We start from the raw sequence: 72,089 nt of genomic DNA on the forward strand, positions 1-72,089 counted from the left end.
CCGGAAAGGTAACATCTTTCACCAAGAACACCAAGAACACCATGTGTTCTGGCAGCACACGCCTTCTGACCGCACACATGGCCGCACACACGTGCTGGCAGCACACCTGGCCGCATACACACATATAGTGTGTATTTTGGCCATACATTCTCTTGTATAGCCTTATAACCCTTTGTACAAACATATATGGTTGTAACACTTCAATATAAGTGGTTACTAGTCCCTAAGGTGGTCCCAATTCAATAATTAGTTGTTCATAACACTAATTATAATCATATATGTATCAATATATGCTAAATAGGATTCGCGTGTGTACTCAAGTCACCACTTGGCACTTAGCAACTGATCCAACATTTTCATCAGAACCACTCGCTACAGGTGAGTTCATACCCCTAATCAATGATTTATATGTTTTTAAATGCTTTTATGGGGGGATACAAGTTGAATACTTATAGTTATTACAACAATCACGTGTGATAAATAACTACAAAACCAGTGATTTTCTTACCGTTCAAACTGTTTATCAAACTATTTTGCAAACTCTTTTACTCATTAAATACTCTTACTTAAACTCTTTCATACTTATATATTGTCAAATGCATGTCTATGTATGTATAGTTATATAAGCAATGTTTAAAAGACTTAGGAAGGCCAACTCGCTTTAATTCCTTTTCCTTGTTTGGATGTGGCTTTAGGGCATCGGTTATCCGTCCGAAGGTTGTTTAAATATTAGTTGTATATCATGTATACATATATAGTCATAAAAGTTCCTTCAATCAGATCTATACCTTTGGGTAGCAAGGGTACACAAACATGATCATACATTGCTAGTAAACTGCTATAGGAGTAGTTTAGGAAGATACTAATACTATTACTAAAACAATGAAACCTACAATGATTCAGTTCATACATAAGTCAAGAGATACAATGCCCTTGGGTAGCAAGGGTATACAAACATGTTAACACTATGATGAGAAAAAAACAATAGACACTATGACGAGAAACAAACATCCAGGCTAGACAGAGAAAGATCACACAGTACAGCTAGCACACATATACATTAACACATTTATGTGAGCCATTAAGCAGGGCATGGCCCTACCTGCCATGACTGTTTTTGTATCAAAATCTCCTTTATTGGGGAGCGTATGATTTTGTGTATAGATCTATACTGGATTGACCATCCTACACCTTGATGCTCGCTACAGTGGGACTTGTAAGTCTACGGGTGCCAAACGTCATTTTTACGGCATCTTACATTGTCATTTTACTATTGAGTCGGTAGCAAGATACAGGCCGATCACATGTTACCTTAAAAATTACAATTGCTTAAGGTAGTTAGTACAGCAGTAGTTACTTAATACAACACTATAGTATTATAATATTTCCCCATTACATTCACTTCGTGAACATGCACACGATGCACGGTAATGTAAAAACTATATTTTTGGTTAATGATAGTCGGAGTTGGGAAAATACACACTCTTACATGAGACATACACACAGATACTAGATGCCTTGGTAGAAGGCTACTTTTAGTAGAAAACATAGGGTTTTCTAAGAGAGTTCAAACAAATACAAACTTCACAAAACTTATACAAACATCTTACAAATGATTTCATACAAACACAGACACTAATATACTTATGATCTCACCAGCTTTAAAGTTGATACTCGCTTTCAAAATAACTTGTATTCTCAGGTCGCCAGTAGACAGGTACAGGTGCCGGGTTTTGAGAAGAGGGAGCTCGTTCAAGACTCCTCTTTTATTTTGATGTATATAAGTTTTGGTGTCTATATAACATGACAGAACAAACTTGTATGAAATTATACTATTAATGCAATGGATGATGTTGTTGCTTGTTTACTACTTTGCATTGTTGTGATACTGTACATGACGTCCTCCACCCCAGAACGTTTCCGCCATTCATCGGTTTTGGGGGTGTGACAACATTAACTAAACCTCTCTCTCTCTCTCTCTGTACAAACCATGGACTTAGTTTCTCTCAACACAATTTAAGTATGGTTTTACTTATGGAAAAGTAACTTTTGGTTTTCAAAGGCTATTTACAAACACATTTAGAAGCATTGTTTTACTTACAAAGAAAATATTTTTTGAACTTTTTAAAATTATCATTACTGCTATTAGCAAAAAACCTATAACTCTTACCAACCTTGTGTTGACCCTCAAACCTACATGTATTCTCAGGAAATCACTAAATGAGCATTTCAACAATGTAATAATCATGGATTTTGAGAAACTTAGTTTTTCTAGTTTTCGTTATATCTGCCTAGCTGTTTAAGGCAATCCATGTACTTTATATTTATATGTCAGAACCTTGTATTCAAACTTCAAGATGAAATACAACTACTCTTTTGTTTATTGTTTTTCTTGTACTATATATCCAATTGCTTATGATCTGTGAACTAAGTTACATAGCCCGTCGTATTCCATCGCCTCAACTGGGGGTGTGACATGTTGTGATTTAGCAGTTTTTTTCATTATGTTTACTTGATCTTGGTTATATGTTATTTTTACACTTCATGTTGTATATTATTCATGTTTATCGAGATTTTTGGTACTAATAGGTGTTTTTATTCTAACAGAAAGAGATTTCAAAATTAAGTATTTTAGTATAAAAAACAAGCATGAAACATCCCAAAAATACGGTCCAAAAATTTCATTTTAAATTTATAAATAATACCATGGTAACCCAAAACATCTCATAAAAACATAAGTAATAGTATATCAAAACATTACATCAGAATACAGTATCAAAATCACATGTATAAATATCAGAGTAAATCCTCCCAGACTAAAAGATGTGGTGTGTGCAATGCAGTCATCCCAAGCTCTGCCCCTTACTAAGGTAAGTACCTGAAACTAAAACTGAAAATTGTAAGCACAAAGTTTAGTGAGTCTTCCTAAACTACCACATACCATACTCTTAAACACATATAGCATATATTGGGCCCCGCCCTGCTACATCGGGCACTGCCCGACATCGGCCTTGTCCGACATCAGACCCCACCCGACATCATACCGCATCCGGCATCGAGCAAAGCTTGGCATACATATGAGCATAACTACTAATACACATAACATGAACATAACTACCTAATAATAAACATATAAACATTCCTCGGGCCCCGTCCGATATCAGACCAAGATCCGAAAAGCATATAAACATTCCTCGGGAACCGCCTCGGCATCGGACCGTAGTCCGGAAACATACATATACAAACACATGCAAGAATCACAAAGACATCAAGCATACAAACATTCATCGGGTACCGCCCCGCCATCGGATCGTAACCCGGAAACCATATAAACCTACATCGGGAAAGGTGGAAGAACTTCAATTCCTTTCTTCCTTTTTTATTATTATTAAAAGACCATAATACCGTCATGTAATTTGCAACCTATGACTACTACAATGATGTGTCATGATGAAAAAAGAAAAGTTTAGTGACATTGCAAACGCGCATTCCTCTTGGCTTTTTGTCACAACAGGTTCACTAAAGTCACTCACTCGCTTGAATAATGTATGATTAAAATCAAGACCCTAATAAACATAATATCAAATGTCAAAAAATATAACATAAAAAATAATTACTATAATCGAGGATATTTTTCAAACTGCAATGATGTAATAAGAAAAGAAAGTAGGATGCCTTCAAAATTGTGGCGGACTTGAATTCCCCCCATTAAGCAATCACATAAACAATGAAATGGAATCTCCAATTGCAATTCCACAGGATCATTGCATAATGAAATTAGATCGTTGCATCATGAAATTAAACAATGATCAAAATTTGAACGTTTAACGAGAAGTTGGGGGACTTCTTTGAAGAGATTAAATTATAGTGGAGATATATATGTGAACCCCACATTGACACTGCATGATAGTTTTTAATTCACATCAGAGTAGTAAAATGATGAACCTATGATTATTTTACATGCTATTAGTTTGCTAACTGAGTTCCAAAATATTTTTAGGGAGAGCATTGAGATAGGAATTAAAGCATTAGATGAGTCAAGGAAGAGAGATCAAGAAGAGTTCCTTAAGAAAGTGGAAGAGTTGGTAAAGGAGATTAAACAGTTCAAAGAAAAGTTAATGATAGACTCACATACATTTGAGAAGAATGTGCGAGATCTACTTAATGAGACCCACAAAGCCTATGATGTGGGATACACAAAACTCCAATTCACCATTAAGGATCTACAGAAAAAGAATTTTGTTTAGTTGCAGGTACTTTCAGATGTGGCATCTGAGGCAACAAAGCATATGAATTCCCCTAAGAAAAGTCGCGATGAGATCCTACAATTTTTCAAGGGCATTCTTAAGCAACTCATAAATCCTCTCATCCTGACCACGAACAACGTAAACACAAAGGCTCAAATTGGATTTAAAAGGGTGATTGAACTCCTAATGGAGTTAAAGAATAGCAAGTTTGAGGAGAAGTCAGGGCCTTCTTCCTCAAAACAGGGGAAAGCTACCTAAGATGAATATGTTTGCATGTATATTCCATAACTTTCGATGTATACTAAATCTCAAGATGTTCGCATGAAAATTCCACAACCTCCACCACAGACTAACTCTCATGCGAAGGCATCTCCCTCCAAACCCCCTTCCATATCCAAGTCAAGAGCATCCACTGAGAAGGATTCCAATAATGAAGAGGAAAGTTCTACTAAAGAAACCCCTCAGTATCCTCCTAAAAGAAAAACTCCAACTCCTCCTCAATATCTCCCAAAAATAAAAACTCTAACTCCTCCCCAATATCCACTAAAATCCTCTCCTTAAAAGGAATTCACTCCAGATCCATCCATGTATGATGATAATTCATAGGACTCTACGACCACCAAACAAAAGAAAAGTGATTGGAGAGCTACTAAATTGGCCGAAGAGATCTGGAAGAAACAAGGTTTTGATATACAAATGGATGAACCCCTAATTCACTTATGGGTGAATCCCATCAGTAGATTGATTGATGTAGACTATGCTCCTCATCAAACCTTCGTGATGACTAGATATGACATGTACTAGCACATCCCTCTACACCCAAATGGAAAATTCTTTCCAGTATTCACCGAAATTGATCTCAGAATTCCTGGCTCCTGAAGACTTCCAATGGAGTTTGAAAGAATATGCCAATTACACAAAAAGCACAAAAATACATCAAGATATCTGGTCAAACGTAATTCCGGAGCTCATTTAAAACATACAAATCCAGACCCTTTAGGAAATCACAATTCTTGCAATACGCTCTTGTTAGTAATAAATTTGAATACAATTGGACTCAAGATCACTTCATTCACATTAATCATAAAGAGTTGTTCCTCATAGAAAACGTCTTCAATCTGAATATTAAGAAGTAGACCACTCCAAGCCCGTATATGGCAAAGTTTATGATTACCTGAGGGCTTTGGTCTATGACTTCACATCAATTAATGTACGAATCTATTCTATGCTCGTTGATCATTTTGATCGTCCACCATTTGAAGCAAACCTTATAACTGAAGAAGGCATTAATGACAGAAAGGATGGAGTAATCAACTTCCCAAAACATGGCATCATTTTTTGTCTTAAAAATAATGGTAACAAGATCGTTTTAGATGCAACTGCATTTCGTCAGTGTACAAACTCACAACTAGAAGAAATCATAAGGGTTGTCAACATTTCCAAATACACCATCGAGGAAGTAAAAGAGGCTTTATGAGAAGGGATTCAGTGGTTATTTAATGTGAGGAAGTTTTGGAATTTTCTTATCAAGTTTTTCAAACTTGATAAACGAAGGAGGTAGCTGCGAGGTCACTTAGGATAAATTTTTTATGCATGAAGTGACCATCGACAACTAACGTGTTTTTTGTGGTGTACGAAGTCCTTTTGTAAATGTAGATGAGAAAAGTGTTTTTGATTTAGTCACGTGAAGAAGGGTTAATTTTGTGTGTTACGAGGAGTTGTTGCATGTGATGTTGTTGTGTGAAGATTGGAGATAAAGAGGCTATGCGAAGAGTTGAAGATCATTTTGTCTTAACGTGCTGGGAAGAGGAGTACAACTGTCAGCTTTGCAGTATAAGATCTTTTGGATAGCTTTTTTCAGAACATACGTGGCAAGCATGACCGGTTGTTCACAATAACTTCCCTTTATCCATTCAATAGTGGGTACCTTGTTTAGCTATAAATAGAGGGTATTGGTTACGTTCAAAAGTGAATTTGGATCTTTCCATCTTTCTTGTCATTTTTATTATTGAAATACAAGTCTCTTTTTTCTCCGTCTATATTATTGTTGTTCATAGCACACTAAAGTTTTGTTTGCATTCAAACCAAGTTACAATTCAACAAATTACTTGATTATTTGCTTATATTTATTTAGTTATGTTGTTGTTATGTTTCTGATATGAACTATTCTTAATTTTCACATCTATTTATTATTGAGCTATTTAAAAATCCCAAAGATTAACTTAATTTCACATCATAATCTCAATCCACAAGTTCTTCTCTCAACAAATATAATCACACTCTGTGTCTATCCACATCTTATATATATTCAGAAATACCTTTTCTTATCATCTACTTGTACATAAGATTATAATGCATATAATCCCATTATTTCTATATCAACTCTTATAGGTATTAGTTATAATACCCTTATTATTTCCTTATACATCTATATATACTTTGGTTATACATACATGATCAGATACATGATCTTAAATGTATAACTACAAGTGCATAATCCTTTATATGATTATAGTACATATAATCCTATTCTTTCTTTCTCCCTGTCATGCATAGATACATGACTCATGCATATAAACATATATACATATAATTATATATAACAACATAAAGAGAAAGAGAGAGAATGAGAAAGAGAGAGAGAGAGAGAGAGAGAGAGAGAGAGAGAGAGAGTTATAACACACCTTGTTAGCTAGTGAAGACTAACTACCACTTGGCTTCAAAAGTCCAATAAATGCATCTTGGATCATCCTCTTGTTCATGGCCTATTCATACACTATTTCAAGTTCCTTAGAACTTATCTTAGCTTATTAAGAGCTTATCTACTTCTTAATGCTAAAATGATCATTTAACTGTTCATAATTCTAACATTTCATTCATTATTTCTAAAATTAATCCAATCAATGAATTAAGCACCACATACTACCTAATTAATTATAATCTAATCTCTAACGCATCAATTCAAAATAATCACTCGTTAAGGGTTAAACCCCTAACTTTGCTTATATAGATTTCATATTGGAATCACATACAAAGTTTGTTTAAAGCTTCTAAATATTCTTATACATCATAGACAAGTTATAGGTTGATTAATTCATTCATTCTAACTAACCTTAGCAATTTCACCATTTAAAGCTTAGAGTTAAATCAAAGGGAAATCTTTACCTCAAGAGTACACAAATGTTAATCCTTATCATGTTCCTTTTCTTGCTTGTCCAACCCCCCTCTTAGCCTCAAAATCGACTCCTTGCAGCTCTCCCCGATTTGGAGTATTTTGGTTCGAAATGAGGCTCTAACAATAAAACATGTGTTCTGATGGCTTGACCGCGCCGTGGTAGTGTCCTTACCGCGTCGTGGTGTGGTTTAAAGTAAGTACAATGCAAACCGAACCGTATATACTGTTAAAGAATTTTATAAATAACAAACCATGTTGTGAAAATTCGAACCTATGTTATACGATATGGTTTGGTGTTGATGGTGTGGATGAGGTTTAAGTCGTTTGATAAATTATTTAAATTTATAATGCGTAATTTGGAACTCTATATAGCTTTATGTGGTAACTACTTTTCCAAACTATGAATATAACAAGTGAAATATATATATATATATATATATATATATATATATATACACGGCGAATGCCCACGCGTTGCGCAGAAACACCTATATAGTTGAAGTCTTTACAAATATATGATTTTTTAAATATAACAATAACGTTGTTATTAAATTTGATATAATAATTTGTATATACTAAATTGATATAATATATTGATTATTTTGAGTTATATGATAATATATACATTTATTATAACTTCATAATCTCAATCGTTTGAATGACTTCTACCCATGAGTTACACATGAATAAAATTAAATATAATATATGATTTGATGTTATATATAGTTGTTTTTATTGTTAATTAATTTTTTAAAATTTATTTGCTTAATGTTTTAATTTCTATCATTATAATTATTTAAAACATCAAACATTGTTTTTTTATTTTAAAGCTAACAATATAATCATTTATATAGAGTTGTTTTTAACTATTGTTATTGTAAGTTATTTTAAGCTACTTATTTGAAAACTTTTAACGATTATAAAAATATATTTAAGAAATATTTTAGTTAAATTGAAATTACAATTTAGTGTTTGCTTTTATCACTACAATTTATCACTTTTAACTATTTACAAAATATTCTTTAGTTTTTTTAAATGGAACTGAAATCTATATTTTAGGTGACATTGTAATGCGTAGAAACACATATATAGTTGAAGTTTTTACAAATATATATTTTTTAAAATATAACACTAACGTTGTTGTTAAATTTGATATAATAATTCATATATTAATTTGATATAATATATCGATTATTTTTAATTATATGATAAGATATAAATCTATTATAACGTCATAATCTCAATCATTTGAATGACTTCTACTCGCGACTTACATATCAATAAAATTAAATATTATATATGGTTTAATATTATTTATAGTTGTTATTTTTAACTAATTTTTTAAATTTTATTTGCTTAATGTTTTAATTTCTATCATTATAATTATTTAAAACATCAAACATTATTTTTTTGATTTTAAAGGTAACAATATAATCATTTATATAGAGTTATTTTTAACTATTGTTATTATAAGTTATTTTAAGCTACTTATTTGAAAATTTTTAACGATTATATAAATATATTTAGGAAATATTTTAGTTAATCTGATATTACAATTTAGTTTTTGCATTTATCACTTTTAACTATTTACAAAATATTATTTGTTTTTTTAGTGGAACTGAAATTTATATTTAAGTTGACACTGTAATGTTATATTTAAATTAACAATTTAGGTATTTTGTCAAAACTGTTCAAAAATTATAGCTTTAAACTGATAATGGTTTATATGTAACAACATTTTAAATCTAATAAATTAAGTATAATATGTTAAAATTTAAAGACATAACTTTATAAATAGAAGTAAAGATATTATTTTAAAATTGAAAATTAGTCTATTTATGATTACACTTTAGGTTTGATATTTATTTAACCTTATTAACCAACTTACAATCATTATTAGAAAGACACTACAATTTATCACTTTTAACTATTTATAAAATAATCTTTGTGTTGTTTAAGTTAAATAAAATTTATATTTAAGTTGAGCCTATAATGTTATATTTTAATTAATAATTTAAGTATTATATATATATATATATATATATATATATATATATATATATATATATATATATATATATATATATATGTGTGTGTGTGTGTGTGTGTGTTTAGAGAAATTAAATATCCTCCTACAATTTCTTCCTATCATCCTCTTACCTAAGGGTGTGCGCGGTGTGGTTTGGTGCGGTTTAAAGTCAAAACCGCAAACCGCACCGTATATGCTATTTGAGTTTTTTTGAAACCGCAAACCGCACCGCAAAAGTTCAAAACCGCGTTATGCGGTGCGGTTTGTGCGGTTTTGTGGTTTGATGAGTTGCTACATTTTATAAAATTTGAAAAATCTAAAAAACCTTTTGATCTTTTGAGATATAAAACTAGAAACTAGAAATGTTTTGCAAAAAACTCAAAAACAAGTTGCTTTCTGTAATACGTTTGTTAATTAATTACTATTGTATGACTATATTCACTAATTTTAGGCTAATTAACACATTTATTTTTATCCATACCAACATTCTAACTGTTACGAACTTGTAATCAGACAACTATTACTATTTTATTAACCCTAATGATAAACCAATGCACTTTCTTTTATATATATATATATATATATATATATATATATATATATATATATATATATATATATATATATATATATATATATGCGGTGCGGTTTAAACCGCAAATTTGTAATTGAAAACCACAAACCGCACCGCATAGTGCTGTTTAACGACATAACAAACCGCAAAAGTTCTAAACCGCATTATATGGTGCGGTGGGGGCGGTTTATACGGCTTTCTTAATAATATTTTAATCCATTTGTCACCGGTTAACATAAATAGAAAGATAAATTGAAATAAATCGGAGGAAAATATTTAATATCTCATTTTATTAATATAAAATTATGGATAAAAAGCTTTTGATGTTCCAAATGCAATCGATTAGGAAATGGAGCTACTTTGTCGATTGTTATATTTAAATTCCTACTTTTAAAAGAGTAACATTTCAACATGCATTCGATTTGGTACTACGGAAAGAAACAACTTCACATAAAAAACCCGACATAGTATTCACCTACGCATCTTGAACAGTAACATCAATATATATATATATATATATATATATATATATATATATATATATATATATATATATATATATATATATATATATATATATATATATATATTGAAATTCAATAGATAACCATAATTAACCAAGGAACCAATCTTTTTCTCAACTTTTAGAACTTATTTTTTATTAAAAAAAACTAAAAATACAGAAATTCATAATTTTTTATCATTTTTCCAATGATATCAAATATGATTTTTTTTTTATTTTTTTTATTTTACGTCAAATTCACAATGTGAATCTTTGAAAATTCATAATATGAATCTGGATTCACACGGTGAATCCGAAAAATATTTTTCACATTCACGAATATTCAAAAATATTTTTCACACTCACTTCTTTTTTTTCATTTAAAATTTTTTTTAGGCCAACTTTTTTATCGAAAAAAAAACTTAATATACCGTTGTTCACGATTTTTCATCCTCTTTTCATAGAGATCCATGATGATATACAAAAAACGCACTTTTTTTTTGAAAAAAACTCACTTAATTTTCTTAGTTTTTTTAATATTTAAGTTTATTGTTATAAAAAAACTAATTATATCAACACTATTTCAATTTTTGTACTCTATTAATAAACATCAACACCGATCTAAAAAAAAAACTAAATATTTCAATTTTTAACATTCACAATATGAAAAATCTCGAACAGTTCAGATTCAAATTGTGAATCTGAATTACTATTATGCACACTGTGAATCTAACAAGGTTCACAAAAAAATAAAAAAAAATTAAAAAATTAAAAAAATAACCTCGATCAGTGTAGATTCACACTGTGAATCTAAATTGTAAATATTTCAAATTTTAACATTCACAATGTGAAAAAGCCCCGATCAGTTTATATTCACACTGTTAATCTGACTTATTATTATGCACACTATGAATTTGAGGAGGTTCACAATGTGAATCTGAACAGGTTTACAATATGAATCTGAACAGGTTCACAATGTGAATCTGAACTGAAATAATGTTTTTTTAACATGAATATGAATCTATGTTTAAAAAGTACAAAAAATATGAATTTTGATATATTTATAAATTTTTTTCTATAAAAAAAATAGACCATAACTTTTTTAATCAAAGAAAATGAAATGGGTTTTTTTCGAAAAAAAATTCGTTTTTTATATATCATCATGGATCTCTATGAAAAATGACGAAAAATCGTGAACAACAATATATTCGTTTTTTTTTTCGATAAAAAAACATGGCTTAAAAAAAATTAACGAAAAAAAATTGGTGGGTATTTTTGTAAAACGTGGATTTTTTGGTATAACCTGGTGTGTGTGTGTGCCTCCAATGTAAAATGGTACATCTATTTCCTTGGCCGTTGATCGTTATGATTTCCGACACTCACGATTGATTCATTGGTTAATTATGGTTTTATATTGAACTTCACCATATATATATATATATATATATATATATATATATTCAATTTAAATCATGATTATATAACAAATAACCTCAATTCGAAACGAAGAGTGTGGTTTAATAAATTTTAAGACCACAAACCAAATTACGGAAATTTAAAACCGCAATTTGCAAAGAGTGGTCTAACAAATTTTAAGACCGCAAACCATATCACTGCAATTTAAAAGCGTAACTAGTAGTCCGGTGGGGTAAAACCGTGATATATATATATATATATATAGAGTTAGGTTCAAATGTTTTCAGTATCTATTATGTGCATGTATGATTGATTCTGGACCAATCATTTTAGTTATTTTAAGAAAGTAGTTAATACATATTAAATGCTGAAGATGTAATTAATATTCATTATATCTTCAACATGTAATATTCATTAATTACTTTCTTAAAATAACTAAAATGATTGGTCCAGAATCAATCATACATGCACACAATAGATAGTGAAAACAAAATAACCTAACCTATATATATATATATATATATATATATATATATATATATATATAGGGAGTGGTTCAAATGAGAACCAAAAAATGTTAAGAACCGTAAGAACCTCTAACTTTAGATGTTTATAAAGGGTTTAGGGTAACCCTAAACCCTAACCCCTAAACCCTAAACTCTAACCCCTAATCCCTAAACCCTAAACCCTTTATAAACACCTTAAACCCTAAACCTTAAACCCTTTATAAACATCTAAAATTAGAGGTTCTTACGGTTCTTAACTTTTTTTATTTCTAATTTGAACCTTTACCTATATATATATATATATATATATATATATATATATATATATATATATATATATATATATATATATATATATATAGGATTAGGTTAAATTGAGAACACTGTTTTAAGTGAAAACATGAGGACTAATTTTAGTCATTAGATTCGTTGTATTTAAGGGTCAAGATTAAGTATTCATAATTTGTATGTATTCTAAGGTGTTTTTAATATCGGTAATATTCAACAGTGATTTTTTATGTCTTTAATGAGCACTATGTAACATCCGATATTCATAAAAAAGGTAATAGTATCAAATTGCAAACGGCTCCCGATAAACCCTCGCGGAAAAATCTACCCAAATCGTTTCTATTTCGGTGAAACGATCTTCACAGAATCTTCAAAAAAAAATTCCAAGATATTAGGTTGATCGTTTCATTATATACTTATAAAGCTAGCATTTTTCCTTTCACCATATTCATTTGAAACTCTCATTCATTTTTCCTTTCACTACATTCATTTGAAACTTCTATGACTTTTCATTGTCTTTCTAATAATGATTATAAGTTGGTTAATAAGGTTAAATAAATATAACCTAAAGTGTAATCATATATAAACTAAATTTAAACATTAAAATAATATATTTTCTTCTACTTATAAAGTTATGTTTTTTAACTTTTAACATATTATACTTAATTTATTAGTCTAATATGTTGTTGTATGTAAACCATTATCATTTTAAAGCTACAACTTTTGAACAATTTGTATAAAATACTTAAATTGTTAATTTAAATATAACCTTGCATGATCAACTTAAATATAAATTTTACTTCAACTTAAATAGCCTAAATAATATTTTGTAAATAGTTAAAAGTGATAAATTGTAGTGTCTTTCTAATAATGATTATATGTTGGTTAATAAGGTTAAATAAGTATCAAACCTAAAGTGTAATTATAAATCAACTATATTTCAATATTAAAATAATATTTTTACTTCTACTTATAAAGTTATGTCTTTAACTTTTAACATATTATATTTACTTTATTAGATTTAATATGTTGTTGTATGTAAACCATTATCAATTTAAAGCTACAACTTTTGAACAGTTTGGACAAAATACTTAAATTGTTAATTTAAATATAACATTACATGGTCAACTTCAATATAAATTTCAGTTTGACTTAAAAAACTCAAACAATATTTTGTGAATAGTTAAAAATGATAAATTGTAGTGCTAAATGCAAAAATTAAATTGTAATATCAGTTTAACTAAAATATTTCCTAAAGATATTTTTATAATCGTTAAAAGTTTTCAAATAATTAGCTTAAAATAACTTACAATAACAATAGTTAAAAATAACTCTATATAAATGATTATATTGTTACTTTTAAAATAAAAAAAAATTTGTTTGATATTTTAAATAATTATAATGATATAAATTAAAATGTTAAACAAATAAATTTTAAAAAATTAATTAATAATAACTACAACTATAAATAACATTAAACTATATATTATATTTTATTTTATTTATGAGTAAGTTGCGTGTAGAGGTCATTCAAAAGATTGAGATTATGCAGTTTAAATAGATGTTTATATTATCATATAATTCAAAATAGAGTAAATTACATGAATTGTCCCTGTGGTTTAGAGTAATTTATGTGTTTGGTCTTTGACTTATTTTTTTAACTCGGAAGGTCCCTACTATTTGTTTTTGTTACGCACTTGGTCCCTGTCTTACCTAAAAAGACTATTTTTTCCCTTGATGTTCTAATTTATTTAAATAAACACCCCAACCCCACCCATTCACCTTACCTTACCTACCCCATAATTTTTTCCTATTTAAATAATAGTTTTTTTAGGTAAGACATAAACCAAACGCGTAACAAAAACAAACAGTAGGGACAAAGCACGTAACAAAAACAAATAGTAAGGACCTTCCAAGTTAAAAAAAATAAGTTAGGGACAAAGCACGCAAATCACCCCAAACCATAGGGACCATTCGTGTAATTTACTCTTCAAAAATAATCAATATATTATATCTCCTTAGTATACCAATTATTATACCAAATTTAATAATAACATTATTGTTATATTTAAAAAAAAAACATGCAAAGATTTCAGTTATATAAATACTTCTGCGCAACGCGTAGGCATTCGCCTAGTAATGTTATAAATTTGAAGCGAGATGAGGTGGACGACAGCACAGAGCTTGAGAAGGAGTGCAAGAATGATGGAAGAGGGTTTTCAATCAAAGTTTACTAATACGGCTAACAATGTTATTGATCTTGAAGAAGAAGAAGAAGTCTTGTATATTGAATCAGGTAAATTAAAGATTATTTTTTTTAGCTACGATCGGAATTAGGGTTTTTGTTTGAGGGTTTTGTGAGGAATTAGGATGTTTTGGTTGTTTGTCGGTAAAGTTGAAGTTTTTTGTGTAACAAGTTGTTGGTCATGAATGCAGTTTGTGTTATGAAAATAGGTTTAGTTTTTTGGGAAAAAAAATTGGCTGTTTTGTGATATGAGCAAAAATTTTGTTTTGAATGAATGCATATTGAAATGTGAATTAAGAGTATGTGATAGTGTTTTTGATTAACGTAGATGGTTGTGATTAGGAAGGATGTAAAAAATTATGCAATAGATTATGAAAGAAGTAAACATTTGAGCAGCTTAACAAAGTAATTGTTGAGGTTTGTTATGCATTAGAGAAGTTTAATTCGTATGTGAGTATATGGAAAACTTTAGTGTGATTGAACCTGGAAAAAAGGAGTTAATAAAAAAATAAATGGTATATGTTAACTCTAAGTTGATTCAAATTAAAAAGTGATGTTCCATGATTAAGATTGAAATATGTATTCCTGTTAGGCGCATAAGTCTGTATTAGAAAATGAAAATGGAAAAAATATAGATGCGCTTATGAAATTGTTATGTAGGAGTTAATATTCTGTGTTGAGTATGGTAATACTGAATTTGTTGAGTTATTTTGATGTTTTAATGAATGTGTATTCGTGTTTGAATGTGTGGAATCGTGCATAAAAAATCAACATTTAATTAGTTAAGGAATGTATGGTATTACTTTTAGGGCCATAGTTTGATAATGTAAATTAATAAGTTAAGCAATTACATATGTGTGTATGAATAGGTACAGGAGGAGTGTTGTGAGTTAATGAATGTATATTGAATTATGAATATGTGTGGAAGTGAATGAGTAATCTGTAATGAATGTGTATTCAATTGTGATTATGTGAGTAAGTGAATGTTTAGTCTTTTATGATTACATGAGTTCATGGATAATTTTTGTGCATACAATTTGTAAAGATTAATCTGTAATGAATGTGTATTCTTTTTAGAATATGTGAGTAAGTGAATGTTTATTCTTTTATGAGTACATGAATTCATGGATAAATTTTGTGCATACAATTTGTAATGATTAATCCATAATGAATGTGTATTTATTTGTGAATATTTTAGTAAGTGAATGTTTATTCTTTTATGAGTACATGAATTCATGGATAAATTTTGTACATACAATTTTTAAAATGTAAGAATGATTATGATGATATCAATGTACAGAGTCATCAAGCGTCTGTGTAGTTGAAGGAAAGAATGCTATGATGAATGCAGGGAAAAAACGAGTAGCTGGTAGGGGACGAAAACTAGAATTACCCAAAAAGACAAACAATGGAAAATCATATAAGAATGACACAAGTGATGATGATTTTGTTGAGAGGAAAATATGATGGATTCTGGAAAGAACGAAAATAAAATGAAAAGGAATAGGGTTGACAAGAGTGTTAAGGATAAAAAGGGTAAGGTGAAAGGGAAAAAAGTAATTGGATCTCAAGAAAAATGTAAAAAATGGAAGGTAGGAACTGAATTTCAAAGGTTGAGTACTCGTATGTCTCCAAACTCATTGTATCTAGCAATTAAAAGTTTGTCAAAAAATTAGAGAGAAATGGTATGCAATATGGGTTTTGGATCTTTTCTGGGAATGAAGATTGATACACTACTTGGAAAGCTAGAATCTTTTGTTGTAGATAGCTTCACAACAAGTTCTTGCTCCATAAAGCTTAAAAGTGGTGAAGTGGCCATAACAAACGAGACAGTGGAAGCTATGTTTGGACTTCCAAATAAGGGTTTGGATTTTAAAACACTGGATGAATGTGACAAGAATGATCCTTTGCTTGAAGATTGGAAAAGACAATATGGGAAGGAAAATTACTATAATGGGAACTATTTGAAAAATATAAGGAAAACAAATATTGCGGATGAGATGTTTAAGCTGAATTTTTTGACGTTATTCATTAACACTTTTGCTGAAACAGAGACAATGGGGTCTTGTAGAATTAATTTTATTGAAAAGTCAATTCAATGCAAAGATGTGGCAAGTATTAACTGGTGTGAGTACATAGTAGACTGTTTAGAAAAAAGCAAGAATAAATGGAGGCCAAACGACAAAAACTGCTACTTCACAGGACCTCTTGCGTTTCTAGTGGTATGATATTCAATATTAATTTAATATGCTAAATTCTATTATCATTAAAGTTTAATTTTAATGAAAAAATTGTTGAATATAATTATGCAGATGGCGTATGCAGACAGAGTGATATGTGAAGATGTAAATTTGCAAAGGTATAGTCCCTTCATCACATAAATTGATTCGGAGCACCTAAGATTTTTAGAAGAATATGAAGTAAGCAGGGGTGTATTTGGAAATCTAAGTTTAAGGGAAAATGTGGATGGTGTGTTTTATGATGAGATGATGAATCAAGATCATTCAAAAGATAGATCAGTTGAGGTAAATAGATTTTATAATAAATATAATATTAATAGTAATTATTTTATGTTAGTGATTGTTAATTGTATAGTATTAAAAAATATTAGAGTGTTAAAGTAACATTTCATTGATTTTTATTGTAGGAGAGTTGTGGAATTATTTAAAGTATGGTAGGAAGGTTGGTTGAGCAGAAAAAGGTTGTAGAGGCAAGTAGTTTGATGTGTATGGAAATGCATCTGAATAATAATAAGATGAAGGCAGTGATTAAGAAGGTTGTTGACATCTTTAATGGGACAACATTAAAAGTTGTAATTGCTTATGGGCATGAAGATAGAATGGAGGTTGATGGTATGAGTGTGCATGCAACAGAAGGAGAAAAATCAGTTGAGGATATGAACCAGATGATTACTAATTTGACCAATAAGATGGGGAAGGATTTACTTAGTGGAACAAAACTTTATTCTGAATCGAATGTCCATGCTTCAGATCAGGTAATGGAAGGAATGTCCCCAACAATTGTGAAGCCAACTGGTATGTGAAATGATAAGGTTATGTTTGAGCATAAGGGTGGTTCACATCAGCAGAATATAGGAATGTAAGTTGTAATGTACAATGGGAATTCTAGTTTGGATTCTCCTTGTATATTAACACCTGGTTGGATAAAGCAAGCTAATGAAATAGAAAGAAACAACTCTAAAAAGAGTATTACGTTTAAGAATGATTGTCCATTCAATTTAAAGCTAGACTTAATGGATGTGCAGATGAGATGAAAACTTCGAAAGGGAATGAATGTAAAGATGATGCAATTGTGAACAGGATTGTCCTAAAAGGACAAAGAGAAATGTTGAAGTTGTAGTAGGGATTAAAATGAAAGAAAAAAGAGAAATGAAGCATGGACCTACATTGAAGTCACATTTTGTACAAAGAGTTGTGGACTTGAAAGATTCAGTTGAGCAGAAAGAAATTCTGGTTGCACAAGCTATTATTGGATTAGCAATAGATAAAAGGTGTAGTTGCATACTTTTTTATTTGTTTTTTTATGATTAATGTTGTGTAAAATATCTGATGTATACAACCGTGACTAATGCAGGGAGCTCGTATGGGAATCAAAAGAAGGGTTTGGAATGCATCTAGAATATGCTAGAACTATTGCAACAAAAGTGAATATTCATTCAAATGTAATAGATTGTTGGAGTGTTCTACTAAACAAATTGGAAAAGAGCAAGGCAGAGTCGTCATGTTCTATACTTTTTTTTACAGCAAGCACACTGGTATGGTTTTTTTTTAAGATATAATAATTGTTTTTAAAAAACTTAATGTTATTTATTATGTTGTTTGAATGTAATGTCCAGCGTGAATCAATGTATGACGAAAAGGTGAACGAAGATGTAAGATACAAAGAGTTTGAAATTATGGTTTCCTCATCAATTAAATATCTTACAACTGATTCTGAGCTAAAAAATGTGGATTTGGTAATAAAAATATTTTGATTAAAACGTTTACTTTACGTTTATTTGTTTTGTTATTAAGTGTTATTTTTTGATTAAAATGTTGTAGGTTTTCTTCCGCATTGTTGATGGTAATTACTACCTGATATGTTTTAACCTTAAAAGTTTTTCAATTTTGATAATTGATCAAAGGAGATTGGTGGGAACAGTTGAGTCCGTCTATGGGAACATACCTCGTGTGCTGGTAAGTATGAAAATAAGATCATTAATCTTAATATATGTTTATGTGATTATGTAAATGGTTAATACACTTTGTGTTACATAATTAATGAGTGTCATTAACGTTATGTTAACAGCAAAAAAATTGTTTTCTAAATGATGTCTGTAAGAAGAAAGTGAAGACTCTAATGACAAGGAATGTGGTGGTGTTGAAAATGAAGTGTCAAGCATACAACCGTTGAGATGATGGTGGAATCTACCTTATGCGACATATGGAGGGTTTTATGGGGGATCAAACATCAAAGTGGGATTTTGGGCTAGTTGTGGATTTAAAAACACAAGATATGTATTTAGAGAAGTTAAAGTACAAGTATTTGGTGAGGTTGCTTTTGTATGATCATAATATTTTGAAGTGTGAACTTGAAAAGGAGTATGCAAAGTTTGTTAATATGGATAAGGCGAAAAGGAAGAAAATAGTTCAAGGGAATCTGAAAGTAGTCTTTGATGAAGCAATTGGTTAAAAGCTAATGGGGAAGGTATTTGTTTTTTTTGGGTTTGGTAGTTGATTGGTATTTTTGACAAACAACTTTTTTTGGTGGGATGGTAGCATTTGGTGTAGGGGTAATGTAGTATGGATCTGTTTTTGTTATGTGTCTCTGAAGTTATTATGTTGTTTGTGGTTTGAACCTATATTATTACTATTTACGTATGAATTATTATGTTGACTATGTGTTGACTGTTTGATAAATGTGTCTAAAATGATTTAGTTGAATGTTAAAGTTAAGATGATTTTCAACAATTAAATTTTGTAGAGTACGTACTTTAATGGATTTGTCATGAAATGTAAGTTGAATGTTGTATGATCCCAATCTTTAAATTCACTATAGAATTTATAATTGTGTAACCAAATCTTAAGTAGAACAACCAAATCATTAGAAATTAGCAATTAGCAAGTTGTGTACATGTTTATTGACACGTATTTGACAATTTGGACTTAAAGTAGGAAAAGATATTTATTTTTAACAATTTAAAGTTGATATATGTATATTCACTATGTACAAGTTTTTTTTGAAAACACAATAAACATATATACAGTAGAGTACAAGATATGTACATTAATTGTTGAAAAGTTTTATTTCAAAAGGTATGTAGTATGGTAAATGAATGTCAAGATGAGTCTACTCTTTTGGAGGGGTGTTGAAAAAGTTTTCATCTTTTGTATGCAACACAACATTTGTTTTGAAAACTAAATATCTTATTAAGTAAGATAAAGGACTCATTCTATATTGAGCGTACCATAATAGTATGAACGATAATATCATTCAATGATGAATAAATTTATACAACAAAATTTACTATAAAATGGGATAATGATAACATCTATTGAGAAATGGAAAACGATAAAAACAACAATCAAAATTTTTATTAGCATTCAAACATGTCTTTAAGATCAAAATGACAAATGTAAAACACGCAAATGTAAACAAAACAATTTAAGTATAAAACATGCATGCACAATTAAAAAAATAAAAACTAAATGGATGTTTAAATAAATGCTAAATATAATTAATTCATCTTTCTGGGACGTTCTTTGAAAATGTTGTTCTTTTCATCTTCTTTCCTTACAGGACAATTTCGCCAATCATGATCATTGCCGTTGCGACAATAACTGCATCCGGAACCCTTTAATTTTTCTGTTGCAACCTCTCTCGAACTTTTCATTCTTTTTAGTACCACTTCCTTTGTTGCGGATTTCTCCTGGATTGTGAATATCCAAGCTAGTGGGAATGGTAACACCAAGTGTTTTTTCGTAATCTTTATTCTTGTTTCCTTTATCATGAGTTGTGAAATTGGAAAGGAACTTTGCTTCAAGCTGCTTTATTTCCTGCAAGTATTCTTTCAATTTGGTGTGATTATTGTTGAGAGAAGATACACAGTTGTCAACAGTAGAAAATATATCAAGTGCAACTCTTTGGGTATTCTCGTCAGAATCAGCTTAACGAAAACACATTTTCAATAGTTTTGTGGGGATGATGTCCTTCTGCCAGCGTCTGAGTAAATATTTGGAAGGAATCTCTTTGATATTATATGATTTCATTACAGTAAAAATGTGGCGACACAAAAAACCAAATTGCTCAAACTTCATACAAGGACATGTAAATGTTTGTGCAGACTTATTGTGTGTAACCTGTATTGAATAAAGTGAAGAAAGTTTAGAAAATATATATATATATATATATATATATATGAGAATTAAAAGATTAAGAGTACAAGTTTCAAGATCGATTACCTTGTAAGTAGACTCACGTATAGCTATATCCCATTGATCATCATTTTCAACTTCTGGATCAATATGAGAACCATTTAAATTAGAAGGAATGTAATGAATAAATTCCTTGACAAGACACTCATCAACATCATCAAATGTGTTGATACAAATTTGTGAACATGAAACCATAGTACAAGTACATTTCATTCTGAACTTAACGAAAAACAGTGCAAGTGTAAAACATAGATGCATTCCTCTCGATCTCAAATGGTGTCCTCATTGTTGGATGTTTGTCGTTAGTTTTGAAGTCAAATGATGATTGAGTGAATCTTTGCTTCTACATAGCAGCTTCAAAAGAAATCATAAAATGGACAAGAGTAGAACCATAATGAGTGTTATGGTGAAATGCAGAATTCTCACTTTCAGAATGAGATGTGGTTCTCATTAATCCTGATCTTGAAAAATGCAGGTATCCAGAAATGTCTCAATCCATGCATATCATCCAACCATTTATTATCTGTGAGCTTATATTCGTTCAATAAGGACTTCCACCCTACCTCAAAGTCATCAACTTCAAGCCTCGAATTCCATATCAAGAAGTTGAACTTTTTACGAAATTCTAGATTTTTGACAATGTTCAAAGAAACCTGGGAATTTGTAAATGTAATATCTGTAAAGAACTATATACCAAATACATTCTAGTTTGAATACACCAAAAAAATGATAGTTTTATTGGTAAAGTTTATTACATAGACAAGAATAAATACCTTCAATGGTTGTTTGCCAAAAGCTTTAAGAAAAGATTTCAACAACCATATATAGGAATCAGTGTCTTCTCTGCTCAATCATTTACAACCTGTTAGTTCGAAAAGTAGCATCGAAAGAAACTACATCACCAAACTCTTTATAATTGATCTTGGATGTTTCATCTGCCCAGAAAATAGCATTCAACTGCTTATTATCAACTCGATACTCAAAAGAAAAATTCTTAACATTCTCTTTTATGTTATTCAGCTTGTCTACTAGCATCTGAGCATCACTACCACCTATAAAGCAATTGAGATCCCTCATGTAATTTTTGAAGTCATCAATTAGACCGCCTACAAAATTGTATCCACCAAGAATAGTTGTATACAGCCTGTGAGCTATGGTTGCACCAATATTCTGATTAGACATTGTAAGAATGAAAGATTTTTTAGTGTCATCCAACTGCCTATGATGACGTGAAAGCAACATATTGTCTCTTGAGATAAGTGGATTATTGTGTTTTTCTTCAAATTAACATAACAACCATTTGGTAGTTCCAGAAAAAATTTTAAATCGTATACGCACATTGCATCCGGTCCTACTAGTGTCAACCCTTCTTTTAATTTTACTTATTTTTGGGTCTAAAGTATCAACAGGATATGTATTTGGGAAACCTTTCTTGTTACATAGAAGATATTTGATGTACACAATTCCACGCTTCTTTTTGTTTGTTGACTTTCTAACATCAAAACCTGTTGCACATGCATATCTTCTGTACATGTCTTCAATTGCATCATCAGATGGGTATTTATGGTTTATTATTGACTTGAGATCATCAGGGATAGAAGGAATCCAATACGATTTACCAGCTATTACCAAGTGTTGATCAAGACAATCATCTTTTCTCTCTTTACATAATTCAATGTCTATAACATCTAAGAACCATTAGAAGTTAATAATAGATTACAAATAAAAAATCAACAAATCAAATAAAGTTAAATATACATTTTCAATAAATTATACGATTCTGAAATGTCAATTTTTTGATAGTATTATAACAATATACAAAATTGTGTAATGTAATTGACACATATTTAACAAGAAAAAAAAACATACGAGGAGGTTGAATTGATTGATGAATATTTTCAAGAACTATGAAATCCCGTTCATTGTGGTCATCCATGATGTCGATTTTTCTGAATGCGGGATTATCATCAGTCGAACAAAATTCATCATCACTTGACAAAAATTCGTCATCGACTGATGCAGTTTGAACGTCATTGATCCCATCCTCTTCATTGATCTCGTTTATATCATCAAACTCATTGGCGAATGACAAATCCATTAATGGATTCTTATGGACAACTTTCAGAACAGCTTAATTTGAACATCCGATTCAATATGGTTTGTTAATATTGATATTAGAAACTAGGATTTTTTCAATATGATGACTGATACACACGATTAATGATTGAAGAATTAATAAATGTTTATTAGAAATAATATAAAACGTTCCTTAATTATAGGAGTTTACATTGATATAGTATTTAAATTTGATTAAACAACCAATCATTGTCTATACTAATGTAAAATAATATATATTTTTTTATTTAATTAATTATATATATTGATTGACTGAGATTTATATTCATGTTCTTACTTTATAAAAATGGTGACTTTCATATATGCCCTTACTAAACATTTAAATATCGTATTTGCCCGGCCTAAAATCTTAATATCATATTTATCCTTCTTAATCAATTAAAATATCAAATTTGCCTAAATCTATTTTTTTGATAATTTTTAACATTTAATAATCATTTTTTGTATTCTTAAATCATTAAAATTAAAATAAAAAGAAGATGAATCATAATATAATGCCCTTTAATCTTAAATCCATTTTGCCTACCTGGATACATCAGGTCGTATCACCGCCACCCCTAAATCCCCAATAGCTTATGTGTTGCTGTTGATCGGCCATTTTCCCAGTCTTCAGCGAATCACAACCTCTCTCTGCCTCCCGGAGAATCAGTACATGATTTTTGTAATTTTATGAACTTCACTTGGTCTTATACAGGTGGAATCATTACATATTTTTGACTTGATAATCTTGTTAGATCTCCCATTTGATGCAAATATAATATGTTTTGCAGTGGCACCTTAAATGTATGCATATAAGGCCACATCCATTAAAGGGTAATACAAACACATTCCGGGATTGAAAGATCTAGTCCATATTCTCATGATTTTTTCCCACTGGAGATCAATTTCACACAAATTAATCCAAATTACAGGTGGAGCTAGCTTTATTCTTGTAAATTGCTTATAAATTGGACCAGTTACTTGATTACCTAATGCATGATGTGTGTGATTACAAGAAAAAATGAGTGATAACAAGGGAAGAATTACAATGTGATCTTAATGAATATGGAGGCTGCAATAAATGGGTGTTAATGTGATGTATGGGCATTTACAAGTAACAAGGGTATTATTGTCCATTTAGTATTAATTTTCAATTATAATGATTTAAGGTTATAAAAAAGAATTATAAATCAATAAAAATTATAAAAAAAAAATAGATTTGGGCAAATAGGATATTTTAATAGATTAAAAATGGCAAATACGATATTTAGAGTTTAGGCCGGACAAATACGATATTTAAATATTTAGTAAGAACGTATACGAAATTCTCCCTTATAAAAATAGTTCTCATATTTTTTTGAAAAAATAAACCATTTAAAAGATCATGTATATGTTAAAAAGACATTTTAGCTGATTATTTGAAACTTCTTAGTCCATTCATTTTACTTCAATAAAACTCATTTATTTGTTGCTTTCAAAAAATAAAATATAACTCCAATTATATCGGTTCAAAAATAAATAAGTAAATATCTCTATCTCCAGGTTCAGATATTAAACCATAATAAATAGTATTATTGTATCTCCCAGAATAATATTTCAAATATAAAATATTCAATTATTTATACATATCGAACCTAAACCAAGACATAGTATCCAACCCTTCTCGTGCCATTATTCATCACGACAAAAAAAACATGCTGAAACCTCACCTCCACCACCACCACTCAAACTCTACTCAACCCTTACCCACACGGCAGCACAAGGCTTTTGTCGCCGGAGATGGCATCTCTTCTAGTGGTGACAGTGGAAGCGCCGCCAGTTTCCTTTCTCTCAACAAGTTTTCATTTCCTATCAAACCAAACGGCTTACATGCAGTACGGTCATCCCGTCAAATCAAAGCCATCGCCACTGACAAATCCATCGCCACCACAACCACCACCAAGGTGAAAGCCATTATCACCGTTCAGGTGACCATGGGTGGGCTCATATCCAGTATAGGGCTTACAAAAGGACTTGATGATATAGCAGATTTGCTCGGGAAATCCCTCCTATTGGAGCTAGTTGCTGCTGAGGTTGACTCTAGTAAGTCTAAAAACACATTAAAATATTATAAAATAAATACCATGAGAATATTGTCCTTTTAATAATAATAAAATGATGAAAGATGATGAAGTTAGAGAAAAGAGAGAAGGAGAGCAATCTTTAATATTTTGCAAGACGTTAACATCTTAACAAGCTAAGTTAGCAAGGTTTAACGTTAAAATCAAATAACCAAAATTACTTATTTTTTTCTACAGTACAAATCCAGTTTTAGGATAAAAAGGCAACTAATTAATAACTATATTTTTATGATTTAACGAATATCATTAATTCATATCACATGCAAAAATTTGAATAATTAAGGATAATTTGTTTGCAACACAACACCCATGAGCACAATTGTCCACCTTAAAATAAAAACCTATCTTCAACCCTTCATTTTAAAAAAGTAGAACAAAAAATAATGCAAATAACGCTTTTATATCAAATTTTACTGTATTTTTTACACCATTTAACACAAAACAACTCTTCTAATATACTATATTTTTTGTAACTTTTATATATTTATCAAAAGCCTCATTTTATTGTTCGTTTTAAACAAATATGAACTATATCTTAACTTTATAAATTATATTATCATAAAACTATAACAAAATATATATTACAGTGTATTAGTTATTTTCAAGACCATTTTGAATTTTTTATATGATTTCAATACATAAAAATTAAACTTTATTTTTTATGGTTAACTACCATGATAAAATATCTAAGCAGGATAATACGAATATTAGTTATCGCACTTAAATTATTTGACTAATTAAAAATTTAAAAACCTAAATCCAGAATAACCAATCGAGTATAGATATTAAACTTTATTTTTTATGCATATGAATAATATTATTCGATATTTTGGGTTGTAGCTATAAGCAAAAACTCATAAAAGTGATTGTTAACATTTATTTATCAACACTTTTTGTCTTACTAAAAATAAAGGATTTTTTATGTTAAAATGAAACTATAAATAATAAAATTTATTAGATCGACGAATATCTAACAAATTATATGTATATTCATTGAAGAAAGATATTATGTATTAAATCGTATTATTTTCGTACCTTACATCTACACATGCATAACCTAAATTTATTTTCTAGATTCACCTGTGGCTGTAGATAAGAAAATAAAAATGTACTATTTTGTTATGACAAAGTGGTTGGAAAGACAAATAAAGTATAATTCAAAAATAGTCAATATCTTTCATAGGAATAAGTGAAAAAAACATAAAGTATAATTCATAAATAGTCAATATCTTTCATAGGAATAAGTGAAAAAACATGGATATTATCTCTTTAACTTACAAATAAGTGAATCACACATCATGTAAATATTAACATGCATCTAATAGATCTGCTTCACTGTTGTCTATTAATCAAAGGGACAGGGATACCGAAGGATACGATTAAACATTACGCACACCACACAGGGCTAGACATAAAAGATGTAAAGTATGTAGCGGAATTTGACGTGCCAGATGACTTTGGTCAAATCGGCGCCATTTTGATAGAAAATGAACACCACAAAGAGATGTATTTGCAGACAATTCGACTCGAAGGATTTTCCAACAACACGCTGGAAATCATTACCTTCAACCCGAATTCTTGGGTTCATTCCAAATTCGATAATCCTGAAAAACGTATTTTCTTCACTAATAAGGTTCACATTCTATCCTAAAAAAACATATATATATATATATATATATATATATATATATATATATATATATATATATATATATATATATATATATATATATATATATATATATATATATATTCAGATTCATTTGAAACCATGCTAATTTTATAAGACCGCGAGACAAAATATAAAAATAATTTTAAAATGGAAAATAAAAGGAAAAATTCAAAAAAAAAAAATTATTATTTTCGTAACTTTAGATACCTAAAATAAAAATAAAAAAATTACCGTTTTTTTTGAAAAATACGTGAAATATTTTAATAGAATATTACACTGTAAATATTCTAATGTGATTTTTTAGAATCTTAGAATATTATATTAGATTTCTCAGATATGTAGAATATTCTATTATTCTATTAAAATATATAAAAAATATATATTTTTATTTTCTTTTTTATTTTTTTGGTATTTTTTTATTATTTTTTTTTGGAAAATATAAATTCCGAAAATTTGAAAAAAAAATTTCAAATTTTTTTAATTATTTTGCATTTTAAAAATGTTTTTTGTTCTATCTAACAAATGAATGGCTATGATTGCATCTCACGGTCTCATAAAATTAGGTCTTCTCACAAGAAGCTAACCCTATATATATATATATATATATATATATATATATATATATATATATATATATATATATATATATATATATATATAAAATAATTATGGAAGGATATATAATACAAGGTCGAGGATAGTAAGATATAGAATGGTCCTTTGTACTATGTTGATTGACGTGACGATGTCTCACCAAATATGGTGAAATCTTTTTGAGTTGTCAATTTTTGTTAAATATACAAAGTATTATTTTCGAAACCTTTAAAAAAGAATTTGTTTGACTACTCATTAGCTACAGATCACTATGCATAACAACAATTAACCATGTAATATTGAAAAAGGCTTTATATAAAAATAATTAATTTATCTTTATCTAATGAAAATATTAGATTAAGTCCTTGCTCTTTTCTTAAATACATGTAATATCTGAATACGAGATGTTAATTTAAATCATTAAATATATTACAGTATACAAACTATTATTGAATATTCAATAATACGAACTAGTTAGTGAATAGATAAAATTGTAAAAAAAAAAAAAACAATTAAAGATATAAAATAAAATATTATTGAATAAAAAATAAAAAAATATTACATATATGCAAACCATAAAATACGAATAAATATTGAGGTGGCATCTATACTTTGTGTTCATTTTTTATGTTCTTATCTATTTTTTATTCTTAAATTAAATTAAATTAATTTTCATGAGAATCCATCCAAATCAAATATGTAAAAGTATATGAATCGTGTTTCGTGTTTGTGTGACGCAGTCGTATTTACCGTCGGAAACTCCCAGCGGACTGAAGCATCTCCGAGAGAAAGATCTAGCTAGCCTTCGAGGCGATGGTGTCCCCGAAGGCCCTCGGAAAAAGCACGATCGAATATACGATTACGATGTATACAATGATCTCGGCGATCCGGACAAGAAGCCGGAATTGGCACGTCCGGTGCTCGGAACCAAGGATTTGCCTTACCCTAGGCGTTGCAAAACCGGTCGCCCTCGCACTAAATCAGGTATCGACGATCATCTTGACATCAGCACAACGATCTTAGATTTCCTCTTAGCTTTCGTTTCCTATGACTATTAATTCATAAAGATCTCCTGCTGAATTGGAAATATTGTACAGAGATTATGCCGATACGTTAAGTTTCATCGATCTAGCCCTAAATTTGAGTAAATCAGCCGATTTGTGCATTAGAAATTCTCTCGAATTTGTGTTATTTGTTTTAAGTTAGTTGCTTCATTCTGTTAGTAACATGACTTGCCATTGATTCAATTTAGTAACATGACTTGCCATTGATTCAATTTATCCTGCTAATTAACATTTCATAGCAATTAAACAAATTACTTCATTGTTGTTTGGTTGGATGATTGAATAAAATTTCGAATTCAGATCCTTTATCAGAGTCAAGACACAGTGGTATCTACGTGCCAAGAGATGAAGCCTTCTCGGAATTGAAAAATATGACATTCTCAGCAAGGACAGTATACTCATTGATGCATGCAGTTATCCCTTCATTACAAACATCCATTATTGACCACGAGCTTCCATTTCCACATTTCACATCAATTGACTCTCTTTACAAGGATGGGCTTCATATGCCCCAGTTAGAATCCAAAGGGTTTCTTAGAAATACACTACCTCGACTTCTCAAAATGGTTGAAGATACCCAACATAGCATATTGCGCTTTGAGACCCCTGCAATATTCAAAAGTAAGTTAATCAATAAAACCAATTTTTTTATGTATCCAGCTTTTCATATCCAAGCTATCCTACATTCGAAATCATAAAGATTTACACTTTATTTTGCAGAAGATAAATTTTGTTGGTTAAAAGATGAAGAACTTTGTCGACAAACCCTTGCTGGCCTACACCCATGTGCCATTCAATGTGTGAAGGTATACTTTTCAACCCCTATCCTCACATCTATTACTTAGTTTTCAATAGCTTAGGTAGTTTTTGCCTTTTTGGTACTCAACAATAGAATTGGAAATGAAAATATCTTGTTTGTTTGCCATAAAAGAATGGAATGAGCATTTTTTTTGGGAAATCTTCATAAAAGTCCCAATATTTACGGAAAAGTTACACTTTAGTCCTAAGATTTTTTTTTTGAACGAAAAAGTCCCGAAAACCGGCAAAAATTTACAGTTTGACCCTTTTTGACCGGTTGAAACCGGTAACAAATTAATTTGGGACTATTTCGTAAACTAATCCAAAATATTGGGACTTTTCTGTAAACAAAAAATATTAGGACTTTTCTGTAAACAAAAATATTAGGACTTTTCTACAAACAGAACCATTATTATTATTATTATTATTATTATTAAAGAAATATAAATAAGAATACTATTTTTTGAACTTGTTAGTATTAATATTATTACTAATACATATAAATGAATTTAAGTGAAAAAAAAAATAATATTAATGACATTGTTTAAGGGTGAATGTGGAGGAGATGTTGATGCTTTTAGCATTGAAATCATAAATGTTTGCTTGTATATTTTTACTTTGTTATGGTCATTTCACATTTGTTGTTATTGTTTTCAATTCAGAATAATAATACGTAACAATTTAAAAGAAGTTACATATTTGTAAAATTATTTATAAATAATTTAAGCTAGAAGGATTTCTCACTTTGTATATAAAAATGTTTAAGGTGGAAGGATTATTTTTCAAATTCAACAGATCCACTACAAACATCTACATAGGTAGCCCATATCAAAATTCAAAAATATTAATTACAATATCTTGTTTAATAAAAAGTAATAGGACATGTTTTTTGGATTAATACTTTTGAATTTTGATTAACACTTTTGAATTATTCCTATTACTTTTTATTAAACAAAATATTGTAATTAATACTTTTGAATTTTGATATGGGTAACCTATGCAGATGTTTGTAGTGGATTTGTTGGATTTGAAAAGTAATTCTTCTACCTTAAACAATTTTATATACAAAGTGAGATTAAACTATTAATATGCAACTTCTTTCAAATTGTTAAGTATTAATATTCTAAATTGAAAACAATAATAACAAATATGAAATGACCATATACAAAGTAAAAATATACAAGCAGACATTCACGATTTCAATGCTAAAAGCATCACCATCTCCTTCACCTCAACCCTTAAACAATGTCATTAATATTAGTTTTTCATTTAATGCATTTATATGTATTAGTAACAATATTAATAATAACAAGTTCAAAAAATAGTATTCTTATTTATATAATAATAATAATAATAATAATAATAATAATAATAATAATAAGGGTTCTGTTTGTAGAAAAGTCATAATATTTTTGTTTACAGAAAAGTCCTAATATTTTTCGTTTACAGAAAAATCCCAATATTTTGGATTAGTTTATGAAATAGTCCCAAATTAATTTGGTACCGGTTTCAACCGGTCAAAAATGGTCAAACTGCAAATTTTTGCCGGTTTTCGGGACTTTTTCGTTCAAAAAAAAAATCTTGGGACTAAAGTGTAACTTTTCCGTAAATATTGAGACTTTTCTGAAGATTTCCCTTTTTTTTTCTCAGAATGTTATGCATTCTCATGGGTTGATTTACATTACATGGGGGTGCTATGTTTATAATTGTAAAGTAATTTTAAATATATAACTTTTAACAACACCAACGTTTTTCAGAAATTTAAAACTGCAATCAATTTTTTTTTCTTTAAACTTCCAAAAAGTATATTTAAACGATATAAAATATGTTTTTATGTAATTTTTCTAACGATATATCTTTATTAGAATAAAATTTATTTTTCTTAAATAACATTATTATTTTTATATAGGAATGGCCTCTAAAAAGTCAACTCGACCCTGAAGTGTACGGCCCACCGGAATCAGCAATTACAAAAGAATTAATCGAGGAAGTAATTGGAGGCATCATCCCGGTTGAGGAGGTACACGTCATCATCACATTCACAAATTATACCAATTTCATATTTATCATTTAAAAAAAAAACAAAAAGGTAGAAAATTAAATGAAATTATCATTTATCATTTTATCATGCAGGCGTTAAAGCAGAAAAAGCTTTACATCATAGACTACCACGACATTCTCCTCCCATACGTGAACAAAGTGAGAGAAATCGAAAACATGCGAACAACATTATACGGATCAAGATTACTAATGTTCTTAACACCTTCCGGAACCTTACGACCAGTCGCCATTGAATTAGTCCGGCCACCTGGCGATGGAACACCGCAATGGAAACAAGCATTCACTCCACGGTGGGATTCCACCGGAGCCTGGCTTTGGAAATTAGCCAAAGTCCATTTCCTTGCTCATGACACCGGAATCCACCAGCTTGTAAGCCACTGGTAAGTTATTAATTACACGGATAGTCCCTATGGTTTGATTTTATTGCATTGTTGGTCCCTGACCGACTTAAAATGATCAGTATGTAAGGGCAATATAGTTATTGCACGTCTAATAGGGATGAAACATGCAATAAAAGATCAATTCAATTCAGGGAGGGTCCGAGTTAAAAAAATAAGTTAGGGATTAAATATGCAGATTATACCAAACCACAGGGACCATTTGTGTAATTTACTCTTACTAATTTTTGTAGGGTGAGAACTCATGCGTCCACTGAGCCGTATATAATTGCGAGTAATCGCCAGCTAAGCGCAATGCATCCGATTTATAGACTTCTGCACCCTCATTTTCGATATACAATGGAGATTAATGCGTTGGCTAGGGAATCGCTTATTAATTGTGCAGGGATTATCGAGTCGTCTTTTTCGCCTGGGAAGTATAGTATAGAGTTGAGCTCGGTTGCTTATGGTCAACTATGGCGTTTTGATAAAGAAGCCCTGCCTGAAGACCTAATTAGAAGGTAACTTAAAAAAATATATTACATCCAACCAAATCAGACTTTAATGGAAGATCCGAATTCTCCAAAAATTAACTTTAATTTTATTGTCTAGGGGTATGGCGGAGGAAGATCCGAATTCTCCACACGGGCTAAAACTATCCATCGAAGACTACCCATACGCAAATGACGGTTTAGTCCTTTGGGACGCAATCAAAACATGGGTAACCGATTATGTCACCCACTATTACCCCGACCCAAATCTCGTAACATCCGATCATGAGCTCCAATCATGGTGGACTGAAATCCGAACTGTGGGCCACGCAGACAAAAAAGACGAACCCTGGTGGCCCACCCTCCAAACCCCAGAAGACCTAATCAAAATCCTTACAACAATGATATGGGTAACATCCGGTCACCACGCATCGGTGAACTTCGGTCAATACGATTATGGTGGTTACGTCCCGGGTCGACCCACAATTGCCCGGGTCAAAATGCCGTGTGAAGATCCATCCGAAGATAGATGGGAAAAGTTTAAGCAAAGGCCCGAAGATGAACTTTTGGCTACTTTTCCTTCTCAACTTCAAGGTTCGCAAATTATGTCGGTTTTGGATGTGTTGTCGAATCATTCACCTGATGAGGAATATATTGGGGAAAAAATGGAACCGGCTTTTGAACAGGATTTGAAGATTAAAGCGGCGTATGAGATATTTGCGGGGAAGTTGAAGGAATTGGAGGGGATTATTGATGGGAGGAATGCGGATGATAGGTTGAGGAACCGGAATGGAGTTGGGATTCCGCCGTATCAACTTCTTAAGCCTTTTTCGAAACCGGGGGTGACTGGAATGGGAGTCCCGAATAGTATTTCCATTTGAAGTGTAGTATAAAATAGCTAGTTGAAATGGTATGGAAGACTGGTGTGTCTGTCTTTATAACATATTATATATTATATACATAATAAATAAATAAATAAATGTTTGGTATTATTAACATGAGTGTTAAGAATAGAGATAAATCATTTACACACATTTATAGGTTAAAAATCAATACATACCAAATTAACACACTTTTTAGTTTTTACAGGTTTTGGAATAAAATTAAAATAAGTTTTAGACTAAACTACGAAAAGTGGTTTGCAGAAAAAGGAAATCCAAAATATTTTCAATTTGTATTAATGGTCCAATTTCAAATTTTTTTTATTATTTCGGTCATGTCAATTTGAAAAAACGATTATATATATATATATATATATATATATATATATATATATATATATATATATATATATATAGGGAAAAGTGAATATATCCTTAAGGGTATATAAGCTTAGGTACCCAAACCCACCATAATACAATGTTTTGTTTCATATATTCATTATAATGTTCTTAAACTTCAACCCCTAACTTGATTTACGTTCAACATTTCCAATATTTCTCCATTATCTTCCTCTTACATTACATCTTTTTGTCGAACATTACTAGGCTATATATATTATAGTTAAAAATGAAAATTATGTAAGAGGACAATAAATGTGAAATTTATAAATATCTTCGAAGTAAATCAAGTTAGAAGTTGAATTATAAGAACATTGAACAATTACAATGTATATATATGATACAAAATGACGTAATATAGTGAGTTTGGGTACCTAAGCTTATATACCCTTAAGGGTATATTCACTTTTCCCATATATATATATATATATATATATATATATATATATATATATATATATATATATATATATATATATATATATATATATATATATATATATATATATATATTCTAACTAAGTATTGTATTATTGTATGCATGATTGTGTACCAATCAAAAAATAATAGAAAAAACAATAATTAAATAAATCAATAAGGGTAAGTAGGTAATTTGAGAAATAACTTCCACAAATACTCCCTATAATTTTGCTAGTTCCGTTGATCTTAACCTAATTCCCCCCCCCCCCTCTCTTTATAAACGACCTACTGATCTGATCAATCTTCATCACCAATCGGCTTATAAACTACTTCAATCGGTGAAATGAATCGGGAAAGAAAGCCATCGACTGTGTGAATCGACGATTTCAATCGGCGACAAGGGAGGTTGTCTATCTCTTCACGTACTTCACATGCATGTATTCGAACCTTCTCTCGTTCTTCCCATCGTCTTTCCTCCAATCGCCACCGTCTTATCCCCAATATCCACCGCCGTTCTCCTCTTCACTGCCACCTCTGCCAAATCTCCACCGCCTTGCCATCCCGCCTTCATTTCAGTTCTCGCTTCTCGCCTGTAACCCCTAAAGCCATCGCAACTTCATCTCCACAGTTCTCACCTGGTATGACTAGGTTTTCTTATTCACAACTGATTTACCGGATTAGGTTGTCTTATCACTCAATTTCACTTATTAATGTTGGTTTTAGGGTTTACCGCTTGTTTGCAGATGCTATTGGCGCTCATGTCCTCGGTGGGTTTGCTCGACGGAAGAAGCTAGAAGAAGGGTTGTGAGGGGTGTTGCTCCGATCAGTAACAGGTTCTCTTCCCTTTTCTTTTTGTTTGACTATCAGATAGAAATCATTGGGTGTTTGAGTTTTGTTTCATTTGATAGAAACCAATGGGTGTTTGATTTGGATGTTTGACAGGGAAGGAAAGGAAACACAAACGTGTTCTTGTTTGCAGGTGTACTTTAGATTGATTTACTGTAAACCAATGAAGTTTAATCTTCAAATGGGTTTTTTTAATTTGATTTGATTTCAATTATAGAATGGATGTTTTGGGTTGATTGTTGGACAGAAATCAAAGAAATTTTGGATGTGTTTAGGTTTATTGCCTAATTCTTTCAAGGTGTAATATTTTTAGCGAATTGAGAATTTGTTCTGATTGTCTAATTTTTACAGGAAATTGAAAGTTGTTTTGATGCACACCAAGCGCTCGCTAAAATGCTTCAACTGAATGGTATTTCTTCATTTATAGTATTCTATCAGAAAAAAAATGTTTTTTTATGATAATCATGAGCATATTCTATTAGAATGCCCCAAATTAATATAATTATTGGTAATGAATTCCAATTCTATCAGAATGGAATCACAAATTCCATTTATGCTGGAATGGAATATGGATATTTTCTAACTAATTTATTCATTGGATTTGTTTCCATAGAAGTTGACGTTTGAAGAACGGACCATGAAATTTGAACGACGCCTCTTAGCAACATTATCATTTTAGAATGTATTAGTGTCTTTGTTAGATTTTGATGTTTTTTTTTCCGATTTGAAAGTTTTTTAGTTTTATTCTTTAACAATAAATGTAATTCTTAGGAATTGTTACATGTATTCTATAAGTTATATGTAATTTTTGTTTTAATTCTTCAATTGTTGGTTCGAGAATTTGTTATTCTACAAGAAATTTTTAAAGTCGTGATCAAGAAATTTTGTTGTTCTAGAATATTATTATTTTTGAACATACTCAAACATATTCTGTCAGAATGTCCGAATTAAAAACCTTATAATTATTAAAATTCGGATTTTTAAAATTAATAGAATCTATGATCCCTTAAAATATGCAAATTTTCTTTATTAAATATGTATTAATTGACTAAAATACCCTTCTAGTTAAATTGGATGGTATTTTTCAATTATTTTTAATTCATTAATATGTATTAATCATTTTCTTAAAATAAGTAAAATGATTGACCCACATTTATGAATACAATAACACAATAATTAGTTTTAATAGAATAACCTAAGCCTATATATATATATATATATATATATATATATATATATATATATATATATATATAAGTTCAATTGAAAGAAAAAAAAAAGTTGAGAATGATAATCTAAACATAAAAAGACACGGTGGCAAACTTGTAAATATAATAATAACCTTCAATCTCAAACACATAACTGTAGAGAATTAGATAACAGTTCAAACTCATTCCTAATCAATCGTTCATCATCCAAAATTCTTCTCCAACCTTCAACAATCATCCAAATTTCTTCAATTAAATAATCATCAACGTCATCCAGTTTTAATCATTCATCGATTTTCGTCAATAACACGTTTATAAACACCATTCAACATTTGACAACAAAAATTCGTTTTTGGTTCTTTATCCAACCTTCAATTCTGCTTTAATACGATCAGGTCTTCAACATCTACGATTAATTATACTCCCAACGTCATTAGATCAACATCATCGATAATCAACAAAAATTCACTTCATATCATTCATTCAACATCGATCATCAAAAAAAAAACTTCAAAATTAAGGTTAGAAAAAGATCAATTTTTTTTTTGAAAAAATTCATATAATTCTCTATCAATCTACTATTTTGTAAGATTTAATTAGTCAAAGTATCATGTTTTTAACATTTTTAAAAAAATTAACTTGTATGCATTCCAACTGTTTGATGAAATGCATAAACTAAATTACCACGTTATATTCACATATGAATATGTTTTCTCACCTGAATCAGTATATGATTATTAAAACACAAAACAAATATGCAAGTCTGTATGTTATTCATATGTAAATAACATATAAAAAATTATATATATTTGTCAAAACACCTTGTTATATTCATATGTGAATATACTATGTAATATTCATAAGTGAATATATATCATCTAATATTCACAAATGAATATACTATGTAATATTCACATGTGATATATTATGTAATACTGGAAGCCCCGACCAGCTCCCACTCTACCTCCTGCCGTGGTTACAGCTGATGTAGCTGCAGCGGCAGCCGTCTCCGCAAGGGCTGCGTATCTGTCATCAAAGTACTCCATCATGGCGGACTTAATAGTCCCAAATAATTTCGGGATCTGACTCCAGACAATCTTGACCACCTCTGTCATACCCCTAAACCAGAATGGCAGAAACATTCGGGGGTGGATGACTTCACGTAGTACCATAACAATTGAATATTGTAAAGAAAGTAATACAACCATCATATATATAATAAAAACGTATATTGTTGTGTTATACATGTTTCCAAAAGAATATTACAATATGATGATTTAAAATGTTTGATAATAAACACCTTTAGCGTTCCTTCTTCAAAAGCTGGTAGTTACATGTATTACTGATTCCCTGAGAAATACAAGTGGTTTCGAAAAAGTGTCAACAATAAAGTTGGTGAGTTCATAAATGTTTTGTACTGAAAAAGTATGTCTTTTTGGAAGAAAATCGATGAATGTGGCTTTCAGAAAATCCAATATTTTCCACATATAATTTGAAAAGTTCCCAAGGTTGGAGGGCGTTAGTATCTTTTGTATTTAAATGATAAAGATAAGTTTTGTGCTCAAAATAATGTAAATACTAAATGCATGTATGAATCTCGTAAATCAAGCTTGTTTTTATACTTAAGTGTGAGTCTTATAACCATACTATTGACACAGACTGCCTGTAACAACATTCTTCAGGTGTTGTAGCGTTATGACATTTGTCACCCCAGACCTGCCGGTCTAATTGTAGCTAACAGTTTAGGTGCGGGGTTGTCAATCTCGTATAGATCTATACACAAGTATCACGCTCACCCTCCAAGAGATTTTGGCTTATAATACAGGACTTGAAATGCATACATAAGAGTACGTTGAAGTTTGAATATCTCACATCACTTAGTATAAATAAATTTACGATAAGAAAGTATTTATTTCACTTTAGATGAAAGTATTTCGTTTTTCAAGATGTATACGTAAGAATGTATGAATAACTCGCAAACTATACCCATTATAGTTTTTCAGAAAGTATGTTCCATTTGGTGAAAATAACTTGGTGATGTACTAAACTTTATACGTAAAGATAGTTGTTGCATTTAAGTTTATATAAAACGATTACGTTTTCTCATATTGTACTTGTATTCCCCCCCCCCCTAAAACATGAAAAGACTTGAAAAGTAGGGGTATGAACTCACTTGTTCGGTTTGAAGAGAGTGGAACTAGAGTCGAGCAGAACTTCAACCGCGGAAAGCTGCGTCTTCGAGCTTCTCGGGGATCTCGGTAGCGTAGAACCTTCGTCGGGGGCTCAAGTGGGGAACCGAGGGTGTCGGGATGGTCTCTGGTACGTAAGAGTGTGTGAGAGTGAGTGAAATTTAGAGAGAGGTGTGCTAAAATCCAGAGCTTATGCCATCTATTTATAGGGCTGAAAGCGCGAGTACGTTGGGCGTACGCGTTACGCTGGGCATACTTCGGTTACGCTGGGCGTAACTTTGCGTCATGGCTTATGACTCGGGTCTAGCTAGGCGTAGAGCTTGTAGCCGATGGGACTCGACCCTGCACCTGAGTACGCTGGGCATACTCCTGAATTACGCTGGGCGTAATTCTGGCTTCTATCTTCTAAATTCTGTAACTTTCGCATACGGGCTCCGTTTTTCGCGTTCTTTATATCCACGCGTAGGTGAGATTATGCTCTACAACTTTCATTTAGACTCCGTTGTCTAGTTTTGACTTTATTTTTAATGCTATGTTTTTAATAGGCAGGGACTGCTAAAGTCCGTTAAAAATTCATAACTTCTTTATCCGACGTCTGTTTTCTTTTGTCTTTTTATCATCTTACTCCTATTGTGGAGACTTTCTACTCTCATTTAGGTTGCGTTAGCTAAATATCGATCGATCTTCAAATCGAGTTTTTAGCTCTCTACTACTGTTACGAAACTTAGAAAATTTGTAACTTCTTCATACGAGGTCCAATTTGGGCGATTTTTTTTTGTATGTTTACAGTTTAACGAACTCTACAACTTTTGTTTAGATACTTAAGACTAAAATACATTTTATTGAAATTTTACTTTTTACGTTACATATTGTTTTACCGGGTGTGTCGTAAATATTTGAGTGGTTATAGTTTCTTCAATATAACCCGGTTTCGAATGTTCTTTATGTTTCTGGAAACCTTGACACGACATCTAACATTTGATGCATCCCAATTTAGATATTTTGAACACTTTATTTTTGACGTTAATTTCGTTGATTCCAAATAGTTTTCGTTGTATTTGACTTTTGAGTGTTACATTGCTTTTGGAAAAATATAGGGTTGTCACAACCTCCTCGCGGATGATCTACCAGACTCGATCCTCTGTCAACACTGGCTCCTCCTGACTAATAACCTCAGGGGTTATTGGGGCCTCCTGATCACCCTGCCCTGATCCCGATCCGGATCCCGACACAAAACGCCTCGTGACCATCATACTGAAAATACTACAGGAAGATATATCAGATAATCCACACAAATATTAGAGGACTGAATCCCAACAAAACCCTAGGGGTTGTGACTTCCTTGCTACGCGTATGGGTCATGTGCTTTCAGTAGTACGGGCTCATACTACCTTCCACACCTACCCATATTTGTCTCAAGTATCACCACGACACCCTATCCATATACATAACATAGCGAACGCTCAATCCTCACCCCTATAGGAATAACTATCCTATAATTGGGCTCCGGGCCTCTCGCAACCCACCCATGAAACTTTCACCAACCCTGTAGCACTAATGTATGCTGGCCATACATAACGCTAGACCCTATAGACTTTAGAATATCCAATCCTACCCTAAGCCCTACTCAATAGGAACAGAACATAAGGCCAAATCAAACATTCTCAGGCTATAAGATCTTGGTTATATATAGCCGTGATGCATATACAAGTAACTACAGTAATGATGTCAATTTCATATACAGAAAACCCTAGGCTAGCAGGTATCATGCAATCAGGCAATTCTATCATGTAATTCCTGAAGATCCCTAGCCTAGTACTAGCATGTTGTTCTAACATATCTTATAATCAATTAACTGTATGGTATTTTAGGGTTCACTTACTGGTTCTGGATGAACGTACACTCTGCATCCTCTTTTACTTATTTTGAAAACCCTTTAGTAATTATTGTTTAAAATCTTCCATTGATTTGAGACTGGATTCACACGAGTGTTCCTCCAATTCGCTCAAATCAAGACGTTGATACCAACTTGTAACTGAAGGGTTTTGAGCATTCTAACACTTCCTAAGTGTACATGCAACCCTAATAAACCTTGGATCTATGTTTGTCTAAGATACATGCAAATAATTATTTTTCCAAGGTTCATATCCTAACTAGCATGGCATGGGGAACTTGAATCAAATAAAGCTAGTAGAAATACTTACCTTGTAGTTGTATTTGATTCCTTGGAGTTTTAGAGCCTAGCACCAATAGTGTGGATGCCTCAAATGGAAATCACAAATCACCACAAACTTGGAACTTTGAGAGAATAGTCACTACTATCTTGAAATCGGCCCTCTTGCTTTACTCACCTCAACTAGTGTGATTTCAAGAACCAAAGCCTCCTTTATATAGTGTGGTGGATTAGGGTTACATCCATGTAAACCCTAATACCCATGTCTCTTCATTTCCATGAGATCCATGGGTTAAAGCTCCATGGAGTATCCATGGACTTTCCATGCAAGCCTAGCCCATTCCAAATAAGCATTAGCCTACACTATATAAATATAGAAGCCCATATTTAATTAGTAATATCTTTGATCTCTAAATTAATCCTAGATTAATTATAGATCAATACTAATTAAATAATATGATCTTATATTAATATATTAGAGCTTATAATATATTAATAAATCATAACTTGTACTATTCTCAAAAGATTATCCATAAATTGTTCGGGTGAAGTGCAACCCAAATTGTAACGCCTGTGTTTCCGGGCTTGCCATTTTTAGCAATGTAATAGTCTAGGTTAACCTTTGTAACCCGTTTTGAAATAATAAGAATGTATTATTTGAGTATTATGTGTTTTGTGCTTAATTGCTTAATTATGTGGTCTGATTAATTAAGAATAAAAATAAGCGTCAAAATTTAAGTGTAAAATAAACTTAATATCTTTGAATAATGTTGTAGTAGTTGAAACGAGGTTTCCGAATATATATAGAACGCCCAAATCTGACTTCGTATGAGGAAGTTATGATTTATCGAAGTTTCGACTTAGCGGTATGCAGCCTGAAATACTCGATTTGAGATCGAGCGGTTTTTAGCCGAAGCAATCTAAACGAGGATCGAAGGTCTCGTTGTTGGTATCGAAGCGATAAAAAGTTAGGCGAGAACGGACGTCAAACGAAGAAGTTATGAATTTATAACGAAGTTTTTCTGTCGCGGCCTATTAAAAATAAATAATAAAAATAAAGTCAAAATTAGCCGACGGAGTCTAAACGAAAGTTGTAGAGCGTAGTCTCACCTTCGTGTGGATATAAAGAACATCGAAAATGGAGTTCGTATGAAGAAGATATGAATTTCCGAAGTTTGATAAATAAATTGTATTTATTTTTAATTGAAAAATCCGGCATTATCCGAAGGGGGAGTCACCAGTCCGATCTGACGTACGCCCCGTGTACTCCGAAGAGTGTCGACATTTCGGATGACGCATGTAGTGACGACTTCGGAGGCCAGTACGCCCCGCGTACGCCTGTACGCCCAGCGTACTCCGAGGCTCCAGCCTCCTATAAATAGGATGCGAGGGCAGCCGGTTATTTTGCTAATTTCTTCTCTTCTCTCTCCCGTTTTGCATCGTTTTGCATACCAGAAATACCCCGAAGCCCCGATATTATTCTCTAGCCCCGAGGCAAGTCCCGAGATCCCGAAGGTCCCGAGAAGTGCGGTTCCCGAGTCGAAGCTCTGCCCGCGAGAAGTTCGATTTTTGTGAAGATCTTCCAGATCTGCTGAGGATTACTACTTCTGCAAATCGTAGTGCTGTCTGATCATCTTCTGATCAAGTGAGTGTATACTACCTTTCATAAACACGATTATAATACAAGTATGGTTCGAGTGTATTAAGTATATTGTTGTGTATATGTATGAGTGTGTAGTTACTTTCTTCTAACGCATGATTATGCAGTATTTTATACGAAATACGTGTTATGTGTAGGAATTTGTTGTTATGTGTGTGAATGTATGTTCACCCTCTTCTATCTCATAGATCTGAATTGCTTTCTATGAAATACGTGTTACGTGGGTATGCATCATCTGTTATGTGGAATATATATTGAATGAAAATGATATACAGGTTTCAAAATATGTATGAAAGTATATATTTTATCTACTAATATGTTGGGTAGAACATGGGTAGATAGTTGGTGTGTAATAAACAGATGAGAGGCCTCGATGTTGTTGTTGTTGTTGATCTAGTTATTCAGCGGAGTATGGATAACGACCATGGACTCTTTCTAGACAGTCCAGTGGAACGCTAGCAGGTTCATAACCTGTAGGTGTTGTGAATGATGTGTTCACCGGTGTACTCTATCCCCCTCATGGTTGCCTTTAGGATATCTATTGTTGAGGAAACCCCTTCGCAGTGATGTCCGTACCGATGAAAATCCTAGATTAGGTCCCTTGAGATGGATGTTATTTTAGGGACGTAAAGTGAGGATAACGGGAATGGGTAATCGGGATAGTGATTGGTTGGTGAAATTAAATATAACTTATTTATTATGGGTTGAAAACCCTATGTGCTCACCAGGCTCCCAAGCCTGACCCACTCAGTTTTATTTGTATTACAGGTAGTGGCGCGAGGGCATAAGATGGTTGAATCATCAAGTTGTTTTGTTTACAAGTCTGTATATGTATATATTTGTTGAATGACTTGTAATGTTATCGTTTATGCTTTATGGTCTGTATCGGAACATGACATCCCAAGTTTTGATTATATAATGAAAATGCATCTCTTGATGAAATGCTTTGATAAATATTATTTTATCATGTTTTGTTTTGGGAACAAATTCCGCAACTCTTTCAAATCAAAAGGATTTACTCTGAAATTATTTAAAAGCATAAATGAAAATCGGTCTTTTCTGGCCGTGATTTTGGGGATGTCGTAGTTGGTATCAGAGCATTAGTTTAAGCGAACTAGGAATTTGTTGGTATTTCTAGACTTAAACTTAGAATGCTAAGTGGAATTGTGAGTTGTGTGTCTGTTGGATTTTAGACACGAGCACTAGTTATTTTAGGAAAGTTGCCTAAAATGCTTTTATGTGCTAAATGTTATATGTTGCCATATATGATATTAATTGTTCGGATCTACGGTCTGTTTCTGACCGGATCTGGAAACCTTATGTGTGTAGGATTCTAAGCGTATGTTTACGGTATTAGAACTAGCATATAAACGTTTCGGAGTAATAAGGATGATTTGAATATCTATCGTGAACGAGGATCTAATTTCACCTTATTCGGTGTGTAGATCAAAAATGGTGAGAACAAGGAGTGGCGTTGGAAACGCGGATGAAAACAGGAATCAACCGCCAGTGATTGAGCAAATACCCGTTGTAGCAGCAGCACCAGAACCAATAACAATGGTTGCGGTGCAAGCCATGATTCGGGCTATGCTATCCGAACAAAGGGAGGAGATGCGACAGATGTTGCATGATAATAGGGATGAACCTATCATACCTATTGAGGGACCCGAATTGATCCCCGAGCAATCGGAGGAAGGGAACAATAGTCGCATTATGAGTCAATTTGGGACTCAAGGAGAACGAAGGAACGATCCGGAAAGGAGAAACAACAAGGATGGGCGAATGTACAAGAACTTCTTGGGCACCAAGCCGCCAAGTCTTTCTGGAAGCCCAAAGCCTGTTGAGATAATGGATTGGATCTCCGAAATGGAGATGGTATTTGAAAGTTGCGACTGTAGCAACAAACAGAAGACCGTCTTTGCGGTTAGACAACTGAAGACTAGAGTCTTGAGTTGGTGGAAGTTGTTGGCAGATACTATGCCACGAGGAGAAGCCCTGAAAATGTCATGGGAGGAGTTCTTGGAGCAACTAAGGGTGCAGTATTGTTCAGAGATGGATCTGATTGATCTAAACAATGAGTTCCAAAACTTGAAGAAGGGGAAGATGAGTATAGGCGACTATGCTACTGCATTTACTGAGAAAATGAAGTTGTTTCCGTACCTAGTGCCAACGGAACTCTCCAAGATAGAGAGGTTTGCTAATGGACTGCCTGCCGACTTTGGTCCGACAGTCAAGATGGCAACTACTCTGAAAACGGCTGTTCGTGCAGCTAAGAATGTGGAGGCCCAGCAGAAGGAAAAGGGTCTGGAAAGGATAGATGTTGGAGAAAAGAGGAAGTTCGATGGAACTTCAGGGTCCAACAAGAAAAAAAAAGTTCTCGAAGTCTGGTTCGAGGGGAAGTGGAGGTGAAGCGAAGTGGTGCGACAAATGTAAGAAGAAGCATCACGGAAGATGTGAGGTGGCGAACACATGCTACAAGTGTGGAAAGCCAGGGCACTATGCCAATGAATGTACCCTCACTAAGAAAGTTTGCTATGGTTGTGGTGAGGAGGGACACATGTCGAGGGACTGCCCGAAGAAGAAGGAGGCAGCTAGACCCAACATTCCACCAAAGCCAAAGGCGAGAGCATTCCAGATGACACTGGAAGCTGCTAAAGATGAAGCTGATGTCGCTTCAGGTACCTTTCTCGTAAACACATTGCCTGCCCAAATTTTATTTGATTCTGGAGCCAACTACTCCTTTATATCGCATGAATTTGGTAGAAAGCTAGCTTTGCCTGTTGTTAGACTAGATGATGCCTTATTAGTCGAAGTTGCTAGTGGCAAGTTTGTACCTGTTATCCATCGTATGGAAAACATCTTAATTGATCTAAATGGGAATAAGTTCCACGAGGAATTATTGCCTATAGAACTAAATGGTTTCGACATCGTTTTGGGAATGGATTGGCTTAGCGCCAACGACGCCGAAATTTTATGCAAGAAGAAAATAGTCAAAGTAAACCCGCCTGGGAAAGATTCGTTTATGGTGTATGGGGACAAACGCAGAGTGAATTCTGGAATCATTTCATTGATGAAAGCCAGAAAATGTTTGACCAAGGGGTGTACATAATATTTAGCATTCGTGATTGATGCTAAGAAGGAAAAGAAGGTGATGCAGAATATTCCAGTGGTGTGTGATTATCCGGAAGTATTTCCCGAAGATCTTCCTGGATTACCACCAGATCGACAAGTGGAATTCCGTATTGACTTGTTTCCAAGAACAACGCCAATTGCGAAAGCACCTTATCGATTAGCACCGACGGAGATGAAGGAGCTAATGATGCAACTTCAGGAGTTATTGGACAAAGGTTTCATTAGACCTAGTTCATCACCCTGGGGAGCTCCGGTGTTATTTGTAAAGAAGAAAGATGGAAGTATGAGAATGTGCATTGATTACCGAGAGCTGAATAAGGCAACAATAAAGAATAGATATCCGTTGCCAAGGATTGATGACATGTTTGATCAATTGCAAGGTTCGAGCTATTTCTCGAAGATCGATCTAAGGTCAGGATATCATCAGCTGAAAGTAAGAGAGCAAGATATAGAGAAGACTGCATTCAGAACTAGATATGGACACTACGAGTTCTTGGTTATGTCGTTTGGACTAACCAATGCTCCTGCAGCATTCATGGATTTAATGAATAGGGTTTGTAATCCTTTCCTTGATAAATCCGTGATAGTGTTCATAGATGACATTCTGATTTACTCAAAAAGCCAAGAGGAGCATGGCAGACACTTGCGAGAAGTGTTGTAAGTTTTAAAGAAGGAGAAGCTGTATGCTAAGTTCTCCAAATGTGATTTTTGGATTCGTGAAGTCCAATTCTTGGGTCACGTGGTCAACCAAGAAGGGATAATGGTTGATCCAGCAAAGATTGAAGCTGTAATGAAGTGGGAACAACCGAAAAGTCCCACAGATATTCGAAGCTTTTTGGGATTAGCTGGATATTACCGAAGGTTTATCCAAGGCTTTTCTTCGATTGCTAGTCCATTGTCAGCTTTGACCCACAAAGGAGCTACTTATGCTTGGAGTGATAAGCATAAAGAAGCATTCGAGAAGCTAAAGAAGAAGCTATGCGAGGCACCGATACTTTCTCTACCCGATGGAGTTGAAGACTTCGCCGTTTATAGCGATGCGTCTGAGGTTGGATTGGGTTGTGTTTTGACCCAAAGAGAAAAGGTGATAGCATATGCGTCTCGACAGTTGAAAGAGCATGAAAAGAATTACCCGACTCATGATTTGGAGTTGGCAGCAGTAGTTTTCGCTCTGAAAATATGGAGGCATTACCTCTATGGCACGAAGTGAAAACTTTTCAATGATCATAAGAGTCTCCAATATCTCTTTAATCAGAAGGAATTGAATATGAGGCAACGACGCTGGCTGGAATTACTTAAAGACTATGACTGTGAGATACTTTACCACCCCGGTAAAGCTAATGTTGTTGCTGATGCTCTCAGTCGGAAAGTCAATCTTGAAAGGAAAAGGCCAAGAGCGTTGAGAATTGAAGTTGTCTCAACTATTGTGGAAAGTATAAAGAAAGCTCAAGAGGAAGCTTCTGAAAAGAATGACCGAAAGGAGGAACGTTTGGGCAAAACATTGGTGTTCGGTGTAAACAGTCACGGACTGAAGGTGTTCCAAGATCAGATTTGGGTACCTAAGTCCGGAGGAGTTAGAGGTCTTCTGATGGAAGAAGCTCACAAAACCATGTACTCGATTCATCCGGGTAGCACTAAAATGTATAGGGACCTGAAACCCTACTACTGGTGGCCGACGATGAAGCTTGATGTTGCAAAGTATGTGGTTGAGTGTGTGACTTGTGCGAGAGTCAAGACACAACATCAGAAACCGTATGGGAGTTTAGAACCTTTGCCTGTGCCAATGGGTAAGTGGGAAGACATTGCTATGGATTTTGTCACTAAACTGCCCAGAACAAAGAATGGTCACGACATGATTTGGGTGGTCGTTGATCGATTCACTAAGAGTGCGCATTTCATAGCGGCCAAGGAGAAATGGTCTATGGAGAAGCTTGCGAATTCTTACGTAAAGGAGATTGTGAGGCTTCACGGTGTTCCGTTAACGATTGTATCAGATCGTGATAGTCGTTTCACCTCGAGGTTTTGGAAAAGTCTACAAGAGGAATTGGGTACCAAGTTATGTTTAAGTACAGCTTACCATCCGCAGACTGATGGTCAGAGCGAAAGAACAATACAAACACTTGAAGATATGCTGAGAGCATGTACCTTGGAATTCCTAGGTAATTGGGATGAACATTTACCATTGGTAGAATTTTCCTATAATAATAGTTTCCACTTGAGCATTAAGATGGCACCTTATCAAGCTTTGTACGGACAGAAGTGTCGTACGCCGTCTTGTTGGCTTGAGGCTGGGGAAAAGCAGTTTATGGGACCGGAGTTGGTTCATCAAACTGCTGAAAAGTTGAAAATAATTAGGGAAAGAATGTTAGCAGCTCAGGATCGTCAAAAGAGCTATGCTGACAAGAAGCGAAGACCGATGACTTTTGAGGTTGGGGATTCGGTTTTGCTTAAAGTCTCGCCGTGGAAGGGACTTATAAGATTTGGTAAAAGGGGAAAGTTGAGTCCAAGGTTTATTGGACCGTTTAAAGTTCTTCAGAGGATTGGGAACCAAGCTTACAAGCTCGAACTACCAGAAGAACTGAATGGAATTCATAACACTTTTCATGTGTGTTATTTGAGGAAGTTCACGGGAGAAGTTCCCGACATAATTCCAATTTCTGAATTGAGAATCGATGAGAACAAAAGGTTGATTGAAGAACCAGAGGCAATCGTTGACCGAAAGACTAAGAAATTGCGACGCAAGATGGTTGGGATAGTGCTTGTCTGATGGAAACACACGAATGGGCCGAATCTCACCTGGGAGACGGAGAGTGACATGATGGGTCGCTATCCGCATTTGTTTGTTGATGTGTGATTCCGGGGACGGAATCATTCTAAGGTGGAGAGAATTGTAACGCCTGTGTTTCCGGGCTTGCCATTTTTAGCAATGTAATAGTCTAGGTTAACCTTTGTAACCCGTTTTGAAATAATAAGAATGTATTATTTGAGTATTATGTGTTTTGTGCTTAATTGCTTAATTATGTGGTCTGATTAATTAAGAATAAAAATAAGCGTCAAAATTTAAGTGTAAAATAAACTTAATATCTTTGGATAATGTTGTAGTAGTTGAAACGAGGTTTCCGAATATATATAGAACGCCCAAATCTGACTTCGTATGAGGAAGTTATGATTTATCGAAGTTTCGACTTAGCGGTATGCAGCCTGAAATACTCGATTTGAGATCGAGCGGTTTTTAGCCGAAGCAATCTAAACGAGGATCGAAGGTCTCGTTGTTGGTATCGAAGCGATAAAAAGTTAGGCGAGAACGGACGTCAAACGAAGAAGTTATGAATTTATAACGAAGTTTTTCTGTCGCGGCCTATTAAAAATAAATAATAAAAATAAAGTCAAAATTAGCCGACGGAGTCTAAACGAAAGTTGTAGAGCGTAGTCTCACCTTCACGTGGATATAAAGAACATCGAAAATGGAGTTCGTATGAAGAAGATATGAATTTCCGAAGTTTGATAAATAAATTGTATTTATTTTTAATTGAAAAATCTGGCATTATCCGAAGGGGGAGTCACCAGTCCGATCCGACGTACGCCATGCGTACGTGAGTACGCCCCACGTACTCCGAAGAGTGTCGACATTTCGGATGACGCATGCAGTGACGACTTCGGAGGCCAGTACGCCCCGCGTACTCCGAGGCTCCAGCCTCCTATAAATAGGATGCGAGGGCAGCCGGTTATTTTGCTAATTTCTTCTCTTCTCTCTCCTGTTTTGCATCGTTTTGCGTACCAGAAATACCCCGAAGCCCCGGTATTATTCTCTAGCCCCGAGGCAAGTCCCGAGATCCCGAAGGTCCCGAGAAGTGCGGTTCCCGAGTCGAAGCTCTGCCCGCGAGAAGTTCGATTTTTGTGAAGATCTTCCAGATCTGCTGAGGATTACTACTTCTGCAAGTCGTAGTGCTGTCCGATCATCTTCTGATCAAGTGAGTGTATACTACCTTTCATAAACACGATAATAATACAAGTATGGTTTGAGTGTATTAAGTATATTGCTGTTTATATGTATGAGTGTGTAGTTACTTTCTTCTAACGCATGATTATGAAGTATTTTATACGAAATACGTGTTATGTGTAGGAATTTGTTGTTATGTGTGTGAATGTATGTTCACCCTCTTCCATCTCATAGATCTGAATTGCTTTCTATGAAATACGTGTTACGTGGGTATGCCTCATCTGTTATGTGGAATATATATTGAATGAAAATGATATACAGGTTTCAAACTATGTATGAAAGTATATATTTTATCTACTAATATGTTGGGTAGAACATGGGTAGATAGTTGGTGTGTAATAAACAAATGAGAGGCCTCGATGTTGTTGTTGTTGTTGATCTAGTTATTCAGCGGAGTATGGATAACGACCACGGACTCTTTCTAGACAGTCCAGTGGAACGCTAGCAGGTTCATAACCTGTAGGTGTTGTGAACGATGTGTTCACCGGTGTACTCTATCCCCCTCATGGTTGCCTTTAGGATATCTATTGTTGAGGAAACCCCTTCGCAGTGATGTCCGTCCCGATGAAAATCCTAGATTAGGTCCCTTGAGATAGATGTTATTTTAGGGACGTAAAGTGAGGATAACGGGAATGGGTAATCGGGATAGTGATTGGTTGGTGAAATTAAATATAACTTATTTATTGTAGGTTGAAAACCCTATGTGCTCACCAGGCTCCCAAGCCTGACCCACTCAGTTTTATTTGTATTACAGGTAGTGGCGCGAGGGCATAAGATGGTTGAATCATCAAGTTGTTTTGTTTACAAGTCTGTATATGTATATATTTGTTGAATGACTTGTAATGTTATCGTTTATGCTTTATGGTCTGTATCGGAACATGACATCCCGAGTTTTGATTATATAATGAAAATGCATCTCTTGATGAAATGTTTTGATAAATATTATTTTATCATGTTTTGTTTTGGGAACAAATTCCGCAACTCTTTCAAATCAAAAGGATTTACTCTGAAATTATTTAAAAGCATAAATGAAAATCGGTCTTTTCTGGCCGTGATTTTGGGGATGTCAAACAAATGGACCATGCCGGGTCGGGTCAAGTACATACCAAATATAGTTATGGACTTAGACACTATATCCAACAGTCTCCCACTAGGATAAGTCTAATAACTATAGTTGCAAGTATGACTTCAGGAACCGATCAGCAATCGTAGCTCTTTAAACTCTGTTGAACTAGAACGCGCCATTTTAGATAAGTGATCATATAATTCTCTGTTCTAGATATCAGCCGGACAAATACATGGAACATGGTCTTACTTATTGTCCATCATTTGTTTCCCAATTTCCGATTTGTTTGACATAGAACTTAAATGAACACATCAATTTAGTTCTGACCGGGCCCGGTACGTAGGTCAAAACAAAATCATCGAGGGGCCCAGATATTAGCTTCTAATCCAAGAAGGAACAGATAAACGTCGACTCATATGTTTGTTCTACCACTCATTGAATTATACACAAAGGCACGTTTTATAACATCGAGTTACCAATGCGTTTTCGTACAATCAATGCATAACCAACTCATAAGTAACAAATCATATCTCTAGGTTTGAAGACTTATATGATATTACCATCTCACGATCACTCGAGATAAATTCCATGAAGTGATTCTAATGAGCGTGGGTTGAGTCCAATGCTTAGAACTTATGAGCACTCATGATTGTTGTAGCCATGTCCAACACCTTAGACCTCTGCAACCAATCATGACAGTCTTGATGCATACCTACTTCCGACATACGACCGACTGTGGAGGTTTGAATAATATGATATACCAAACATAATTATTCTGGAAGTCAAAACATGAAAAAAAATATAGTAAATGATCAACAAGAGATAGCAACGTTTACTCATAAATAAAACACCTTTTATTCATCATATAATGTCAATTACACTTTACAAATTTCATAATTTATCTAACTACTAAAACTTATATCATCCTTCAGCCTTATGCTCCGAGCATGCTGGAGATGCTTAACCCTACTCAGTCCCTTCGTGAGGGGATCTTCTGGGTTCTCATCCGATGATACCCTCTTTGCCACAAGGATTCCTTCTTCTATTCGATGTATGATAAAATGATAGTTTCTGTCGATGTGCCTGGATCTCCCGTGATCCCTTGGTTCCTTGGCTAAGGCAACCGCACTATTGTTGTCACAGAAAATCTCCTTTGGCTCTTTTATAGCTGGTACAACTCCAAGGTCTCCGATGAAGTTCTTTAGCCATATAGCCTCCTTTGCTGCCTCGCTTGCTGCTATATACTCTGATTCACAAGTGGAATCAACCACTGTCTCCTGCTTGGAACTTTTCCAATTAATTGTCCCTCCGTTTAGGGTAAAGACCCAACCCGACTGAGAGCGGAAATTATCCATGTCAGTCTGAATGCTAGCATCACTGTACCCTACAACTCTCAAGCTATCACTCCAACCAAGGGTAAGGACCCAGTCCTTAGTCATTCGCAGGTACTTGAGGATATTCTTTACCGCAGTCCAGTGTGCCTTGCCAGGGTTCCCCTGATACCTTCTAACCATGCTCAAAGCAAAAGCTACATCAGGTCGAGTACACGTCATAGCATACATGATCGATCCTACAGCTGAAGCATAAGGTAGTCGACTCATTTCTGCTATCTCAGCCTCAGTACTAGGGCTTTGTGTCTTACTCAATCTGGCGTTAATCTGAATGAGTAACTCACCTTTCTTGGAGTTATGCATGTTGAATCTTTTCAACACTTTGTCCACATAGGTGCTTTAACTAAGTCCAATTAGTCTTTTACTCCGATTTCTCAAAATCCTTATCCCTAGGATATAGGCAGCTTCACCAAGGTCCTTCATAGCGAAACACTTCCCAAGCCAGGACTTTACTTCCTGCAGGGTTGGGATGTCATTTCCTATGAGTAGTATGTCATCCACATACAGTACCAAAAAGCTGACTATGCTCCCACTAGCCTTGATATAGACACAAGATTCATCTTCACTCCTTGAAAAGCCAAATTCCTTGACTTTCTCATCAAAGAAAAGATTCCATCTGTGAGGTGCCTGTTTCAATCCATAAATGGATTTCTCGAGTTTACACACTCTATTGGGGTACTCTGTACTGACAAAACCCTCTGGCTGAACCATGTAAACATCTTCAACCAACTTTCCATTAAGGAAAGAGGTTTTGACATCCATTTGCCATATTTCATAGTCATGAAATGCAGCAATGGCTAACAGAACCCTAATAGACTTTATCTTGGCCACTGGTGAAAAGGTCTCATCATAATCAACTCCCGGAGCTTGAGAATAACCCTTTCCAACCAGTCGTGCCTTATAAGTGTGTACATTACCATCCATGTCGGTCTTCTTCTTGAAGATCCATTTGCACCCTACAGTCTTACGACCTGGTACATTCTCAACCAAGTTCCAAACTTGATTGTCATACATGGATTGTATCTTGCTATCCATAGCCTCTTTCCATTTCTCAGCCTCAGGGCCTACCATGGCTTTCGTGTAGCTGTTAGGCTCATCCAGACCTACTAGTGTCTCATCACTAATAAGTGTCTCACCTTCCGCACTAATATGGAAACCATAGTAATGCTCAGGTGCAATCCTAACTCTCGTGGAACGTATCAGAGGTACAGACTCGTCAATTGGTTCAACAGGAGTTTCCTCCTCAAGTTGAGGGATAGGGTTTGAAGTTCCTTCACCACTTGACTCTTGAAGTTCTTCAAGGTCAATTTGCCTCCCACTGTCTCCTTGGCTTATAAACTCTCTCTCTCGAAAGACTCCTCTTCTTGCTACAAAGCCCACATTATCACTAGATCAGTAGAAGAGGTAACCAAAGGATCTTTGTGGGTAGCCGATGAAAATACACCTCTCGCTTTGGGGTTCTAGCTTATCATGAGTCTCGCGCCTCACAAAAGCCTCGCAACCCCAAATCTTGATGTGGTCTAAGTTGGGTACTTTACCAGTCCACATCTCGTGAGGAGTTTTGGCAACTTTCTTTGTAGGGACTAGATTAAGAATATGGGCGGCAGTCTCTAAGGCATACCCCCAAAATGAGATTGGTAGCAAAGCTCGACTCATCATGGAATGAACCATATCCAATAAGGTTCGATTACGCCTCTCAGCTACACCATTCAACTGTGGTGTCCTGGGAGGTGTCAATTGTGAGACAATCCCACATTCCCTAAGATAGTCGAGGAACTCTGAACTAAGATACTCACCACCTCGATCGGATCGAAGCATCTTAATGTTCCTGCCCAAGATTCTCGACTTCCTGTTTAAATTCCTTAAACCTTTCGAAAGTCTCTGACTTATGCTTGATTAAGTAGACATATCCATATCTACTGTAATCATCAGTAAAAGTCAAATAATAACTTTTAGCATCCCTTGTGGCATGTTTGAAGGGTCCACACACATTTGTGTGTACAAGATCCAACAAACCTTCACTCCTCTCACAAGAGCCTGTGAAGGGTGATTTTGTCATTTTTCCAAGTAAGCATGATTCGCAACTATCATCTGACTTTAGGTCAAACGACTCCAAGACTCCATCCTTTTGGAGTTGGCCTATGCGTTTCTTGCTTATATGTCCAAGACGACAATGCCATAATGATGCTTTATCCAAGTTATTACTATTAATAGAATCAATACACATCACATTATTTCCTAAGTTATCTACAACAGACACAGCTTCATACACACCATCACAAGGTAATGCTTTAAAATAAAGAACATTATTAAAGAAAGCATCAATAGAACCAACTTCATTATTAAATGAAAAGGTAAACCCTTATTTATACAATGCATGAAAGGAAATAATATTTCTTGTCATTTCTGGTGAGTAACAACATTTATTCAAATCTAAATTTAACCCACTACTTAGCGACAAAGAATAAACTCCAATCTTGGTGACAGGTGTAACTTTCCTATTCCCCATGATTAAGTTTATCCTTCCTTGCTCCACATTCTCACTTCTTCTTAGTCCCTGCAAGTCACAACAAATATGAATACCACAACCGGTATCAAGGACCCAAGAGTTAGAATTGGGTGAGTTGTTAGAAATGATAGTGTAAGTACCTGCATGGTTGGGTTTAACTTTCCCATCCTTCACATCTTGCTGGTACTTTGGGCAGTTCCGCTTCCAATGTGCCTTTTCATGACAATAGAAGCATTCAGTCTCTTTAGGTTCTGACAAAGGAGTGATGAAACCTTTCTTGGTTCCACTTGAAGAAGAGCCATCAAGGGTCCTAATCTTGGTACCCTTCGAAGAACTCTTTCTCTTCTTCCCTCGTCCTTTCCCGATTGCCAAGACAGGGGCGGAGTTTTAAGGAGTAGGAGTAACAATCGCCTTACCCTTAAGACCACTTTCCGCGGTCTTTAAGAGTCCTCGAAGTTTGCTGAGTGTAACCTCTTCCTTGTTCATGTGGTATGTCATGCGGAATTGATCATAACATGAAGGTAAGGAGTGCAAAATGATATCTATTGCAAGCTCCTCGGGGAAGTTCACATTAAGCTTCAGCAAACGGTCCACAAATATTTGCATTTTCTGCATGTGGCCCGTGATGGGTTCACCATCCTTCATGCGAGTTGTTATCATGGAGGAGATGATTTCATACCTCTCTTGACGAGCACTTTGATGGTATCTTTCCATCAAGTCTTGGTGCATCTCATAGGGGTAGAAATCTTCATAGGATTTTTGGAGATCCGCGGTCATAGTGGTCATCATGATGCATGCCACCTTGGTGGCATCCCTTTCATGTGCCCTAAACTCTACGATCTCTTGAGGAGTAGCAACTGTCTCATCAATCTCCTTAAGATCCTTATCGAGGACATATTCCTTGTCCTCGTAGCGAGTAATCATTCTGATGTTTCTGATCCATTCATTAAAGTTGGATCCATCAAAAGTGACTTTCCCACACAAGTTCATAAGAGAAAAGGAGCCACTATGATTAGAGCCAGAAGCAGCGTTGTTTGCAGACATCTGAGAAGAGAAGAAAGAAAAGTTTAGTTTAGATATAGAGATAGTCCTTAATAAAACACCCAAATGTAGTATTAAGGCTAGGACCCAATCACAATATATTATACTTAGAAGAGGTATGTCGTAATCTAAGTAATAACATATTTGAAAGGTAGGTGAATGACGATTCACCAATTTCCACCAAACACGAAATATTAAAATATTTAATTTGGTTTTTAGAAATTCCTAGATTCTTTTGAGATTCAATGAACTTTTCAAAGACATGTTTCAATCTCGAGTGTGCCCTCCAAGTTTTGTGACTGGGATGCCGAGGATCACAAAACGAGGTGTGAAGTAACCATGCAAATTACTTGGTACCCTTAATAAATTACCCCTCAATCGATGTGCCGATTAGCCACACACGCTCCATCGATACTATGATAAATATTAAGTCACCCTTTACCTACCTTGTTAAGTCCAAGTTAGTGTGCCGGTTAACCACACACGCTCCACTAACGACTTAGACAAAGTGTAAAGCGTAATTTCATGGATTAGCACCTTGTTCACATTTTTCCTAAAGTAACTAAGATTGGGAATTTAATAAAACATTTAGTTACTTTATAATATTCATCATACTTTTAATGAGAATTTATAAGTCCTTGTCTTACCCGTTCGGCTAACGACCATCCACCAGTCAAGCAAGCGGTGGGTGAGAGTGGACACCCATTAAGTTGCCATTTTATAGGCAACAACCTTATACCCACCTTATAGACCGGCTTCGTGAATGAGGCGTACTAGCGGTAAGACGACTTTAATCTTATACATATATATATATATATATATATATATATATATATATATATATATATATATATATTATTAACTTATAATATTATAAGTATAAGGGTTGAATTTTAACTTTTAAAATTCTAAGGGTTGGAACTAAAGTTTTAATCAAGACTTTACTTGTTCCAAAACTTGAGGGCAAGTTTTGGAAACTTTCAAAACTTTTCATTTCTTGTAACTTATGAGTTAAATAGAGTAATAAAAATGAAGACTCTTCATTTTTCTAACTCTTGTGTTCTTTTAATGGTTTTAATTCAAGTGTGACTCTTGGTTTTCCATAACTTGAGGACAAGTTATGGACTCCATTAAAACACATAATGATCAAGAATTAATCTACCACATAGGTTACAAATAATTCCTATGATCATCTAAACATCATAAGATCAAGAACATGAATATGAACACTTTCATGAATCAAAAATTACACTTAAAACTTTGTAATTTTGATAACTAGTTGTTGTAAATGGATTAGCAAAGACATTACACCATCTAAAACAAGTTTTCAAGTACCAAAACAGTTTAGGGTAATGTTTCTAGTCCATTTCCAGCAACTAAAGTCGAAAATCTGCATTCTGAGGCTCTTACTCGTCGAGTGCATGAACCTACTCACCGAGTAGAATGAAGATACACATGAACTCGGCGAGTCCCCCCATGGACTCGGCGAGTTCATCAGGCAGACAGCAAGTTTTTCGACTTTTTCCAATATTTTGCATCAAGTATCAAACAAACAAGCCTAGGCTTTGATACCACTGAAGGGTTTTGAGCATTCTAACACTTCCTAAGTGTACATGCAACCCTAATAAACCTTGGATCTATGTTTGTCTAAGATACATGCAAATAATTATTTTTCCAAGGTTCATATCCTAACTAGCATGGCATGGGGAACTTGAATCAAATAAAGCTAGTAGAAATACTTACCTTGTAGTTGTATTTGATTCCTTGGAGTTTTAGAGCCTAGCACCAATAGTGTGGATGCCTCAAATGGAAATCACAAATCACCACAAACTTGGAACTTTGAGAGAATAGTCACTACTATCTTGAAATCGGCCCTCTTGCTTTACTCACCTCAACTAGTGTGATTTCAAGAACCAAAGCCTCCTTTATATAGTGTGGTGGATTAGGGTTACATCCATGTAAACCCTAATACCCATGTCTCTTCATTTCCATGAGATCCATGGGTTAAAGCTCCATGGAGTATCCATGGACTTTCCATGCAAGCCTAGCCCATTGCAAATAAGCATTAGCCCACACTATATAAATATAGAAGTTCATATTTAATTAGTAGTATCTTTGATCTCTAAATTAATCCTAGATTAATTATAGATCAATACTAATTAAATAATATGATCTTATATTAATATATTAGAACTTATAATATATTAATAAATCATAACTTGTACTATTCTCAAAAGATTATCCATAAGCGAGTGCAACCCAAATGGACCTTGTCGGGTCGGGTCAAGTACATACCAAATATAATTATGGACTTAGACACTATATCCAATAGTAACACCCATAAAATTCAAGCCAAATTTAAACTTTTCAAAAACACTTTAAGTCGTTAGTTATTACAACATTATTTCCAAAATAGTCTAGATTAGAGTTTTTCCCATAAATCATAACAAAGGATGAAGAGCAGTACGATCACGCTTTTGCCTTGCCGTGATCCCCCGATGTACCTGAAACAATAAACGGAAACTGTAATCCCAAAAGCTTAGTGGGTTCCCTCCAAATACCCATACTCACAGTAATACGCATAGAATCATAAACATCATACTATGGGTCCAGTCAACCATCGGATTGGAATACCCCAAGCCCCCAACCAACAGGTTGGAATACCCACATACTATGGGTCCAATCATCCATTGGATGGAATACCCCAGGCCCACAACCAACAGGTTGGAATGCCCACATACCATGAGTCCAATCATCCTCGGGATGGAGTACTCACGGCCCACAACCAACATGTTGGAATTCACAGGTCTATTGGCCTCCACACAAAGCAGATGAGCCTCAACCGCCAAACAAACATGTGCACATACATATATAACAGATAATCACATATCAGTCTATAGACAGCAACTGGTCTAATGGATCATACTACATAGGACATAATACCATCCTATTTACCAGGATGTCGATCTAACAGATCATACCATTTATTGCATAATATTATCCTACCCTTTAGGATACCGACCTAATGGGTTATGCTACATATCACATAATATTATCCTACCCTCTAGGATACCGATCTAACAGATCATACTAGCATAACATAGCAAGTAACAATCAAAAGGGTCGGCCTTGGTGCCTTATACCCTTGAGTATAATGAGGATAACTCACCTTGAAATGTTGGACTGAACCACGAAATATCTCTCCCGAAACATTGTCCCAAACTCCAACACCCATATACACGAATGATCAAATTCATAAATACCCGCTTACCAATTAATCTCAAAAGTCAAACTGGTCAACCCTTGGTTCAAGGTCAAAGTCAACTGCCAAATTCAACACTCCATGTTGACCTCAACTCGTCGAGTACAACTAGACATTCGCTGAGTTCCTTGCATACTCACCAATTCGCCGAGTCACTTAAGTGACTCGTCGAGTTCCTAGTGCCAGTGGCCGCAACTCCTTGGCCAACTCGGCGAGTTTTCCCCTTACAACTCGCCGCGTTCATACGTGTCCAAAGGTTGGGAAAACCCTAGCCGACTCGTCGAGTCATCGACTGACTCGCCGAGCCCAAGGCAATCTTCATCGGACTCGCCGAGTTGTTCATCCAACTCGTCGAGTTCATGACCATATTTATATGACTCGCCGAGTTGACTATGTGACTCATCAAGCCCCTTCAATCCTTCATCCATACAGATGCTTTTTAAGCCATGCAAAGGCTCCAGATTACAGATCCAACCTTCCAAGGCCAGATTATCATGTAAAGTTGCAAACTTTACGTGCATACAAAGCTTTAAGGCCCTGAAATGACAAAACTAAGCTTACAATGAAGTCTCACACTTGAGGGAAGGCTCATACTCTCCCAAGCTACTATTTTTATGGATCTAGAGACCAAAGGAAGTCCAGACCTGAAGTTGCAACTTCATATCTTGACTCAACCACCAGAAGCCTTTCCTTAAGCCCACCCAAATGAGATTAAAAGAGATACGAGCCAAATAAGCAGCTTAATACCTTCCCGAGAGTGACAACTGATGAATCTCTTAACTCCCCACGAGTTCCTAGCCTTGATTTCCTTGCTTCCCCAAGTGTTTCCTCCTCCAAAATTCCTCCTCCAAGCTTGAACACACCAAAATAACACACACACTCGATTTAGGGTTTAAGAGGGACAAGAAGCAGTAAAGGGGAGGCTGGGGGAGGCCAATGATCCTTTAAATAGGGTGAAATTCCCCAAAATATAGGGTTTCATCTGCCAGCTCCTACTCATCGAGTCTGCTCTTGGGCTCGGCGAGTAGATCACTAAAACACGCGGACCAACCTGCTGCTACTCGACGAGTAGGGCGGCCAACTCGTCGAGTAGACCCAAAAACCAAAAAATATTCATACATAAATCAATACCTGAGAATCGTGGGGTGACAGTTGCTACACTTTAGTGTTTATAGCTTGAAAAATCAACAAGTCTTATGTGTACTATCATTAAAGTTTCGAACTAAACATTTTGGCACTCTTTTGTAATTGGCATCTTCTCTCCAAAATATACATACAACCCAATGAAGAATTTATGATGTGTAAAATCCCACAAAAATCAATGTGTTGTTAGTTTGCATGGAGCTTTGAATCAACCTGTTGTTGTTGATTGTTGAGTTAAATCTTCAAATCCTAAAAAACACCTAAACAAGTAACATTTAGATCTTTGATACGGATTAATGCTAATCTTTGCTAATAATCTAAACAGCTGTCAAAATATTTATAGACTAAAACATATTAATGCCAAGTAATTAGAAACTTAAATGCTTATGACAACTATACAAGTACAAAATTGAAGTTTTAAACATGGCCAATTTGAGACAGCCAAAAAGTTTTGAAAACTAAATAAATATAATTTATATTGTTATTGTATAAGGAATGTAATAAATTAATGCAAATTCTAAAAGTAATGTTAGATTAGATATAAAGTCATAAAATACATTGTGTTCTTATTGGTTAGTTCACAAAAGTAGTATGTAGTCATCTATGCTAAATAGGGAAAATGACTTGATAGGGTAAGTTACTTTTTGAAATGTACATGTTTAGTCCTTATACTTTTTTTTGCAAATTAAACCCTTATACTTTATTAATATGTACACATTAGGTCATTTTGACTGGATTATATAGGTTTTGCTGATGTGGAAGCACACGTGGCACTAAAAACAACTACATAACAATTAATTAGTTTAGTCACTCCTTATAAACGAATGTTAACATCCAAAATCAGGAGGAATCACGGTTTTGTCGTAGAAGAAAAAAGAAGATGTTGAGTGGCTCAAGCATCTCCACATATTCAAGCAATCATAGAGTAGATAAGGAAGTCCTCTGTGATTGTGAACTCTCTACAAGAATTCGTACCTCCAAGACCAAAGATAACCCTGGAAAGAAATTCCGAGTGTGCCCTAACCCATTGGTAAATACCTAAATTGATTTTATATGTCAAATTGCATCAATTTTCTTCTTCTTACCTTTTATGTTGTTGAGTTTATTACTACAGAAACCAGGGAAAAAGTGTAAATTTTGGGAATGGATTGATGAAGAACTTGAGAATATGAAGCCCTTTGCAAAAGATACTCTTTCAGATGTTGCAAATTATCTTATACAAGTTTTAGAGGTTGTGGAATCTGTTAGAGAAGAAGTGAAACGGTTGAAGGTTATGGTTTGTGTACTGCTTCTGCTAATCATTGTTAAGGTTATGTTTTGGGGTTGAAGATATGCTTCTGGAGGTTTTAGGGGATGTTGATGTAATAGACTTGTTGTGTAATTCTTGTTTATGTAATGAATGTTGATGTACTTTATGTTTATGTAATGGTAAAGTTTATTGCTATTATGTATGGATGTTGATGTAATTAAGTCAGTCGAATGGAGGTAAAACCAAGACGAATCATAGGAAATATTCTTTTATAGACAATTGGATGTACAAACAAATAAAAGTGATTGACAAAAGGCATCAAACCATTTAATTATTACAAAAGATAAGCCCACCAGTAGCGGTAATATAGTAATTTAGTTCAAAATATTCGACAAGTACATCAAAAGTAAACAACTAGTAGGGGTAATATAGTAATTAAGTTCAAAAGATTACCCAACACTACATCAAAATATATATCACATGCATTACCCCGCTACACCAAAACCTAATTACTCTAAGGTCACAGGTTTGTCTTGGCTGCGTCCAGTTCCATCCTTGAGTTTAACATTTTTCTGAAGACCAATTTCTGTGATTCTTTCTGAAAACTTTCTCACCCCACCAGCATCATTCAAAGGAATCTTCTTCATAGGACTTCTCTTCATAGGAGCCTTCTTCACAAGAGTTCTCTTGACAGGAGCTGAAGTTGATTGACTTGGGCCTGCTGTGCTTGGAGCTAGAGTTGATTGACTTGGACCTGCTGTGCTTGGAGATGGAGTTGGCTTACTTGGGCGTGTGGCTTTGTTGTAGCCAGTTTGGTGGCAAATGGTACATCTTAGAGGAATGCCTGTCTTTGACACAGTATGCCTTATGTGCCCACTTAGCTCTTTTTCTGTCTGATCTCTTTTCCTTTTGACACATGGCCTGCCAGGTAACCTCCTCCTTAATGGAGGCAAAATAGTATGAAGTCCTTCAACAAGTGGCCACTCAGATATAACTGGGGAGGGTCCTTGATTGATCATAACTTAGTGAACTCGGAAAGGAGATCTCTTTAGAGATTAACTGAGAATAATCCCCACTTCAAATATAACTGGGGAGGATCCATGTTTGTAATAATGCTATAATCCTTATATGTTTCCCGAAAAAATATCATCTATAGAATAAAAAAAAGTGGCCCTCTTGAACTTTAGCTACCGCAGTCTTCTAGCCACCGCAGTCAAGCAATCTTATCATCTGGCCATCCGAAGTCTTTAGCACCGTAGTCGTTATCTTTACTTAGTTTATTTTGTCTTTTCTGTAAAACACTCTAATATCTAGTATGCCTTGCATGGCTGCTTTTAGAGTTGTAAACTTGTCTCTATAAATAGAGTTTATTCTTATGTAATCTATACCGGGTGTGAATCTCTCATCAAATTCTAATACACATCAGTTCTCATTCTATCTTACTTATCAAACCTTCTTACTCTCATAATCAATTACTATCTCTTTTAAAGTGCAAGTCACTTGTGACTTAATCACTAAGCTAGATCTCATTTACTAACTTGGTTTGAATGCATTCCTTGTTATGAATCTACTTATGTGTATACTTGATATAACAATTGTTGTCATTTACATTCCTTTACCTTTCCGTATCTAACTCACTAACTTCTAACACTTAATATTATTGTTGAGCTAACAGATCCTTCGAGATTAACTATTCCGCTATATACTTGTACTAATGATTTGTTCAAGTGTGTCTCAAAGTTTTTCTCTCAACAATTGGTATCAGAGCCATAGTGGTTGCTTTTTGAAAATCGGAACTCTGATTTTTCGAAGAGCCTTCTATACCACTGAAGCTCATTTCTAAAAAATTTTAAAAAATCTTCAAAATGGAACAATCGTTCTCACTGAATGTCTCCAACAGTGTTGGTGGTTCTAATCGAGCCCCAATACTGGTTGCGAATGAGTACCATCACTGGTCTCAAAGGATGGAAAGATATCTCAGACGACTTGGTAGAGATGTTTGGTGTTCTATAGAAGAAGGACCACATGTTCCAATCCTCACACCAGTCCAAACTGATGGAGCCACAGCAAGGCTAGGAGGAGGTTAACCAGCTTTGAACCGTCCCACCAAATATGATCTCGATAAGATGGAAAATGATGCTATTGCCTTTTATGAAATCTCTTGTGGAGTTGCTCCTGACAACTTCGACATCATCATAAACTGCAAATCAGCAAAGGAGATTTGGGATGTCCTCAAAAACTTGTATGAAGGTTCAAAGCAGGCTCAAGACAAGAAGCTCACTACGGCCCTCAACGAATTCAACAAATTAAAAGCTCACTCCGGTGAAAGTTTGGAAGACTCTTTTAAGAGATTCAACTTAATTGATCCAAAATTGTCCAATGCGGGCACCGTCCGCAGCAATCATGAAACAAACCTACAGTTCCTTAATGGCTTGGGAAGACATTGGACAACAGCCAAAATGATTGTTCAAGGAGACAGGAAGATTCACTCGTTGTCCCTCTATAAGCTCTATTAAGAGTTGCAAGCTCAATAGTCCACTGTACTCAAGGACTGCTCAGACTTCGGAGGTCCACTTACTCTTGTAGCACAATCACCTCACACTCAAACTTATCCCACTTCGTATGACTCATCACTGCAGTCATAAGAAGCAGACTCAGAATATGACGATGAAGAAGAGTTTCAAAATGCCATTGCCCTTGTCAGTCAAAAATTCAATCGCTTACCACCTTCATTTCGTAAAAATCAACAGTACAACCGACCACCTTTCTACCGCAACTTTCAAAATAATCACTTTCGTTCCCCCAAGAATCCTCTTCCTCCACCGCAGCCTCAACAAACACAGTCTAAAGACGTACCACCGCATCCTCAATCAACTGACTCCGGTACCTATTTAGAAGACAAAAGTGACATTGTTATATGTCACAAGTGCAACAAAGAAAACCATTTTGCTAAGGATTGCAAGGCAAACATAGTGAAAGATAGAGCCTTCTATCTCAAAATGGCTCAAGAACTGGAGGACAAAGAAAAGGGAAAAGCCTACGTTGCTCAAGTGAAAAGAAATCATCAAGTGTGGTCTTCTGGAGACGAAGATGAAGATGACCGCAGTAAAGGAGAAGGCAAGATCTGTATGATGGCAACTGCTGATGAAGACGGATCAACCAAGCTAAAAAGGAACCATTTCTATATGGCAAAAGATGGAACTCTCAGCATTGTGGAACAGGTAAAACTTATGATTCCAACTTTAAATTATAGCATGCATGACTGTCAACCTTACTTGGACACACTTAATGACACATGTGATGTCGTCCTTACAGACTACAATAAAGCCTTAGATGAGAAGAACATCGCTTCGCAGCAGATGTTCCACGCTAGAGGACGTTTGGATAATAAGAGACTCAAAATGTCAATGTTAGAGAAGGACTTGATGCTAGAAAAGGATGCTAGGATGTTAAGCGAAACACAATTATAAATAGCTTTAAATTAGAGAGATTTAGCACATAATGAAATTGTACGCTTAAATCTTTTAATTGAAAAGCTTTTTAATGAAACTGGGGCCATTGAGAATCTTGTTAATAATGGGAGTGTTGATAACACCTTTAATGGGGTTGGTCCGATGGGTATCTAACCGTAACAGACTCCTCACCTCGGTTCACACCGGAACGTCCCTATGTCCCTCCAGACCGCAATTTCTTATTCCCAGTCAATGACAAAACATTTCTGAAGGATATCCAAGCTCATTTTAGTAAACTCCATGATCTGAGTAATAACTGTGTTATCGAGGAAATTCTCCCTGAATTTTTGAATCATGTTGATAACATAGATCACTCTGATTCTCAGACATCATCCGTAGCCAATGAAGAAATTGTTGCAGAAAGTCCTGAAGTCTCATTAGACTTCCCATCTCTATAGTCTGACCGCAATGTTTCTAACCACAGTCATGAACTGCAAACCGTCCCATTACCTAGTAACAATTGTCCCACTAAAGTGTCCACCAATACTTACTCTGCGGTTGTCCAAAACACTACCCCGCAGACCATAGTCAAAAGTTATCTGACTATTGAACCAATCAATCATGAATTACCAATCGAAAATTTTGAATTTGGTCAATGTTCTCAAAATCCTGACTTCTCCAGTTCGGATGAATCATGTCCCTGTTTTTCAAAATCTCCAAAAGATTTAAGGAAACTGCAATTAAATGTCACTGACTGTGGTTCTCCTAAGACCGAAGCAAAAAAGAGTCTTTAAAGAAGAATTTCGTTCCCGTGGGAAGCAACGGGAAATTTATGCAAAACGAAAGAAATTTGTGAAATACCCAAGTCAAAGAGTCCAGAAAAACTTGTTTTCTCAAATTATCATTTCAAATCAACTGTTTCCAAGAAAACAAAAAGGAAGGAGTTTAATGTTTTTGACATTGCTCAAAAATCACCTGACTCTAAGGATAAGTCTTTTCGATCAAATGATTTTCAGGTCTATTCATTAGACAATCCAAAATGGAAAGGTATTCTACCTACTCCGACTCTTCCAAAGTCACTTTCAAAAACTCAAAAATGGAAAGGAATTTTTCCAACTCCGGCACTTAAAAGGTCACCTCAAGAATTTACGAAATCACCTCACAAAAGGCCTGCACGTGTCTACACACCTGCGAGACCTGCAAAAAACACATTTTAAAAACACACCAAGAAAAGGGTCAAATCATACAATCCTCGGACTAGACAAAAGCATACTTTTTCTTCAAAACAACAGACTAAGCCAAATGTCAGGGGAAATGATAAAAAGTTCACGTGTCAATGTCAATGTCAAAAGATCTACTCTCATGACAAATATCGTCGTTCTTAAAAGACTCATAACTATCCACAATCTCACAAAGCTCCAAAAGATCTCAAACACCCAGGACTAGGCTTGAAAATTGACTTAAAACTTGTCCCTGCCACCTCACATCATGCATCGATTAATACCTCGTATGTGACTCTGGGCTCTAAACTCGCTTGGGTGCCCAAATTAACCACTTAATTTTTGTAGGCATTGTGCAAGGAGGATCAAGAAGAAGAATGGTTGATCGATAGTGCCTGCTCCTTGCACATGACTGGAAGGTTAGAATACCTTCGGGATTTCAGGCCTATATGCAATGGTGGAAATGTTACATTCGGCAACAATGCGAATGGAATCATCCGAGGTTACGGTGTACTTACTATGGGGAACTTTTCAATTCAGAAGGTTGCTTATGTATAAAGCCTTAAACACAATCTTATCAGTGTTGGCCAACTATGTAAGGCAGACCATCGAGTTGAGTTTGATGATCAATTTTGTTACGTTATAACGAGTGATAGAAGTACCTGCTTGATCAAGTCACGATCCGAGGGCACCATGTATCCTTTGGACGTCTCTCTCATCATTGGAAAACCGTAGCTGTTTTTTCTCTCCAAAGTTGTATCCGAAGTAAGTTGGTTATGGCACCGCAAGCTCGCTCATCTCAACTTCAAGTATATCAACACCTTGGTTACTGGAGAGCTGGTCAGAGGATTACCCATTCTCAAGTTCAGCAATGACACTATATGTCCTGCTTGTGAATGTGGTAAGCAGTCCAAAGCAAGTCACCCCATGGTGATTGACTCTTCAATATCTGAACCGCTTGAACTTCTACACATTGATCTCTGCGATCCATCAACCGTAGCTAGTCTTCATCACAAAAAGTACATATTGTTTATAGCTGATGACTTCACTCACTTCACTTGGGTATTCTTCCTCAGACTCAAATCCGAAACCCCGCAGATTCTCGTCAACTTCATCAAAGAGATAGAACTTCATATCAAACTGCCTGTAAGACGCATCCGCAGTGATAATGGCACTGAATTCACTAATCATCCTCTCAACAACTTCTTGGTGTCAAAAGGTATCTCTCATAACTTTTCAGCTCCGTATACACCTCAACAAAATGGTGTAGTAGAAAGGAGGAACCATACTCTAGTGGAAGCAGTCAGATCCATGCTCAACTTCGCACACCTTCCTCTTTACTTCTGGGCTGAAGCTGTAGAAATTGCATGCTTTGTTCAAAACCGAAGCATCGTGTGCAAATGCCTTAATAAAACACCATATGAGGGTCTCAACAACCGGAAACCAAATGTTCATTTCTTTCACATCTTTGGGTGTAGATGTTTTGTGATCAATAACAGAGATCGGCTTAACAAATTTGCACCAAAGTCCGATAAAGGCATTTTTCTTGGCTACTCTACAAACAAGGTTGCCTATCGGGTTCTTATCAGACGAAAGAGGCTCATCATTGAAAGCTTCGATGTGAAGTTCGATGATGCTTACATCCGCAACACCCCTCCATCTACTGAAATCACTGCCATCATGGAAAGTGACATTCCTGCTTCTTCAGGTCCTCTAAACCTGGTTGAAGTCAATTATGATGATCTTTTCGACCTTATTGATACTGCAAAACTATCTGAAGTTCTTGTGTCACCAACTGCTCAACAACAACACGCTGATGTTTATGGTCCATCTCTATCCGAAGTAGGATCTCTCAATATTTTCACCTCTCCGGCTGAGGGGGAAAGCTCTACTCCGGTTCATACAACAACCATCGAGGTTCCAGTATTTGATGATGCTCAAGCTCCTCTTCCTAAAAGATCACTACCATTAAACGTATCTTCAGATTCCGATGACGAAATAATAGAGACCATTGACACTAGAACCAACTCAAGGATCATTTCTCTCCCATCAGCAGTCCATGGGGAACCTTCTCAGGTTCCAGAGGAACTCCCTTCAGCAATCCAGGGGGAACCTCTTCAAACTTCTCAACAAAATGTCATGATCGCTCCAACAAGTCAAGATGATTCTGCAGGCTGTTGACAAATCCAGGGGGAACTTCCTTCCCCATCCGAAGCAGCCTCTGATATTGAAAACATTCCTTCAACCGCAGCTGCTGACCATTTGATGCCTTGTCTACACGTATGGACGAAGGATCACCCACCAGGTCAAATTATTGGCAACCCATCCGCAGGTATCCAAACTCGATCTGCCAAAGATTTATCTGATCATTGTCACTATGCAGCATTCATGTCCGCAGTCGAGCCTCGATCTATCAACGAAGCGTTATTGGAACTAGATTGGATTTCTGCAATGCAAGAAGAACTGGAAGAATTTGAAAGAAACAAAGTGTGGCGACTTGTTCCTATTCCACAAGGCCATACTATTGTTGGTACAAGATGGGTGTTCAAAAACAAGTTAGATAAATCTGGTGCAGTTATCCGAAATAAAGCAAGACTAGTTGCAAAAGGGTATAGTCAACTGGAAGGCATTGACTAGGGGTGTAAACAAGCCGAGTCAAGCCGAATACTACCAAGCTCGAAGCTCGGCTCGACTAAAATACTCGAGCTCGAAACTCGGCTCGAACTCGACTCGATCCTTGATTTTAAGCTCGAGCTCGGGCTCGTGAAATACTCGACAGTATCGAGCTCGGCTCGGCTCGACTCGACTAATATTTAAAAAAAATCAAAATCACTAAATTGAGTAAGAAATATTAAACATTCCACATGTAAATGTCCAAACTACCAAAAAAACCACTATTAATCACCGAATATCAATATAACATCAACCATATATGTCATAAATGAATAATTATAAAGAAATGACATATCTTATAAATGAACAATTATAAATAAATGACATATATGTAAATTACACTAAGCTCGACTAAGCTCGCGAGCCGTACGAGCTGAGTATTTTTGTACTCGAGCTCAGCTTGATATGGTACTCGAGTAGCTCGAGCTCGATCTCAGCTCGATTAAGGTCGAGTCGATTTCGAGTATTTGCCGAGTCGGTCTCGAGTTTCTCGCGAGTTGTCTTGTATCACTTACACCCCTAGCGTTGACTACGATGAAACATATGCTCCGGTGGCAAGAATGGAAGCAATTCGAATCTTTTTAGCATATGCTGCCCACAAAAACATCAAGGTACACCAAATGGATGTTAAAAGTGCCTTTCTCAATGGGGAATTGAAAGAAGATGTTTATTTGCAACAACCTCCCGGTTTTGAAAATATTGAATTCCCTGACCACTGCTACAAGCTTCAAAAGGCAGTCTACGGTCTAAAGCAAGCTCCAAGAGCTTGGTATGAGACTCTTTCTGAATTCTTAGTCTCTTCAGGCTAAAAAAAAAGAGGAGTGATTGATCCCACGCTATTTAGAAAAGCAAATGGTTCTCACCTTATGCTTGTACAAATATACGTGGATGATATCATCTCCGGATCATCTGATCAAGGAATGGTGGATGAATTTGCTAAGCTCATGACAAACAAATTCCAAATGAGCATGAATAGAGAGATTAATTTCTTTCTAGGTCTTCAAGTCAAACAAATTCAACAAGGGATATTCATTCATCAAGAGAAATACACCACTGAACTCTTGAAGAAATACTCTATGGACAACTACTCCTCGGCTAAGGTCCCTATGGCCTTCGGATATAAGATTTCTACTGATCCCTCTGGCGAATCTGTGGATCACAAGACTTATAGAGGTATCATTGGGTCTCTAATGTATCTCACCGCAAGCCGACCGGACATTGTCTTTGCTACTGGTGTATGTGCAAGGTATCAGGCTGATCCAAATGTGTCACACATGACCGCAGCCAAAAAAATTCTCTGGTACCTGAAAGGAAGCAAATCTCTTGGTCTATGGTACCCCGCCGGCAATGACTTCAGTCTTCAAGCGTTTACCGATGCGGATCATGTTGGATGCAAACTTGATCGAAAAAGTACATCTGGTGGATGTCAATTTTTGGGAGGTAGACTTGTCAGATGGTCCTCAAGAAAACAAAGTTGTGTTTCATTATCTACCACAGAAGTAGAATACGTGGCCGCAGCCAGCTGTTGTTCTTAAGTACTTTGGATGAAGACACAACTGTTAGACTACGGATACAAAATGTTGCGAATACCAATCTATTGTGACTCTGAAAGTGCCATAGTGATTTCTCATAATCCTATTCAGCACCCCAAGACTAAACATATTGAACTACGATATCATTTCATCAAAGACCACATTCTGAAAGGTAACATCGAACTCATCTTTGTCCCTACTCATGAAGAGATTGCTGATGTCTTTACAAAAGCACTTGACTCCACCAAACTCAATGCGTTCTTACAAATGTTAGGGATGATGAATCTGGACCCCCAATTCTTCTTGAATTGATAGGTACCGCAAACCTTCTTGGTCTCCGTTGCGGTTCTAGATGAAAGACACTTATAACAGATGGTTTTGGAACATTCTTTGTACCGTAGTCGATGTATCGCAACCATATATTATATCTATCTTTCATGGGTCTTTCTTGTTTGTTGTTACTAACTTTTGTACAAGTGCTCTTCTCAGTTTCTCCCACTGCAGTCATCCGCAATGCCAAGGAAACCATCCGCAATGATGTGTTCGTCCGCAGTCACATTAATTATTTTACAGATGGTTCATTTCTCTTTGAAAAACAAAAATAGTGTGCTATTTAATGATTCTTCATTAAATAAAACATTAAATAAAAACATTCCTTTGAGAAACTGTCCCATTCTTTTCTTCCAAAAACCTCGTGTTAGACCTATTTTAGGTATTATGACAAAATAAAAGATTTTCCAAATCAAATCCTCTAATATGTCTTTTCCTATTACCCCAAACATCCCATCCGTTACAACTTCTACTTTATCCAGCGGATTTTTCTCATCCCCTCCACACGTTCTCAAGACGTGATTTTACCTCTAACATTTCATTAAATGCAGAGTTCTTTTTAGTTAATCCCAATTTCAATCTTTATCCCTTTTTTTTTTATCAATTTGTGGTTAAGATTAAAAGATGCTCATCCAAAGTTAAACCCAAACGTTTTTACCCAATTTTACCTGGGTCAAAAACATAAACGTTTCTCGCTCCAATAAACCACTATAAAACCCTTTTCTTCTCCATAAAGAATCTTTTACGCTCTCAAAACCCTTGATCTCTCTCTGCATTCTTCAAGCTCTTATCAACTCAACAATGGTGAAATCCGGTGCTTCCAAGAAACAAACAAAAGCCTCTGGATCAATGAACCCAACTGGTTCAAATTCTCCCACAATTGCCTTGAGCAATTTCAGAGCAGTGTTCGATGATCAACCCACTTACAATGCACCAACCAAATTGATGATCAAGTTCTTGAGGAATCATCCCTTGTCTGGACCTTTTGATGCATTTACAGACACTGTTCCACTCTCCACTCTCTACAAGTGCGCCTTTTCTGCATATCGCCCAGTCGATAACCCTCAAGAAGTCCACCTAAACTGTAACAACCAAAAAAAATACAACCAATTTTAATTTTTTTTTCAAAAACATCTCGATTCCATTAAATCTTTACAAAAAGGTTTTCAATACAAAACGTTTAACGTGTTCCCAAAATCACAATACTACAAAATCATGAGGAGCAGTACGATCACACCTTCGTCCTGCCGCGATCTCCTGAAGAACCTGAAAAACATAAAACCACAACTGTAAGCCCGAAAGCTTAGTGAGATATCCCCAAAATACCAACCATAAATACCATACACGCATAACATGCCATAACATATCCGATCACAGAACAGCCATGCACTTCGGGTCTACTGTGTGACTGGTCCGCCGCACCGGCCTACAGTCCACCTGGTCCACCCTCCGAGTCTAACCACATACATCGAGTCTGCAGTGTGATTGGTCCACCCACTCCCGGGCCTTCAATCCACCTGGTCCACTCTCTGAGTCTACAGTATGACTGGTCCGCCCGCACCGGGCCTTCAGTCTATCAGGTCCACTCTCCGAGCCTTCGGCATG

At 34.6% G+C, this 72,089-nt stretch overlaps 2 protein-coding genes and 1 long non-coding RNA gene across 3 annotated transcripts; 2 read left to right on the forward strand and 1 right to left on the reverse strand.

The window, feature by feature from the left end:
• Positions 1 to 21,844: 21,844 nt before the first annotated feature.
• Positions 21,845 to 23,514, reverse strand: LOC145059882 (protein FAR1-RELATED SEQUENCE 5-like). Its single transcript, XM_079007649.1, has 5 exons — positions 23,286 to 23,514; positions 22,799 to 23,104; positions 22,324 to 22,693; positions 22,190 to 22,259; positions 21,845 to 22,069 (listed from the first exon to the last, which is right to left on the reverse strand). The coding sequence occupies exons 1-5, from the start codon at positions 23,512 to 23,514 to the stop codon at positions 21,845 to 21,847; spliced, it is 1,200 nt and encodes a 399-aa protein (XP_078863775.1).
• A 1,631-nt stretch (positions 23,515 to 25,145) lies between these two features.
• On the forward strand, positions 25,146 to 33,704 carry LOC145059022 (linoleate 13S-lipoxygenase 2-1, chloroplastic-like). Its single transcript, XM_079006888.1, has 9 exons — positions 25,146 to 25,613; positions 27,007 to 27,284; positions 28,658 to 28,901; positions 29,282 to 29,602; positions 29,702 to 29,787; positions 31,689 to 31,799; positions 31,913 to 32,220; positions 32,472 to 32,738; positions 32,830 to 33,704. The coding sequence occupies exons 1-9, from the start codon at positions 25,226 to 25,228 to the stop codon at positions 33,587 to 33,589; spliced, it is 2,763 nt and encodes a 920-aa protein (XP_078863014.1). The 5' UTR covers positions 25,146 to 25,225; the 3' UTR covers positions 33,590 to 33,704.
• Positions 33,705 to 34,563: 859 nt separating this feature from the next.
• LOC145058593 (uncharacterized) lies at positions 34,564 to 36,079 on the forward strand. Its single transcript, XR_013686435.1, has 4 exons — positions 34,564 to 35,046; positions 35,152 to 35,241; positions 35,606 to 35,663; positions 35,868 to 36,079. It is a non-coding gene; the product is annotated as an uncharacterized LOC145058593 (long non-coding RNA).
• The last annotated feature ends 36,010 nt before the right edge of the window (positions 36,080 to 72,089 follow it).

This window comes from Lactuca serriola, chromosome 6 (assembly GCF_051521515.1).
Source record: "Lactuca serriola cultivar US96UC23 chromosome 6, Lser_US96UC23_V15, whole genome shotgun sequence".
In the NCBI taxonomy this organism is placed as follows: Eukaryota; Viridiplantae; Streptophyta; class Magnoliopsida; order Asterales; family Asteraceae; genus Lactuca; species Lactuca serriola.

What these genes read in the sequence shown, in the direction of transcription:
- LOC145059882 (XM_079007649.1), bottom strand. Translation starts at nt 23,514, where the DNA reads ATGGATTTGTCATTCGCCAATGAGTTTGATGATATAAACGAGATCAAT. An exon ending in TCCAAGATCAATTATAAAGA is followed by an intron (nt 22,260 to 22,323) that starts GTTTGGTGATGT and finishes ATGATTGAGCAG; the next exon opens with AGAAGACACTGATTCCTATA. An exon ending in TTGGCAAACAACCATTGAAG is followed by an intron (nt 22,070 to 22,189) that starts GTATTTATTCTT and finishes ACAAATTCCCAG; the next exon opens with GTTTCTTTGAACATTGTCAA.
- LOC145059022 (XM_079006888.1), top strand. Translation starts at nt 25,226, where the DNA reads ATGCTGAAACCTCACCTCCACCACCACCACTCAAACTCTACTCAACCC. An exon ending in TGCTGCTGAGGTTGACTCTA is followed by an intron (nt 25,614 to 27,006) that starts GTAAGTCTAAAA and finishes TATTAATCAAAG; the next exon opens with GGACAGGGATACCGAAGGAT. An exon ending in GACCCCTGCAATATTCAAAA is followed by an intron (nt 29,603 to 29,701) that starts GTAAGTTAATCA and finishes TTTATTTTGCAG; the next exon opens with AAGATAAATTTTGTTGGTTA.